Source organism: Arachis hypogaea, chromosome 11 (genome assembly GCF_003086295.3).
Source record: "Arachis hypogaea cultivar Tifrunner chromosome 11, arahy.Tifrunner.gnm2.J5K5, whole genome shotgun sequence".
Taxonomy (NCBI): Eukaryota; Viridiplantae; Streptophyta; class Magnoliopsida; order Fabales; family Fabaceae; genus Arachis; species Arachis hypogaea.
Window position 1 is genome coordinate 143879448 of NC_092046.1, and position 72089 is coordinate 143951536.

The 72089-nt window shown below is 32.9% G+C and overlaps 7 protein-coding genes and 1 pseudogene across 7 annotated transcripts; all 8 read left to right on the plus strand.

Moving 5' to 3' along the window:
- The first annotated feature begins 15083 nt into the window (after positions 1-15083).
- Positions 15084-15932, plus strand: LOC112723217 (pathogenesis-related protein 2-like). Its single transcript, XM_025774481.3, has 2 exons — positions 15084-15353; positions 15441-15932. Exons 1-2 carry the CDS (start codon positions 15176-15178, stop codon positions 15734-15736), a joined length of 474 nt encoding a protein of 157 aa, XP_025630266.1. The 5' UTR covers positions 15084-15175; the 3' UTR covers positions 15737-15932.
- Positions 15933-20769: 4837 nt separating this feature from the next.
- On the plus strand, positions 20770-21621 carry LOC112723216 (pathogenesis-related protein 2). The gene is made up of 2 exons (XM_025774480.3): positions 20770-21042; positions 21137-21621. Exons 1-2 carry the CDS (start codon positions 20865-20867, stop codon positions 21430-21432), a joined length of 474 nt encoding a protein of 157 aa, XP_025630265.1. The 5' UTR covers positions 20770-20864; the 3' UTR covers positions 21433-21621.
- A 4221-nt stretch (positions 21622-25842) lies between these two features.
- Positions 25843-26684, plus strand: LOC112723215 (pathogenesis-related protein 2-like). Its single transcript, XM_025774479.3, has 2 exons — positions 25843-26107; positions 26199-26684. The coding sequence occupies exons 1-2, from the start codon at positions 25930-25932 to the stop codon at positions 26492-26494; spliced, it is 474 nt and encodes a 157-aa protein (XP_025630264.1). The 5' UTR covers positions 25843-25929; the 3' UTR covers positions 26495-26684.
- Positions 26685-36494: 9810 nt separating this feature from the next.
- Positions 36495-37350, plus strand: LOC112723219 (pathogenesis-related protein 2-like). Its single transcript, XM_025774483.2, has 2 exons — positions 36495-36769; positions 36859-37350. Exons 1-2 carry the CDS (start codon positions 36592-36594, stop codon positions 37152-37154), a joined length of 474 nt encoding a protein of 157 aa, XP_025630268.1. The 5' UTR covers positions 36495-36591; the 3' UTR covers positions 37155-37350.
- Positions 37351-43050: 5700 nt separating this feature from the next.
- LOC112723218 (pathogenesis-related protein 2-like) lies at positions 43051-43910 on the plus strand. The gene is made up of 2 exons (XM_025774482.3): positions 43051-43330; positions 43425-43910. The coding sequence occupies exons 1-2, from the start codon at positions 43153-43155 to the stop codon at positions 43718-43720; spliced, it is 474 nt and encodes a 157-aa protein (XP_025630267.1). The 5' UTR covers positions 43051-43152; the 3' UTR covers positions 43721-43910.
- Positions 43911-50120: 6210 nt separating this feature from the next.
- LOC112723220 (pathogenesis-related protein 2-like) lies at positions 50121-50949 on the plus strand. The gene is made up of 2 exons (XM_025774484.3): positions 50121-50389; positions 50477-50949. Exons 1-2 carry the CDS (start codon positions 50212-50214, stop codon positions 50770-50772), a joined length of 474 nt encoding a protein of 157 aa, XP_025630269.1. The 5' UTR covers positions 50121-50211; the 3' UTR covers positions 50773-50949.
- Positions 50950-54605: 3656 nt separating this feature from the next.
- Positions 54606-55470, plus strand: LOC112723221 (pathogenesis-related protein 2-like). The gene is made up of 2 exons (XM_025774485.2): positions 54606-54885; positions 54980-55470. Exons 1-2 carry the CDS (start codon positions 54708-54710, stop codon positions 55273-55275), a joined length of 474 nt encoding a protein of 157 aa, XP_025630270.1. The 5' UTR covers positions 54606-54707; the 3' UTR covers positions 55276-55470.
- A 9386-nt stretch (positions 55471-64856) lies between these two features.
- On the plus strand, positions 64857-65634 carry LOC112723223 (pathogenesis-related protein 2-like; annotated as a pseudogene).
- The last annotated feature ends 6455 nt before the right edge of the window (positions 65635-72089 follow it).

Sequence of the window (72089 nt, forward strand, 5' to 3'; positions counted from 1 at the left end):
TCCCCGCTGTCAGTGCCGTCGGACAGCACCATCGCGGTGGTGTGGCTCTTTTCTCTCCCTCTCCCTTCGTCGTAGTAGTTCTCTCTCCCCGTCGTCCTCCACACACCAGAGCCGTCGTTCGTCGTCCTTCGCGAGTTCATAGCCACTATCGTTCTCACGTTGTAGTCATCGCAGTAGCCATTCCTCTGCATCTAGAATGGGGATGCCTCTTAGTTTTTAGGTAAATTATTTGTTCTAATTTTTTTGGATCTAATTAGTTGTTCTTAGTTCTATTTTAATAATTGGTTCTATTTTTATTTTGCTATATGATTTTTGGTTCTGTTCTTTCTAATTTGTTCTTGCAGCTTTGGTAATTTGTGGTTCTGTTTGAAAATTTGTTCTGTGTTCTTATTTTTATTATCTAAGTTTATAGTGTTCTCTATTTTAATTATTTAATTTGAGTTTGTGGTTTGGTGTTCTAATTTATGTTATTTTAATTTTAGTGTTGTTCTAATTTATGGCTTATTTTTTGTTAGGCAAAGATGACTATAATTTTACATTGTCCTATTTTATGATGAAAGCCGAATCCTTTTCTTGATTTTTTTTTTATCATGACAGGTATAAGATGCATCCAGAGATATGCAAATCCTTTTCACTGCATTTTGATGACAATAAAGCACAAAATAGGATCCAATAACGTATATTTGATGGATTGCTGCTGGTTGTTGACTTGTTTATTTCATTGTTGCTGCCTTGCTGGTTGTTCTGTTGAATTATTGAAACTACTTCTGTTCTGTTTTGTTTTGTTTTGTTTTACTGTTTTATTGAATTGCTGAATTACTTTTGAGTTTTGAAGTGATTTAGTATGATTTATCAAGTGCGGGAGGTTTTGGATCAAGTGTTGGAGGTTTTGAATTACTGAATTATTGTTGAATTACTTTTGTTGAATTACTTTATTGTTGGTATTGTTGCTGGTTGGTTAATGATCCTGTTTACAAAATCAAACAATTTACAAAATCATTAACCAACCGGCAACAATACCAACAATAAAGTAATGCAACAATAATTCCGTAATTCAAAACCTCCAACACTTGATCCAAAACCTCTCGCACTTGATTAATCATAATAAATCACTTCAAAACTCAAAAGTAATTCACTAATTCAATAGAATAACAAAACAAAACAAATCAGAAGTAGTTTCAATAATTCAACAGAACAACCAGCAGCAATCCATCAAATATACATTATTGGCTCCTATTTTGTGCTTTATTGTCATCAAAATGCAGTGAAGACGATTTGCATATATCTGGATGCATCCTATACCTGTCATGATAAAAAAAATCAAGAAAATGATTCAGCTTTCATCATAAAATAAGACAATGTAAAATTATAGTCATCTTTGCCTAACAAAAAATAAGCCGTAAATTAGAACAACACTAAAATTAAAATAACATAAATTAGAACATTAAACCACAAACTCAAATTAAATAATTAAAACAGAGAACACTATAAACTTAGATAATAAAAATAAGAACACAGAACAAATTTTCAAACAGAAATGATCAAACAGAACTACAAATTACCAAAGCTGCAAGAACAAATTAGAAAGAACAGAACCAAAAATGCGAAACCAAAAATCATATAGCAAAATAAAAATAGAACCAATTATTAAAAGAGAACTAAGAACAACTAATTAGATAAAAAAAATTAGAACAAATAATTTACCTGAAAACTAAGAGACATCCGCATTCTAGATGCAGAGGAATGGCTACTGCGAGGACGACAGTGGCTACGAACTCGTGAAGGACGACGGGGAGAGAGAACTACTACGACGAAGGGAGAGGGAGAGAAAAGACCCGCACCGCCGCAATGGTGCTATCCGACGGCATTGACAGCGAGGAAGGGGGAGGAGTTTTCGGTGCAGAGAGGTAGTGAGAGCTCGGAGGATTGGAGACTAGAGAGAGGCTAAGCGGAGTTAGGGTTACTGGTGGGAGGGGCTGGGATGCGCTATTCGACGGGGCTGAGAGGGGCTACTGGGAGGGGCTATTCAGCAAGGCTGGAAGGGGTTGCTGGGAGGCGCTGTTCGGCGGGGATGGAGGCGATGTTTTGCGGGGATGGGACGGGCTACTGGGAGGTCAGGGTAATGGGGTTTCTTTGAGAGTTTTGGCTGCGGGGAGATGTGGGGGTGGGGTAATGGGGAAGCTAGGTTATCTGATGGCGGTGGGGACGTGGGGTAATGGGCTTTTGGGCTGCCTTGTGAGTTGGGTTAACTAATGGTTTTTTTTAGTTATCGGTTCGGTTTTCGGTTGTGTCACTAAAAACCCTAACCAAACCGAACCGATAACTAAAAAAAAGCCATTAGTTAACCCAACCCACTAGGCAGCCCAAAACCCCACGGCCCACGTCCCCACCCCCATCAGATAACCTAGCTTCCCCATTACCCCACCCCCACGTCTTCCCGCAGCTAAAACTCTCAAAGAAACCCCATTTCCCTGACCTCCCAGCAGCCCTTCCCATCCCCGCAAAACAGCGCCTCCAGCCCCTTCCATCCCCGCCGAACAGTGCCTCCCAGCAACCCCTTCCAGCCTTGCCGAATAGCGCCTCCCAGCCCCTCCCAGTAGCCCCTCTCAGCCACGCCGAATAGCGCATCCCAGCCCCTCCCACCAGTAACCCTAACTCTGCTTAGCCTCTCTCTAGTCTGCAATCCTCTGAGATCTCACCAGCTCTCCGCGCCGAAAACTCCTCCCCCTTCCCCACTGTCAATGTCGTCGAACAGCGCCATCGCGGCGGTGCGGCTCTTTTCTCTCCCTCTCCCTTCGTCGTTGCAGTTCTCTCTCCCCGTCGTCCTCCACGCACCAAAGCCGTCGTCCTTCGCGAATTCGTAGCTACTGTCTTTCTCGCGTTGTAGTCATCGCAGTAGCCATTCCACTGCATCTAGAATGGGGATGCCTCTTAGTTTTCAGGTAAATTATTTGTTCTGGATCTAATTAGTTGTTCTTAGTTCTGTTTTAATAATTGGTTCTATTTTTATTTTGCTATATGATTTTTGGTTTCGGATTTTTGGTTATGTTCTTTCTAATTTGTTCTTGCAGATTTGGCAATTTGTGGTTCTGTTTGATCATTTCTGTTTGAAAATTTGTTTTGTGTTCTTATTTTTATTATCTAAGTTTATAGTATTCTCTGTTTTAATTATTTAATGTGAGTTTGTGGTTTGGTGTTCTAATTTATGTTATTTTAATTTTAGTGTTGTTCTAATTTATGATTTACTTTTTGTTAGGCAAAGATGACTATAATTTTACATTGTCTTGTTTTATGATGAAAGCTGAATCCTTTTCTTGATTTTTTTTATCATGACTGGTATAGGATGCATCCAGAGATATGCAAATCCTCTTCACTACATTTTGATGACAATAAAGCACAAAATAGGATCCAATAACGTAAATTTGATGGATTGCTGCTGGTTGTTGACTTGTTTATTTCATTGTTGCTGCCTTGCTGGTTGTTCTGTTGATTTATTGAAACTGCTTCTGTTTTGTTTTGTTTTGTTTTGCTGTTCTATTGAATTACGGAATTACTTTTAAGTTTTGAAGTGATTTAGTATGATTTATCAAGTGCTGGAGGTTTTGGATCAAGTCAACAACCAGCAAGGCAGCAACAATGAAATAAACAAGTCAACAACCAACAGCAATCCATCAAATATACATTATTGGCTCCTATTTTGTGCTTTATTGTCATCAAAATGCAGTGAAGAGGATTTGCATATCTCTGGATGCATCCTATACCTGTCATGATAAAAAAAATCAAGAAAAGGATTCAGCTTTCATCATAAAATAGGACAATGTAAAATTATAGTCATCTTTGCCTTACAAAAAATAAGCCATAAATTAGAACAACACTAAAATTAAAATAACATAAATTAGAAAACCAAACCACAAATTCAAATTAAAGAATTAAAATAGAGAACACTATAAACTTAGATAATAAAAATAAGAACACAGAACAAATTTTCAAACAGAAATGTTCAAACAGAACCACAAATTACCAAAGCTACAAGAACAAATTAGAAAGAACAGAACCAAAAATCCAAAACAAAAAATCATATAGCAAAATAAAAATAGAACCAATTATTGAAACAGAACTAAGAACAACTAATTACATCCAAAAAAATTAGAACAAATAATTTACCTGAAAACTAAGAGACATCCCCATTCTAGATGCAGAGGAATGACTACAACGCGAGGACGACAGTGGCTACGAACTTGCGAAGGACGACGAACAACGGCTCTGGTGTGTGGAGGACGACGGGGAGAGAGAACTGCTACGACAAAGGGAGAGGGAGAGAAAAGAGCCGCACCGCCGCGATGGTGCTGTCCGACGGCATTGAAAGCGGGGAAGGGGGAGGAGTTTTCGGCGCTGAGAGGTGGTGAGAGCTCAGAGGATTGGAGACTAGAGAGAGGCGAAGCGGAGTTAGGGTTACTGGTGGGAGAGGCTGGGATGCGCTATTCGGCGGGGCTGAGGGGGGCTACTGGGAGGGGCTGGAAGCCCTATTCGGCAAGTCTGGAAGGGGTTGCTGGGAGGCGCTGTTCGGCGGGGATGGAAGGGGCTGGAGGTGCTGTATTGCGGGGATGGGAGGGGTTGCTGGGAGGTCAGGGTAATGGGGTTTCTTTGAGAATTTTGGCTGCGGGGAGATGTGGGGGTGGGGACGTGGGCCGTGGGGTAATGGGCTTTTGGGCTGCCTAGTGAGTTGGGTTAACAAATGGGTTTTTTAGTTATCGGTTCGGTTTTTGGTTTTGTCACTGAAAATCCTAACCGAACCGATAACTAAAAAACCCATTAGTTAACCCAACCTACTAGGCTGCCCATTATCCCACCCCCACATCTCCCTGCAGCCAAAACTCTCAAAGAAACCCCATTACCCTGACCTCCCAGCAGCCCCTCCCATACCCGCAAAACAGCGCCTCCATCCCCGCCGAACAGCACCTCCCAGCAGCCCCTTCCAGCCTTGCCGAATAGCGTCTCCCAGCCCCTCCCAGTAGCCCCTCTCAGCCCCGCCGAATTGCGCATCCCAGCCCCTCACACCAGTAACCCTAACTCCGCTTAGCCTCTCTCTAGTCTCCAATCCTCTGAGCTCTCACCACCTCTCTGCGCCGAAAACTCTTCCCCCTTCCCCGCTGTCAATGCCGTCGGACAGCACCATCGCGGCGGTGCGGCTCTTTTCTCTCCCTCTCCCTTCGTGGTAGCAGTTCTCTCTCCCTGTCGTCCTCCACGCACCAGAGCCGTTGTTCGTCGTCATTCACGAGTTCGTAGCCATTGTCGTCCTCACGTTGCAGTCATCGCAGTAGCCACTCCTCTGCATCTAGATTGGGGATGCCTCTTAGTTTTTAGGTAAATTATTTGTTCTAATTTTTTTGGATCTAATTAGTTGTTCTTCGTTCTGTTTTAATAATTGGTTCTATTTTTATTTTTCTATATGATTTTTGGTTCTGTTCTTTCTAATTTGTTCTTGCAGCATTGGTAATTTGTGGTTCTGTTTGATCATTTCTCTTTGAACATTTGTTCTGTGTTCTTATTTCTATTATCTAAGTTTATAGTGTTCTCTATTTTAATTATTTAATTTGAGTTTGTGGTTTGGTGTTCTAATTTATGGCTTATTTTTTGTTAGGCAAAGATGACTATAATTTTACATTGTCCTATTTTATGATGAAAGCTGAATCCTTTTCTTGATTTTTTTTATCATGACAGGTATAGGATGCATCCAGAGATATGCAAATCCTCTTCACTGCATTTTGATAATAATAAAGCACAAAATAGGAGCCAATAATGTATATTTGATGGATTGCTGCTGGTTGTTGACTTGTTTATTTCATTGTTGCTGCCTTGCTGGTTGTTCTGTTGAATTATTGAAACTACTTCTGTTTTGTTTTGTTTTGTTTTGCTATTTTATTGAATTACTGAATTATTTTTGAGTTTTGAAGTGATTTAGTATGATTTATCAAGTGCGGGAGGTTTTGGATCAAGTGTTGGAGGTTTTGAATTACTGAATTATTGTTGAATTACTTTTGTTGAATTACTTTATTGTTGGTATTGTTGCTGGTTGGTTAATGATCCTGTTTACAAAATCAAACAATTTACAAAATCATTAACCAACCAGCAACAATACCAACAATAAAATAATTCAACAAATGTAATTCAACAATAATTCCGTAATTCAAAACCTCCAACACTTGATCCAAAACCTCCCGCACTTGATTAATCATAATAAATCACTTCAAAACTCAAAAGTAATTCAGTAATTCAATAGAACAGCAAAACAAAACAAAACAGAAGTAGTTTCAATAATTCAACAGAACAACCAGCAGCAATCCATCAAATATACGTTATTGGCTCCTATTTTGTGCTTTATTGTCATCAAAATGCAGTGAAGAGGATTTGCATATATCTGGATGCATCCTATACCTGTCATGATAAAAAAAAATCAAGAAAAGGATTCAGCTTTCATCATAAAACAAGACAATGTAAAATTAGAGTCATCTTTGCCTAACAAAAAATAAGCCATAAATTAGAACAACACTAAAATTAAAATAACATAAATTAGAACACTAAACCACAAACTCAAATTAAATAATTAAAACAGAGAACACTATAAACTTAGATAATAAAAATAAGAACACAGAACAAATTTTTAAACAGAAATGATCAAACAGAACTACGAATTACCAAAGCTTCAAGAACAAATTAGAAAGAACAGAACCAAAAATCCGAAACCAAAAATCATATAGCAAAATAAAAATAGAACCAATTATTTAAACAAAACTAAGAAAAAATAATTAGATCCAAAAAAATTAGAACAAATAATTTACCTCAAAACTAAGAGACATCCCCAGTCTAGATGCAGAGGAATGTCTACTGCGATGACTACAACGCGAGGACGACAGTGGCAACGAACTCGCGAAGGATGACGGGGAGAGAAAACTGCTACGACGAAGGGAGAGGGAGAGAAAAGAGGCGCACTGCCGCGATGGTGCTGGCCGACGACATTGACAGCGGGGAAGGGGGAGGAGTTTTCGGCGCGGAGAGGTGGTGAGAGCTCGGAGGATTGGAGACTAGAGAGAGGCTAAGCGGAGTTAGGGTTACTGGTGGGAGGGGCTGGGATGTGCTATTCGACGGGGCTGGGAGGGGCTACTGGGGGGAGCTATTCAGCAAGGCTGGAAGGGGTTGCTGGGAGGCGCTGTTCGGTGGGGATGGAGGCGATGTTTTGCGGGGATGGGACGGGCTGCTGGGAGGTCAGGGTAATGGGGTTTCTTTGGGAGTTTTGGCTGCGGGGAGATGTGGGGGTGGTGTAATGGGGAAGCTAGGTTATCTGATGGCGGTGGGGACGTGGGGTAATGGGCTTTTGGGCTGCCTTGTGATATGGGTTAACTAATCGTTTTTTTTAGTTATCGGTTCCGTTTTCGGTTTTGTCACTGAAAACCCTAACCAAATCAAACCGAACCGATAACTAAAAAAAACCCATTAGTTAACCCAACCCACTAGGCAACCCCAAAGCCCATTAACCCACGGCCCACGTCCCTACCCCCATCAGATAACCTAGCTTCCCCATTACCCCACCCCCACGTCTCCCTGCAGCCAAAACACTCAAAGAAACCCCATTACCCTGACCTTCCAGCAGCCCCTCCCATCCCCGCAAAACAGCGCCTCCCAGCCCCTCCCAGTAGCCCCTCTCAGCCCCGCCGAATAGCGCATCCCATCTCCTCCCACCAGTAACCCTAACTCCACTTAGCCTCTCTCTAGTCTCCAATCCTCTGAGCTCTCACCACCTCTCCGCGTCGAAAACTCTTCCCCCTTCCCTGCTGTCAATGCCGTCGGACAGCGCCATCGCGGCGGTCCGGCTCTTTTCTCTCCCTCTCCCTTCGTCGTTGCAGTTCTCTCTCCCCGTCGTCCTCCACGCACCAGAGCCGTCGTCCTTCGCGAGTTCGTAGCTACTGTCGTCCTCGCGTTGTAGTCATCGCAGTAGCCATTCCTCTGCATCTAGAATGGGGATGCCTCTTAGTTTTCAGGTAAATTATTTGTTCTAATTTTTTTGGATCTAATTAGTTGTTCTTAGTTCTGTTTTAATAATTGGTTCTATTTTTATTTTGCTATATGATTTTTGGTTTCGGATTTTTGTTTATGTTCTTTCTAATTTGTTCTTGCAGCTTTGGTAATTTGTGGTTCTGTTTGATCATTTCTGTTTGAAAATTTGTTTTGTGTTCTTATTTTTATTATCTAAGTTTATAGTATTCTCTGTTTTAATTATTAAATGTGAGTTTGTGGTTTGGTGTTCTAATTTATTTTATTTTAATTTGAGTGTTGTTCTAATTTATGATTTATTTTTTGTTAGGCAAAGATGACTATAATTTTACATTGTCCTATTTTAAGATGAAAGCTGAATCCTTTTCTTGATTTTTTTTATCATGACAGGTATAGGATCCTCTTCACTGCATTTTGATGACAATAAAGCATAAAATAGGAGCCAATAACGTAAATTTGATGGATTGCTGCTGGTTGTAGACTTGTTTATTTCATTGTTGCTGCCTTGCTGATTGTTCTGTTGAATTATTGAAACTGCTTCTGTTTTGTTTTGTTTTGTTTTGCTGTTCTATTGAATTATTGAATTACTTTTAAGTTTTGAAGTGATTTAGGGTCCGTTTGGAAAATTCTAGAAGTAGCTTTTTTTAACTTTTGACTTATGAAAAGTAGTAGTATTAATGTCGGGTGCAATTTTCAAAACCAAATTGCAACTTTCTAAGAAGCTATTTTGGAGCTTATAGAGAAGTTAAAAAAAATGACTTCTCTCATAATACTTCTATTTTCATTACATTTCTTTAAAATAAGCACTTTTAGAGTTAAAAATCCAAACACAAAATAACTTATTTATAAGTTACTTTTAACAGAGTCATTTATTGTTTAAGTTATTTTATCAAAAGGAGCTTAATTAAGTTAGTTACCCAAACTGGACCTTAGTATGATTTATAAAGTGCTGGAGGTTTTGGATCAAGTCAACAACCAGCAAGGCAGCAACAATGAAATAAACAAGTCAACAACCAGCAGCAATCCATCAAATATACGTTATTGGCTCCTATTTTGTGCTTTATTGTCATCAAAATGCAGTGAAGAGGATTTGCATATCTCTAGATGCATCCTATACCTGTCATGATAAAAAAATCAAGAAAAGGATTCAGCTTTCATCATAAAACAGGACAATGTAAAATTATAGTCATCTTTGCCTTACAAAAAATAAGCCATAAATTAGAACAACACTAAAATTAAAATAACATAAATTAGAACACCAAACCATAAATTCAAATTAAAGAATTAAAACAGAGAACACTATTAACTTAGATAATAAAAATAAGAACATAGAACAAATTTTCAAACAGAAATGTTCAAACAGAACCACAAATTACCAAAGCTGCAAGAACAAATTAGAAAGAACAGAACCAAAAATCCGAAACAAAAAATCATATAGCAAAATAAAAATAGAACCAATTATTGAAACAGAACTAAGAACAACTAATTACATCCAAAAAAATTAGAACAAATAATTTACCTGAAAACTAAGAGACATCCCCATTCTAGATGCAGAGGAATGACTACAACGCGAGGACGACAGTGGCTACGAACTTGCGAAGGACGACAAACGACGGCTCTGGTGCGTGGAGGACGACGGGGAGAGAGAACTGCTACGACGAAGGGAGAGGGAGAGAAAAGAGTCACACCGCCGAGATGGTGCTGTCTGACGGCATTGAAAGCGGGGAAGGGGGAGGAGTTTTCGGCGCTGAGAGGTGGTGAGAGCTCAGAGGATTGGAGACTAGAGAGAGGCTAAGCGGAGTTAGGGTTACTGGTGGGAGGGGCTGGAAGCGCTATTCGGCAAGGATGGAAGGGGTTGCTGGGAGGCACTGTTCGGCGGGGATGGAAGGGGCTGGAGGCACTATTTTGCAGGGATGGGGGGCTGCTGGGAGGTCAGGGTAATGGGGTTTCTTTGAGAATTTTCGCTGCGGGGAGATGTGTGGGTGGGGTAATGGGGAAGCTAGGTTATCTGATGGGGGTGGGGACGTGGGCCGTGGGGTAATGGGCTTTTGGGCTGCCTAGTGAGTTCGGTTAACAAATGGGTTTTTTAGTTATCGGTTCGGTTTTTGGTTTTGTCACTGAAAACCCTAACCGAACCGATAACTAAAAAACCATAACAAAAAAACCCACTAGTTAACCCAACCCACTAGGCTGCCCATTACCCCACCCCCACATCTCCCTGCAGCCAAAAATCTCAAAGAAACCCCATTACCCTGACCTCCCAGTAGCCCCTCCCATCCCGGCCGACCTCCCACCAGCCCCTTCCAGCCTTGCCGAATAGCGCCTCCCAGTAATCCATCAGATATACGTTATTGGCTCCTATTTTGTGCTTTATTGTCATCAAAATGCAGTGAAGAGGATTTGCATATATCTGGATGCATCCTATACCTGTCATGATAAAAAAAATCAAGAAAAGGATTCAGCTTTCATCATAAAACAAGACAATGTAAAATTATAGTCATCTTTGCCTAACAAAAAATAAGCCATAAATTAGAACAACAATAAAATTAAAATAACATAAATTAGAACACCAAACCTCAAACTCAAATTAAATAATTAAAACAGAGAACACTATAAACTTAGATAATAAAAATAAGAACACAGAACAAATTTTCAAACAGAAATGATCAAACAGAACTACAAATTACCAAAGCTGCAAGAACAAATTAGAAAGAATAGAACAAAAAATCCGAAATCAAAAATCATATAGCAAAATAAAAATAGAACCAATTATTAAAACAGAACTAAGAACAATTAATTAGATCCAAAAAAATTAGAACAAATAATTTACCTGAAAACTAAGAGACATCTCCATTCTAGATGCAGAGGAATGGCTACTGCGATGACTACAACGGGAGGACGACAGTGGCTACGAAGTCGCGAAGGACGACGGGGAGGGAGAACTTCTACGACGAAGGGAGAAGGAGAGAAAAGACCCGCACCGCCGCGATGGTGCTGTCCGACGGCATTGACAGCGGGGAAGGGGGAGGAGTTTTCAGCGCGAAGAGGTGGTGAGAGCTCGGTGGATTGGAGACAAAGGCTAAGCGGAGTTAGGGTTACTGGTGAGAGGGGCTGGGATGCGCTATTCGACGGGGCTGAGAGGGGCTACTGGGAGGGGCTATTCAGCAAGGCTAGGAGGTGCTTTTCGGCGGGGATGGAGGCGCTGTTTTGCGGGGATGGGACGGGCTGCTGGGAGGTCAGGGTAATGGGATTTCTTTGAGAGTTTTGGTTGCAGGGAGATGTGGGGGTGGGGTAATGGGGAAGCTAGGTTATCTGATGGGGATGGGGATGTGGGGTAATGGGCTTTTGGGCTGCCTTGTGAGTTGGGTTAACTAATGGTTTTTTTTAGTTATCGGTTCGGTTTTCGGTTCTGTCACTAAAAACCCTAACCAAACAAAACCGAACAGATAACTAAAAAAAACCCATTAGTTAACCCAACCCACTAGGCAGCCCAAAAGCCCATTACCCCATGGCCCACGTCCCCACCCCCATCAAATAACCTAGCTTCCCCATTACCCCACCCCCACATCTCCCCGCAGCGAAAACTCTCAAAGAAATCCCATTACCCTGACCTCCCAGCAGCCCCTCCCATCCCCGCAAAACAGAGCCGCCAGCCCCTTCCATCCCCGCCGAATAGTGCCTCCCAGCCCCTCCCAGTAGCCCATCTCAGCCCCACCGAATTGCGCATCCCATCCCCTCCTACTAGTAACCCTAACTCCGCTTAGCCTCTCTCTAGTCTCCAATCCTCTGAGCTCTCACCACCTCTCAGCGCCGAAAACTCATTCCCCTTCCCCGCTTTCAATGCCGTTGGACAGCACCATCGCGGTGGTGCGGCTCTTTTCTCTCTATCTCCCTTCGTCGTAGCAGTTCTCTCTCCCCGTCGTCCTCCATGCACCAGAGCCGTCGTTCGTCGTCCTTCGCGAGTTCGTAGCCACTGCCGTCCTCGCGTTGTAGTCATCGCAGTAGCCATTCCATCTAGAATGGGGATGCCTCTTAGTTTTCAGGTAAATTATTTGTTCTAATTTTTTTTGGATCTAATTAGTTGTTCTTTGTTCTGTTTTAATAATTAGTTCTATTTTTATTTTGCTATATGATTTTTAGTTTCGGATTTTTGGTTCTGTTCTTTCTAATTTGTTCTTGCAGCTTTGATAATTTGTGGTTCTGTTTGAACGTTTCTGTTTGAAAATTTGTTCTGTGTTCTTATTTTTATTATCTAAGTTTATAGTGTTCTCTGTTTTAATTATTTAATTTGAGTTTGTGGTTTGGTGTTCTAATTTATGTTATTTTAATTTTAGTGTTGTTCTAATTTATGGCTTATTTTTTGTAAGGCAAAGATGACTATAATTTTACATTGTCCTGTTTTATGATGAAAGTTGAATCCTTTTCTTGATTTTTTTTATCATGACAAGTATAGGATGCATCCAGAGATATGAAAATTCTCTTCACTGCATTTTGATGACAATAAAGCACAAAATAGGAGCCAATAACGTATATTTGATGGATTGCTGCTGGTTGTTGACTTGTTTATTTCATTGTTGCTGTCTTGCTGGTTGTTGACTTGATCCAAAACCTCCAGCACTTGATAAATCATACTAAATCACTTCAAAATTTAAAAGTAATTAAATAATTCAACAGAACAGCAAAACAAAACAAAACAAAACAAAACAGAAGCAGTTTCCATAATTCAACAGAACTACCAGCAAGGCAGCAATGAATAATCATTGGGTGATTTTTTATTACATTACAGCAATGAATTTTTTTTAAGTCAAAGTCTTTACATTACAACAAACATCTTTGTTTGTGTTTTTTAACTCTTTTTTATTTTAAAATTTAATTAATTAACATGTATGGGACATTAAACACAGAATAAGATTATTATTATAGAAAGTGTCGAACTTTTTATTTTGATAAATATACAATCATTTCTTTTATATAACTTAAACTTTAAGTCTTTTTCTATAATTTTTTATATATTTGGATATTGTAAGAAAAACTTTTTTAATATTGGAGTGGTAGTGGTATTTTTTTAAAGGTTTTTATTATGGTACGATCATAAATTTATATATACTGATACGTTAAAAATGTGGCCAAATAACAATATGATATGTGAAATTTATTTTCTATTTCGGCATCTATTGTTTTTTTAAATATATATATATATATATATATCATATCACTATTTTTACTAAAATACCCTTATAATATAATAAAAATAAAAATATTTTTTTATTTAATTTTATAAAAAGACATAAATACCCTTTTTTTTTTATTAAACAAAAATGATCTTTTTAAATTAATTAAACTATTTAATTTTATAATTTTAAAATATAAATTAATAAATAATTTAAAAACAAAAATAAAAACATATTTAATTATTCATCTATATTAAAAAAAATATTTTAATACTATTGATGATCTTCAAGTAATTTTTTATTCCTGGTTCCAATATCTAGCATGACAAATTTATTATTATTATTATTACAGAAAAGAGTAAAGTATCGTTTTTGTCCCCAATATTTGGGGTAAGTCCTAAAGTTATTCCTAACGTTTCAATCGTCCTATTTAAGTCCCTAACGTTTTAAAATTGACTCAATGTTGTCCTGCTGTTATGGATCCGTTAACAGAATTGACGGCGGGACAAAATTGAGACAATTTTAAAACGTTAGGGACTTAAATAGGACGAAAACGTTAGGAATAACTTTAGGACTTACCCCAAATATTGGGGACAAAAACGATACTTTACTCTTTTCTGTAATAATAATAATAATAAATTTGTCATGCTAGATATTGGAACCAGGAATAAAAAATTACTTGAAGACCAAAACGATAAATAAAAATAAATTTTAATTTAATTTTATCTTTTAATAATATTAATTTTTTACTGTACATAGTATTCAATTATTTTTTTTAATTACATCTAAATAAATTACACTTAATCACATTACTTTCATTTTAATTAAATTTATTTTTATAATTTTAAAGAATTTTGATATATTAGAGACAAAAGGTATAATTTATATTTTATTGTATATATATTATTTTTTTCATGATAACTAAAAATATTTAAGAGTAAAATTATAAAAAAATATATTTAAAATGAAAGTAATATGATTAAGTGTAATTTACTTAGATGTGGTTTAAAAATAATTGAATACTATGTATAGTAAAAAATTGATATTATTGAATGATAAAATTAAAATTTATTTCTATGTATCATTTTTGTCCCCAACGTTTTCGTCCTATCTAAGTCCCTAACGTTTCAAAATCATCTCAATTTTGTCCCGCCGTCAATTTTGTTAACGGATCCCTAACGGCAGGACAACATTGAGTCAGTTTGAAACGTTAGGAATTTAAATAGGAGGATTGAAACCTTAGGGATAACTTTAGGACCTACGTCAGACGTTGGCGAGAAAAATAATACTTTACTCTTAAGAGACCAACACTTAATCAGTAAAAGAAAAATGAGTAATTTTATATTATTAAATATAATATCACACTAAAAAAATATTAATGATAATTAATTGATGACTACAAATTACAAAAATATATGATGTGTGTAGAATGAAAATAATACACATCTAAAAATAATATTTAAAAATAATAAAAAATTAATTCAAATAGACTAAATTTATTTTATTTAAAAAATTTAAATTATTTAAATTTATTTTTTATTTAAAAATTTAAATATTTTTATTATCTCACTAACTTACCTTAAAAAATTGGGAGTTCTAGAAGAGCGTGGCCTCTATACATTTTGATCTAACTTGAAAATGCCACTGCATTCTGCATCTGGTTTTGCGTTCAATATTTCACTATAATTTATTTCATCAAGTATGCATAAACATTCAATATTAACGGAACAGAACGCCTTCTTTGAATTTCAATGCTTCCGAAATAGCAATGTTTGACAATGAGTCAGCACGTTCATAACTTCACATACACACCATCCCATCCTCATTTCCCATTACCCCATTCTATGCCTATAAATAGAACCCACTCCTCTCTTCATCAACCACACACTACGAATCTAACCTCACTTCTTACCATCTACTTCTCATTCCTTCTCTTAGCTTCTTAATTCACAATCATGGCCGTCTTCACTTTCGAGGATGAAATCACCTCCACCCTTCCCCCCGCCAAGCTTTACAATGCTATGAAGGATGCCGACTCCCTCACCCCTAAGATTATTGATGACGTCAAGAGTGTTGAAATCGTCGAGGGAAACGGTGGTCCTGGAACCATCAAGAAACTCACCATTGTCGAGGGTCAGTAACTACTCAATTCAGTAAACATACTATATATCTGATAATTATGTGTTGTGACTTGTAATAATAATAATGACATATATGCAGATGGAGAAACCAAGTTTATCTTGCACAAAGTGGAGGCAATAGATGAGGCTAACTATGCATACAACTACAGCGTGGTTGGAGGAGTGGCTCTGCCTCCCACGGCGGAGAAGATAACATTTGAGACAAAGCTGGTAGAAGGACCCAACGGAGGATCCATCGGGAAACTGAGTGTGAAGTTCCACTCGAAAGGAGAAGCGAAGCCAGAGGAGGAAGACATGAAGAAGGGTAAGGCCAAGGGTGAAGCTCTCTTTAAGGCAATTGAGGGTTACGTCTTGGCCAACCCTGCTCAATATTAGAACACTTTGCTCCATCTTGATACGCACTTGTTTTCTTTTGAGCATGTTTGTGTGTGCGCATGCTTCAAGTAATTGGTTTTTTTCTATGTAATAAGAAATAAGTATTGCCTTTCTTTATCTTTTGCTGCAGCTTTGTCTGAGCTTCATATCAATCAAATTTAATACAAAGAAAAAAAAATGAAAATTTGAATGATTATTATACAATCTAAATATTATTTTATCATTTTGTTCTATAGTTTATTTTTTTAAAATTTTTGTAAGATAAAATATATTTTGTTGTCTCTTGACATTTTAAAAATCTTTTAAAATTATCTTTAATTTTGACTCGATTCAATTTTTTTAATATTTAAATAAATTTCACTTTTACCGCCCTCCTAATGACAACAAAATGCAATAGTTGAATCAAACAACAAAACCATCATGAATTTTAGCTGGTATCCAATTTCCTTCTTTATCAAACATCTATGTGGTAATTATAAAAATAGAAAAAGATTATTACGAATCCTTCAAGTAAAGTGAAATGGGTGTCTGAAAATGGCGAGAAAGGTGAGAGCTTTACCTTGGAGTTGGAGAAAAGAGCACCAGTGGTTCAACTCAAAGTGAAGTGAAGTCGGTAGCCAGTTTACAAAAATAAGAATGAGGCTTTGAATAAGAGGGAGACAAATTACCTTTGAGTTTAGAGTCGCCCTAGGATTGAATTAGAAGAAGGGTTATAGTGGTGGTGACAGAAGAGTAGAAGAGAAGGATAAATATGATATGATAAAGGTGACGATTTTTTTTATTTAAAAAGAAAATGACAAATAGATCCTGACCTTTTGTTTTGCATGTATTTTTGTCTCTGATCATTAAAAAATATTTTTAAGTCTTTGATCTTCACAAAATTTGGACGGATCAGTCCCTGATGGAAGCATTTGGGTGGAGGGACTGATTCGTCCAAGTTTTGTGAAGGTCATGGACTTAAAAATATTTTTCAATAATCAGAAACAAAAATGTCCGCGGAACAAAAGGTTAAGGACCTATTTATTATTTTCTCTTTTTTAAATTAAGGTGAATGTTAGGGTGTAAATAAAAAAAGTTTTCTACACCTATAGAATATTTGTGACATAGTGTAAGAAGGACATGTGAACATGTGTAATTGATTGATGGTTCAGCAATAACAGAAAAGGCTGACATTATAGCTTAACGTAGTGATTAGTAGCATACTGCCATAAAAATTAACAATTTAACGGTTTGATTTGAAATGTAATCACAGTTTTTTTTTTTATCATTTGATGGGCTAAATTTGTTTGTTGAAAGAGTTTTTTGTTTGGCCAAAATCTCGTGAACCACATAAGAGTTGAAAAATATTTGGGACAGATGAATTGTTGTGTGTATAAAATCAAGAGAGCACATGGCAAAAAATATATAACAAAGTAGTAAAAATGACTAATAATCTTAATAGGCCCACAATATTATTATCCTGGCAGTATATTCAAGTAAAAAAATATATATATAAAAAAGAACCAAAATGCAGGCCACGAAAATAAAAAAGAAGTTGTGATAAATGTATATTATGGTTATTACAAATTAATTTCACCAAAGAATTTTTGTAAATTATGATTATCACAAATTACTTCTATGTTGTTTTTTAAAATACAACTGGTATAACTTGTTTTTCAGGAATTATAATTTTGTTTAATAGAGGTGTTTATGTTTTTTAAAAATTTAAAACCTTAGTTTTATATTTAGTAACCTAAACCAAAAAGATAATATATTTATACTTATAATTTTTAAAATTTAACTTCTATTTATTAAAATTAAAAAAAATCTAAAATAACTTTGTATATTAAAAATTATAAACATTTATCCTTATATTTATATTTATTATGATATTTTAAATTTTAAAATTATTTTATTAAATATAATTATTGTTATTTATATTTATTAAAAATTATTTTTAATTTGATTTATTAAACTTATATGCAACAAATTTTAAAAAGTTATCTTTCAAAAACTAATTTTAATAAGTTACTTTCAAAAGTTAAAAATTTTACCAAACCCGCATTATATCTAAAAAGTAAAAAATATACAATTTTTTATAAATTGCAATCTTTAATAATTTCACGCTAAACATTAAAATACGAAAAAAGTTATTCACTCAATTTTTTGCTATTTTACATACTCATTTGTATTTATTTTTCAAGAATGATGTTATTGTCTTGTAGCATAATCACGTTGCTTTTTTATTGTTTACTATCATTTATTTTATTTTAAATTTATGATATTAAGTCTATAAATTATTTTTCGACAACTTTTTTTAAAATATTGGATGTTAACTTTTATAATAAAGTTACTTTATAATATAATATCTTGCATTGTAAAAAAAATATTTTAATTATATAACTTACCCAAACACCAAATTATGGTCCCCTAATTTTAAAATTGGCATATTTATCAAAATCTACTAAATAGATAAATATTAAAAATGTGGTTCACCTCTTTGTTTTGGGGCAGCAATTTAAAATTTTGATCTTTTTTTTTACTAGATTTATGAAAAACACTGCATTTCACCCAAATATTTTTTATTTGTCTTGTGCTTTATGATTATTGGTCAAACAAAACCTCTTTCAACTAACTCACGTGGCCCATCAAAAATAAATTAAAAACTATTAATTTTTTAGTAATACACTGCAAATTACTGCAACAAATTATAATTTTTCTATCCTTTCTATTTTTGCTGAACCGTCTGTCAATTTCAAACCTCCACATGTCCATTCTATGTTTGGCTATAAGTATTCTATAGGTGTAGAAAATTTTTTCTTTTTACAACATAGAATTTACCTTAAATTAAATAAATATATAAATTATAAAATATATAAATGGTGCCGTATTTACAAAAAAATATTATGGGATGTTGAGGGGTACTTTTAGAAATAAGTATATCTTAGTGTCTGAGACTTCATGACCGGATGATGCCAAGTTATATCCTGGGTATACCTGAGATAAGTAATAGAGAAGAAATCGGGTACTGAACATTCGAGATATGTGCAAAAAGATCATGGGATCTCAACACCCGAGATATGTACATGCGTCGTGCTTGTGGTCTCAAACATCCAAGATACACGCATATATAATGTCACAACATCCGAGATTATTGTGTATAACTATTATTTTTTAAGTTTTTGTGACCTTCTAAACGCTTGAGTTTGAGTTCCTTTAAGAAATATGACCTTCCGAGAATATGAGACATCAATAGACTGAATGATACTTGGCACATAGCTCGAGCTTTAGACTTTGAAGTTAGTAGTTTTTTCTTATTTTATTTTCAGTAAATAATAAATTTATATATTTAGTTTTTAGTAACTTAGTTAATAGATTAGGTATAGTGAGTAGACTACGTTAAAAGATCTATATTAGTTTCGTTGATATACCTAATATGATTTTATAATTTGTATAATTGAATGTAAGTGATTGTTACTTACGTTAAATAAATAAAATAGATAACTAATTGTTATAATGACTAGGAACATCCGACAGTCGAGAAATGGCCAAAAGAGGGCAGGAGAAACCGATCAACAACATCGGTGAGAGTCTCCGACACATACTCATCTTCAGAAGTTGTTTCGCTAGATGACCCGGACCCGAGAACATAAGTTGAATCGCCCTTACTATCGTCTTCGTCAGCACTATTATGCGGCTGAGCGTAGTGGATTGGTGTGGCTTCGAGAGGGACAAATTCAGGACTCGAAGGAGACGGCCCATCACCAATAACTACGTCACGGACCGCAACATACAACTCCATCATATGTTGCGGCATTAGTCGTGCATGTACGTCGAACATTACCTTCACATGTTGATTCCCGTCAATCTAAAAATAACTGGTTAGTAAATCCACCGTTCGAAAGTGCCTACAAAAATTTTTATGCAACCCACCCAACTTTCTTGATATTTATTCCTCCCATATTGCTCAGTATGATCCTCTTTAGCGCATGTAGGATATCAATCCGGTTAGTGTGCAACATGACAGTCTCATTAGACTCAAAAATCACTCATTCATCAATCCTATATCAACACACAAAATATTGATATAGCAATATTTAAATGAGTAAAATATGATTGGTGATTATAATGTGGTTAAATCCAAAACATACCTTAGATAAAACAATCACATCAATCCTATAAGTCGATAATGTAGAAATAACTTATCACTTTCATTATGATTATTCATTTCTAGATGAGTAATTGAATATTGAAAAAGGATAACTCATCATTTACAAAAAGCATTATAAAAAAGTCGTCGAAAAATATAACTCACAAAAATATTCGACTGATTGACTTAAGTGTTAGAATAGTTTTGTAAATACCAACCTCATCTCTTTACATTTTTTTTAAAACAAAATAATATAGCTCATTTCTAAAAGAAAAAAAAAAAGAAGAATAATTTCAACTTTCTTAAAGTCGAAATATATATCGATCACATGATCAATACAAGAACAGAACAAATATTAAATTTGTTCCAAGCATTAATCTTTTTCCTTCCTAACATTGAAGACAAATTTATTAGTTTTATTATTATTATTCCTAGTCATAAGCACACTATAATATATGGTGTGTAGAATGAAAATAATACACATCTAAAAATAATATTTAAAAAATAATAAAAAATTAATTTAAATAGTTTAAATTTATTTTATTTAAAATTTTAAATTATTTAAACTTACTTTTTATTTAAAAATTTAAATATTTTTATTATCTCACTAGCATTACCTTCAAAAGATGAGAGTTCTAGAAGGGCGTGGCGTCTATACTCTATACATTTTGATCTAACTTGAAATGCCACCGCATTCTGCATCTGGTTTTGCGTTCAATACTTCCCTATAATTTATTTTATAAGTATGTAAACATTCAATGTTAACGGAACAGAACGCCTTCTTTGAATTTCAATGCTTTCGAAATAGCAATGTTTGACAACGAGTCAGCACGTACATAACTTCACATACACACCATCCCCTCCTCATTTCCCCCATTATATGCCTATAAATAGAACCCACTCCTCTCTTCATCAACCACATTACCACACACTACAAAGCTAACCTCACTTATTACCATCTACTTCTCATTCCTTCCCTTAGCTTCTTAATTCACAGTCATGGCCGTCTTCACTTTCGAGGATGAAATCACCTCCCCCCTGCCCCCCGCCAAGCTTTACAATGCCATGAAGGATGCCGACTCCCTCACCCCTAAGATTATTGATGACGTCAAGAGTGTTGAAATCGTTGAGGGAAACGGTGGTCCTGGAACCATCAAGAAACTCACCATTGTCGAGGGTCAGTAACTATTCATTTCAGTAAACATACATACTATATGTGTGATAATAATTATGTGTTGTGAATTGTAATAATAATAATGATATATATGCAGATGGAGAAACCAAGTTTATCTTGCACAAGGTGGAGGCAATAGATGAGGCTAACTATGCATACAACTACAGCGTTGTTGGAGGAGTGGCGCTGCCTCCCACGGCGGAGAAGATAACATTTGAGACAAAGCTGGTTGAAGGACCCAACGGAGGATCCATCGGGAAGCTGAGTGTGAAGTTCCACTCGAAAGGAGATGCAAAGCCAGAGGAGGAAGACATGAAGAAGGGTAAGGCCAAGGGTGAAGCTCTCTTCAAGGCTATTGAGGGTTACGTCTTGGCCAACCCTACTCAATATTAGAACACTTTGCTCCATCTTGATACGCAGTTGTGTTCTTTTGAGCATGTTTGTGTGTGGGCATGCTTCAAGTAATTCGTTTTTTCTATGTAATAAGAAAATAAGTGTTGCTTTCGTTATTTTTTTGCTGTAGCTTTGTCTGGGCTTCATATATATCAATAAAATTTAATATCAAAGAAATTTGAATGATTATCATACCATCTAAATATCTTTTTACTCAGTAACTTATTTGCTCAAAAGTCATATTTTATCCCATTTTATATCAATAGTTTATATTTAGATTTTACGATCAAAGTATAGTATTAATTAGTATAATTATCAAATTCGGTTCTGGATAAAAAATTATAAACCCAAAGTAGTGTTATATATGTATTATAATCTGTCCACAGGCGACACTAGTAGATGATGTGATCGGTTTTCCATTTTTTTTTCTGTTAAATTGATATATCAAATTAAAGTGGTCTTTCAACGTTGAATTCAAAAAATCACCAAATCCAAATTGTACTAGTCATGGCATTAAGACCAAAGGGTAATATTAGGTAGATAAAAAAACAGTCAGAACTTGCCTTATTTAATATTAATTAATTGTCGCAACAATTAATGAATGCTAAATAAGACAAGTTATGGCTGTTTTTTTTGTTGTTTGGTTACCAAATATTTCGAAGACGAAATTGTGTGCCCTCAGGTCCTTGAAACGGAGCCTACCTCTCGCTTTGGTCTTTCTTAGGGTCTCTCAATTGATCCAAGTCATTCTTCTCTCGTCTCCTTTTTAACTCCACTAAAATTGGTTCAGAATCTGATGGATATCATCTAATAGGAAGTCAGACAATGTTTGTATCGGAATTGCTTCATCCACTGTCTTAATTAGCACATTTCTTCCTCCAGCTAACAGGAGATTTTTCTCTTCTAATATTGTGCTTTCTTCTGGATTTTTTTCTTTACTTACGCAAAGGTAATCTTTTTATATCGTTGCACAACTGATAGTAGTCCGAAGTAGTTATCTTGAGCTCCTATGTAGTCTATATTCATAATCTCAGCCACATATTTCCTGATAAGTTCAAGGGGGGTGTTATTGCTAAAGAATATTGCTTATTTTTGTAGATTCACTTTCTTGCCATTTATGTTTTCATACTGCAGGAGCATAAAGAGGATGTTATGAAAGAATTTTGAAGAGGCCTTACGGAAAAGAATTTCGTCATCTGAAAAGAATAAGTGGTTCATTACTGATGGATATCTTCTATTGATGATTTAAATACCTTGATTTGTTTTGTTCTGTCTTGTCTTGTGTACTGTGTGGTATAAAAAAAAATTCTTTTGTACAAGTTAAAAAGAAATAAAGTTAAAATTTCCTAGTTAATTTAAAATAGAAAAAGTAGAGGAAAATGTTTTCTTTGAATAACGTAAACAATAAATTAAGAAAAAAGTTAATTTTAATTTTAAAATTTAAATTTTGAATTAATTAGGTTTATTTATGTTTAGTGGACTTGAGATGTAGTCTATTATTTACATAACTAAAAAGTTAACTTTTCACAAAAATAAAATAAAAAATAATAAATACTAACTCCCAAATTTAAAAAAAAAAAAATATTTTTCACTAAAATTCATCCTCTCCAACTCATAAATCATAAAAAATGCCACTTAATTCTATAATCTCTTTATTAAGTAAGGATTATATATTGATATTTTTCTTATCTGAGCAATGCTAGGGAACCAAAAGGGTATTAGCAAAAAATCAGCCAAATACCTTTGGGTGAATTTAAAATCTTTACGATTTAATATATATGGATGTTTCTTCTGCTAAGTATCAGAATGTTTCTTTTTTATACTAAATGAATGTTCTTTTATATATTGCAAATGTGAATGTCTCTATTTCTTTAAGAATTTTATATTTTTTTTAAAATTTTATAGATATTTAATTATTTTTACTAAAATATAATTGAATATTTCTTTTGTTAAGTATTAGAATGTTTTTTTTCATATTAAATGAATGTTTTTTGAAGATTGACTATTACTCCCATATTGTTGTTGTTATTCAGTGGCTCCGCCACTTCCCATATTACCCCTCCCAAACGCCTTATCCAATGGCAGCTGAGCCACATGTCCCTCTTCTTCTACTTCGGTTCCAACACCTTCACCGGATAAGAGTGTGGCTCCGGCCACGTACACCTCGGCATCTACCTCTCCCCCTGGGATCGAAGGTGGACTTCGTGTTGCCCCAGTCGTCATGATGAGGGCCAGGGAAGAAGAAAGTCTCTAGTCTGCTGAAAATCTCATCAACCTTCTCCGCTGACTGCATGAAAGTGAGTTGCTTGGCATCCTTGTCCATTGCACTCATCACGTTATTTTGCGGCATGAATCTTGTTCCCTCTCGCATTTACCTCGTAACACACTATGTGAAGATCATCTTTCCTCTCTGCCACCGCCAAACTTGCCGACGTTGACCTCGGCATCTACTTCTCTCCTGGGATCGAAGGTGGACTTCGTGTTGAAGCAGTTGTTTTAGATGCGCTTGATAAGGGCGTCGCGGAGAGCATGGAAGTCGCCGGCGCTTCTAGTAGCATTGGTGAGAGAGATGTGTATGTGATTGTTGGAGGTGGGTAGGTTAATGTAAGAGAGAAGAGAAATGCTTTTATAAGTTTTAATTAGGTTTACTTAATTAATTTTAAATTTTTTAAATTTTGAATTTAAAAAATTTAAAATTAATTATTAATATAAATTAATATGATTTTGTTTAATTTTTGTCTGGTAACTTTTGGTTCATATATTTTTCCTATCTTTAAATTACTTTAAATTCCAAGGTTCTTGACAGCTGTGCAATAAACAAAATTATATGATTTTTTTCTTAAAAAAGATGGATGAACATTATATAAGAAAAGAACAAAAGAAAATCATTAAGTCCATAATGGATAAATAATTTATCGCCTTCATTATAATTATTGATTTCTAGATAAACAGCTGAAGATTGAAATATAAGAAAAAACTCAAAAATAGAAAGGATGGAGGTCCGTTTTTAATTCCTTTCATTATACAATAGAGAAAGTATAAGGAGCCAATGACCTAAGCGTACAATGTGTACAATGAAGGTTTGGAAAGTATTAGAGATATTATTATTAGTGTTACATTGTCCTGTCAAGTTACGCTTTTGAGATGAGTGGTTTCAGGACATGGTATAAGAATTCCAAATCCGAAAGGTCAAGGGTTCGAACTTTGGTGAACCCAAAATTAGCTTTTTATAACATGAGATGTTTATTATCCTTGGTATCTGGATAGGTATCCCTGGTATCCGGATGGTTATTATGCATAGTATAGGTGATGTTCATTTGATTCATAAACCAAAGATTTAGTCCATAATCATTAGTGTTACCTTTTTTTATCAACTGAAAGGTCAAGAGTTCGAGTCTTGGTGAACTCCAAAATCAATTTAAGCTTTTGGGAAGATATTTATTATCGCTAGTACTCAGATGGTTATTCTAAATAGTATGGGATATGTTCATTTTATAACTCAATAGCCCAAAATCTTGTTCCACTAGGCGGAATAAGCTAATTCCTTTCATTATAAATCATAAAAAATATTCAACTTATTCACTTAAGTATTAGAATAGTTTTGTAAGTACCTACTTCAGCTCTATGTACTTTTTAAAAACAAAATATAACTCATTTCCAAAAAAAAAATAAGCTCAACTTTTTTAAAGTCAATATATACATCCATCACATGATCAATACAAGAACAGAACAAATATTAAATTTGTTCAAAGTATTAGTCTTTTTTCTTCCTAACATTGAAGACAATTTTTTTATTATTATTATCATTCCTAGTCATAGGCATGTTTTATACTTAATAAACAAAAGTATATGAATGAAAATGATACGCATACCTAATATGAAAACAATAATTTTGAAAAATAATAAAAGTTTAGTTATTTAAACTTGTTTTATTTGATAATTTAGATTGTTTGAACTAATTTTTTATTTAAAAATTTAGGCCTTTTTTATTATCTCACTAGCATTACTAAATAATGGAAATTCTAGAAGGGCGTGGCGTCTATAAATTTTGATCAACTTGAAATCCAATTGCATTCTGCTCTGCTTCTGGTTTTGTGTTAAATACTTCACTATAATTTATTTCATCAAGTATGCATGAACATTCAATATTAACGGAACAGAACGCCTTCTTTGAATATGAATGCTTCCGAGATAGCAATGTTTGACAATTTAAAGCTTAAATTAAACCAGTCTCCAACAATAATTAATATTCTTCAGCCAAGCAGCAATGGAAAAAAAAAATGAAAAATCAACGAATAACATGGCCGGCGTATCAATGAGTCAGCACGTTCATAAGTTCACATGCACACCATCTCATCCTCATTCGATCTTCATGACCCCATTATATGCCTATAAATAGAAGCCATTCCTCTCTTCATCAACCACACACTACAAAACTAACCTACCATCTACTTCTAATTCTTTTGATTCCTTCCCTTAGCTTCTTAATTCATAATCATGGCCGTCTTCACATTCGAGGATGAAATCACTTCCACCGTGCCCCCCGCCAAGCTTTACAATGCTATGAAGGATGCCGACTCCCTCACCCCTAAGATTATTGATGACGTCAAGAGTGTTGAAATCGTTGAGGGAAACGGTGGTCCTGGAACCATCAAGAAACTCACCATTGTCGAGGGTCAGTAACTACTCAATTCAGTAAACATACATACTATATGTGTGATAATTATGTGTTGTGAATTGTAATAATAATAATGATATATATGCAGATGGAGAAACCAAGTTTATCTTACACAAAGTGGAGGCAATAGATGAGGCTAACTATGCATACAACTACAGCGTGGTTGGAGGAGTGGCTCTGCCTCCCACGGCGGAGAAGATAACATTTGAGACAAAGCTGGTTGAAGGACCCAACGGGGGATCCATAGGGAAGCTGAGTGTGAAGTTCCACTCGAAAGGAGATGCAAAGCCAGAGGAGGAAGACATGAAGAAGGGTAAGGCCAAGGGCGAAGCTCTCTTCAAGGCTATTGAGGGTTACGTTTTGGCCAACCCTGCTCAATATTAGAACACTTTGCTCCATCTTGATACGCAGTTGTTTTTTTAGACATGTTTGTGTGTGCGCATGCTTCAAGTAATTGTTTTTTTGTTCTATGCAATAAAAAAGTGTTGCCTTTTCTTATCTTTAGCTGCAGCTTTGTCTGAGCTTCATATCAATAAAATTTAGTATCAAAGAAATCTGATAATTTGAATGATTATTATACTATCCAAATATCATTTTAGTATTTTAATTCGTAGTTTGTTTGCTTTAATTTTGATAGGAAAATATATATTTTTAATATTTTTAAAATTTTAAAAAAATTATCTCTAAAATTTAATTTGCTTCAGTTTTATTTCTAACATTTGAAAAAATTTTCACTTATGTCCCACTCTTTATTTGTTTTTAATTTTAACCTTATCCAAACTAATCCTAATGTTAACTCTAATCTTAAATAATTTCTAATCCGACCTTAACCTTAAATTTATAATTCCATATTTCTTCAACCCTTTATCTTATCTCTTCTACTGTATATATCATTGCCAACTTTACTGCCACACCCCTCATTTTAGGAGTCTTCATGGCCGGGTGAAATCGAGTTTGATATGGCTCAGATTCGACCCGAAATATATATTAGGCCTATTTGTTAGGTTCGAACCCGACCATAAACTCGATGAAACCTAAACATTTTCGAGCCACGATTATACCGGATAAAAACTAAGGGAAAACCGGACCGTCAACGTTACATTACTTTGATATCTTCTTGTAAGCTAGCTTGTGAAAATATCTAAATTTTCAAGAACCATTATTTGACATGGTAAAATTCACTTAGAAAAATATAACATGAACCAACCGTTCTCTAAAATTAAAGCATAACCACAATCAATACTAATATTGTCTAACAACACCAAATATTTAAATCAATAAAATAACACAATATTATGCATTAGTCTAAAGTCTTATACATTTTAAACGTAAAACATTAACTTATAGTCTTATAATGACTAATAATACAAAATATTAAGATTTACAATGCTTAAATTCTACATAAGAATAGTCATCATCCATTATTAATAATACAAAATATTAATTGTGTAGGATGACCGGGCCACCGGGTCGACTCGGATGACCCAAACTATAGCCTGAATCCAACCCGAAATAATAATCGGGTCTATTTTTAAGACCCTTTATCCGACTCTAAACCCATTAAAATCACACCAAATTAGTTCCTAAAAGATTTAAAACCGAACCGAGCTATGCAGAGCCCTACCTCATTTTATCATTGTCATAGCCAGTAATGGTGGAGGACAAATGCAGATAGAAGGACGAGTTAGAATATAAACTGTAAACCCAGAGTAGTATTACATATGTATTAAATCTTCCCACACGCGACACTAGTAATAATAACGATGATGATGTGATTGGTTTTCTGTGTTTTTTCTTTTTTCTGTTAAATTGATATATCACATTAAAGTGGTCCATCAACGTTGAATTAAAAAAAGGCAAATGCTAGTAGACGTTAATTTTTTGTGAAAATTCAGGTGAAGTCGACTTTACGTGAAGTTGATACTTGAGACTCTGAGAGTTGTTAGATAAAAATTTAGTCATATTAATCAAATTATCTAACAGTTCTTAAGTATCAACTTCACGTGAAATCGATTTCACCTAAGTTTTCACCTAATTTTTTTCTATATATATATAGATAAACAGGTGTCAAAATTTTAGAATGTTGTGGCATGTAAATTGTTACAATTGATGTACTTCAAAAGTCACACTCACACATTTATATTTTTTTTTATAGTAATAAGACCCACACATTTTTAAAGATTTATTTTTTTTGTTCCATATTTAACTTTGTTTATTGTTAATCTATCTGCTAACAAAAATTAATCACTAAGACTAGTAGAAAAAATAAATGTTTTTAAATATATTTATTTTTTATTGTCGTTATTTTTTATTTGCTTAGTAATTAATTAATAAAAACATTCCTCTAAACAAATTCACTTGGTAAAAGCACAAATATTTTTTTAAATAATGAATCACTCTTAAAAGTTATATAATTTCTAAAAAAAATAGCTGATTAAACATTTTAATGAAATCACTCTTAAAAATTTCTAAGATAAGGAGCATAAAGCGAAAAAAAATTTATAATAATAAAAATATTAAAAATATTAAAAAAAAGCAAAATCTAAAAATAAATTGAATTGATAAGCATCGATTTATATGATGAGTTGTACCCTTCAAGAATTGATTCAATTTACTATTCTAAACGCATGAAAACGTAAATCGAAATCAGGGACGGACTTAGAGGGGGCGAGTAGTGGCCTCGACCCCCCAAAATTTAAAAAAACTATATTTATATATGAAATATGTGTTTAAAAAATAAAAAAATATTATGTAATTTAGTAATTTTATATGTATTATTTTTTATTATGTGATAGATTTATATCTTAATTGTTTAATTCACTAATATTTTTTACTTAATTAATTTAATATTATACCTTCAAGTCTTTGTACATTTTAAATTAGTTTTTATATAATAATTTCTATATTTATTTTTAAAAAAATCATCTATTTTTTATATTAACATATTTAATATTTATATTATTATATTAATAATGACTTACGTAGTTATATTTTAGTAATCACATTATGTACTTTAGATATTATTTTCTTGTAAAAAATATTCATTTTTTTTTCTAAATTTACGTTTCTAAAAAAAATTATAAAGATATCTTATATCTTGTATTCTATAAAGATACTGTGTCTTTCAAACAACTAATAATTATAATTTATTTTCAAATTTTTTTAAATTTTTAAAAGAATTAATTTTAATTTATAAGATATGTGATAATTTTTAACTAAACACGCTATGACTTATTGGTATTTTATAATTTTATAATGTACTATTGATATTGTTATATTTCTTTTATGTAATATTAAAAATAAAATTACAAAAAAAAATTATAATTATATATATATATATATATATATATATATATATATATTGATAAATCTTTTAAAAAATTAACTCTAATAACTATATGTTAATTATTTTTATAGAATGAAAAAAATTATCTAAAATTCGGTCCCTCCATATTAAAATTTTTGGATCTGTCCCTGATCGAAATCACGTTATTCAATTTACATGGAGGAAATGTAACTACTTATTTCAAATTATTTTGGCACCATGTAATTCGAATCATATTGATTCAATTTAGTACTATAATAGCTAATTCGAATTCGATTATATAGAATGTGAAAAAAAAAAACGTTATTTGATTTAAAATTTTCACGTAATATTATTATGTGTTTAATTTATGCACGTGTTATTTTACCCTTAAAATAATTAAAAAATTAATTTTTACGAAAATAGAATAAAAAAACAATAGAGACTAACTCTCGAATTCAAAAAATCTTTTTTTTTTAATCAAAATCCATCTTCTTCATCATAAATCATAAAAGGAGCCACTCAAATAAAGACGCTTAAAACGTCTTCTTTTAAAAATATTTTTGTCACAATTAAATTGGACGAACCGATTTGACCAAAAAATTGATGAATCAAATTTTAAATCGGTCTAAATTAATATTTTTTATAAAAAATAACCATAATACCACTCTTATAGAAAATGACTAATATATATATATATATATACTTGAAAATCATAAATCTTAACCTCGTGATGCACAAAGAGAAGAGAAGGGTTATGATTTAGGATTTTTAATAATAATAATAATAATTTAGTCATTTTTTATAATAAGAATATTATACTCATTTTTTATAAAAAAAATATTAATTTAGATCGGTTCAAGATTTAGTTCATTGATTTTATTAGAATCTTGAGGAACAAGATTGAAGAAAGTGCATATGAATGTTAGAGAATGAGAGAAGAAGGTAAACTTGATGGATTGAATATTAGAGAATGAATATTAGAAAATTCTGTTTTTTCAAAGAGTAAAGTTATGATATATATCATATACACAAGCCATAGTAGAAAGACTAATCTACCCTATAACTAATCATAATAGAATAGAAAATTACTTTATAACTTAGCTAATACTCTAATACCCCCCTCAAACTGAGGTACTTGATCTGTCATGTACTTTCAGTTTGGTTCTAAATTTCTGAAATGCTGGCAAGGAGAGAGGTTTAGTTAGAGTATCTGCTATCTGATCTGTTGAAGATATATGCACGATAAAAAGTTCTCTGCGGTTGACTAAATCCTTGATAAAGTGTAAGTCTAGCTCCAAGTGCTTGCACCTACTATGAAGGACAGGATTAGCAGCTAATACGCAAGTGGACTGGTTATCGCAGTAGATGGTAGGTGAGATTTTTTGAGGAATGTGCAGCTCCTCGAGCAACTATCGAAGAGACATAATTTCAGTTTGTGCAGCAGCTATAGATCTGTATTCTGCTTCAGTACTGCTTCTACTGAGTTTGGTTTGTTTATTACTTTTCCAAGACACCAGATTGTTGCCAAGATACACACAAAAGCCTGTAATAGATTTTCTGTCATCTAAGTCACCACCCCAATCAGAATCTGCAAAGAAAAGTAAGCGAAAATCAGTAGACTTTGTGAAGAATAAGTCATGATTCAAAGTTCCTCTCAAATATCTCAAAATTCTTTTCACACACTTCCAATGGTGTAATGTAGGTTGGTGCATATATTGAGATACTTTATTAACCGAGTATGATAAATCTGGCCTAGTAAGAGTTAAATATTGTAAGCCACCTACGATTGACCTATATAGTTTTGGATTATCAAAGAATTCTGAGTCATTAGCAGACATCTTAAGACTAGATATCATAGGAGTAGGCATGGGACTTGAGTCCTCCATAGCTGATCTTTTTAACAACTCTGATGCATATTTAGATTGAGTAATTAACAAATTTTCTTGTGGTAAATAATTTGCTTCTAGGCCCAAGAAAAAGCTGAATTGTCCCAAATCTTTCAACGAAAAAATTTTATTGAGATCAGATATGAGAGTATTAATTTCATTCATATTATTACCAGTTACGATAATATCATCAACATACACAATTAAGTAAACAACAGAAGAGGAAGTATATTTAATAAACAAAGAAATATCAGATTTAGCATTCTTAAATCCAAATTTGGCTAAGGTTTTGGCCAAGGTATTGAACCAAGCTCGTGGAGCTTGCTTCAAACCATAGAGAGCCTTGTTTAGACAGCAAACTAAGGATGAATTTGAATGAGAGTAACCTGGTGGTTGGGCCATATAGACAGTTTCTTCTAGTTTACCATTGAGAAACGCATTATTAAAGTCAAATTGTCGTAATGGCCAGCCTAAAGAGACAGCAATACTAAAAATAACCCGAACTGTACTAGGCCTCACAACCGGGCTATAAACCTACTCATAATCTATTCCCTCTGTTTGATGAAAGTCCTTGCCAACTAGCCTAGCTTTGTATCTTAGAATGTTTCCAAATTGATCTTTTTTAATGGCAAAAACCCATTTGCTTCCTATGATGGTAGCATTTGGGGGTGGTTCTTTAAGAGTCCATGTTTGACACTTCATAAGTGCTTGAAATTTAATGTCCATGGCTTATTTTTAGTGTGGAGAGGCTAGAGCTTGAGCTACAGTCTTAGGGATGTTGTGTATCAAATCAGTGGTTGTAGGTTTGGAAGTAGTTGTGGTAGCTAAAGCTCTAAGTTTAGTAATTCCAGATTTTAATAGAGTTACCATGGCATGAGTGTTATTGGGTGGGGATGGAGTCAGAGAGATAGGGGGTAAGACAATATCAATGTCCCCAATTGGTATAGATGAATCTGATGTACTAAATGCTGAATGTGGAGTTGTGTTGATGGATAAAGTGTTTGATGTAGATGTAGGAGTGGATGGACAAGTGTTAGGTTGTTCTAAATGAGGGGGTTGGCCGAGAGATTGATGAGACGATGTACTAGTTGAAGGGAAAAGAGGGAAGGAGGCTGTATTAGGTGGTGGAGTGATATAAAAAATAGGATTCTCAGCCAATGCTACAGATTCAGACTTATTGGAAGAGGAATCAGACTTAGAAAACATAATACTATAGGAAAACACAGATTCATTAAAATTAACATGTCTTGCTTGGTATATTTTTTTCATTTTTTGCCATACACCTATAGCCTTTGTGATTAGCATCATACCCTAAAAACAAACATTGTTCTGATTTATATGCAAACTTTACCTTATTATACGGTCTTAAGAAAGGGTAACATGCACAACCAAAAATTTTAAAGAAATTATAGTATGGTTTTTTATTAAACAGCATCTCAAAAGGACTTCTATCTTGCAATACCTTCGTAGGGAGTCTATTGATGATATAAGCTGCACTAATGAAGGCATCTTTCCAAAAATTCATGAGTAAGGAAGCTGTGGCAAGTAAAGAGAGGCCCATCTCTTTGATATGCCTATGTTTTCTTTCCACACTTCTTTGTTGATGATGTGTGTAACCACAAAACTGTCTGTGCAAAATGCCTTCTGATGCCAAGAATAAAGTAAAATCTTTTGAAAGAAATTTCATACCTTTATCCGATTGTATTGCTTTGATTTTGTGACCACTTTGCTTCTCCATAAAAGCTTTATAAGTTTGAAATGCAACGAATGCTTGTGATTTGTTAGTTAGCAAATAAAGACAAGTATATTTTGTATATGCATCAACAAAACATATATAGTATCGAAATTTATTTCTAGAGTTCATGGGGGCTGGTCCCCAAATGTCTACAAAAACAAGTTGTAAGGGCTGTGTATAGCAAGTTTCAGAGACAGGAAAATGTAAGCGATGCATCTTTGTCATAGAACATATTTCACATACATGTTGAAATTTAGTAGCAGAACCAGAAAAATTATAAGTTTGATTAAGAACAGTCTGAATAGCACTATGACCTAACCTCTTGTGCCATAATTGCACATCTTTATTTTTATTTGCCAGAGAATTAAAGGCCGGATCCAAACACGAGTCTAATACATGTGAATTACTAAAATCAGAAATAGGCACAGTGTTGATTACAGTGGATTTAGTTTGAGGCTGCTGAAAAGTAGCATTATTACAAACAATTTCAGAACTAGTAGTCCAAGATCTTGGGATCCTAAGGTTATCTAAGGTATAAATTCCATCCCTAGCATTGCCTTGTAGGAGTAGGTTCTTGGTATCCTGGTCATGAATTAGGCAAAAATCAGGCCAGAATTTAAAATAAACATGGTTATCAAAGGCAAATTTTGAAACACTTCATAGATTCTGCGTAATTTGAGGAACATGAAGAAGATCATTCAGAGAATAAGCAATGTTAGTGGAAGCGTCAAAAAGAATAGAGGAACTTGAAGAAGAGATCGGTATACCTGCCCCATTACCTACATAAAGCTGGTCTAAATCAAGATTTGTGGAAGAGGCAGTGAGTAAATTGTTGGAGTTTGGGGTAATGTGGTGACTTGCTCCTGAATCCGGGAACCAATAAGCTTCACTAACGGATGATGGTGTAGAAATATAAGCTCTTGGTTGATGAAAGGTGGAAGACGGAGGTGGTGGCTGGGAATTTCCATACGGTATCTGAAGTTGATTAGAGGAATTAGCCATATTTGGTTGAAAAGATGTATCAAATCGATGATAGCAATTCCACACCACATGGCCAGAACGACCGCATAGTTGACATTGGGGTCTTTGATTCGTGAATCCAAACCTCCCACCTCCTCGAAAGCCTCTTCCACTTCTACCTCTTCTTGCTCCTCCTCCTCTGTTGAAGTTGAAGGGTTGAGTGAAGTTGGCCATCGGCATAGCTATTCCAGGATTCTTGTGTCTGTCAAGCATATTTTCAAATGCTAAAAAGAAAGATTCAGCCTCTACAACCTTGAAGGAGCCCAATCTTAACATTACCGAAGCGCTGTAGACAGTGTACTCATCTAGGAGACCATCAAGAATAGCTTGAATGTGGTCATCCTCATGAACATGATAGCCAATTGTAAATAGAGAATCTAGTAGTTTTTGAATTTGAGCAAGATAATCAGGTACGGTGCCCGTCTTCTTCACGGACTTGAACTGCGATTTGAGGCTTTGAATGCGAGCTAAGGATGCGGCGGTGAAGTAATCATCAATCTTTTCCCAAACCAGATGAAATCTGGTGAGATATATGACCTTGCTTTTGAAGTTAGTGGTCATGGATGCCACGATCCAAGTAGTGAGGGTTAGGTCTCGGAGACGCCATTTCTTGAAGTCCGCCGATTCGGTAGCGATTTTCTTTGCTGTAACAAATTGAAGAGGAATCTTCGCTGGGTTTAAGTGATCTTCCAAATCGAGACTCTGGATGGTGAGTAACGCGAGATACCTCCAGGTTGAATAGTTGTCTTCATTCAATTTGTCAGCTATGACAGTGAGGGGTTTTTTAGTGGTGGAGTCGTTGAGCTCGATTTCCATGGTGAAACGAAAAAATATTTCAAGAACCTAAGCTCTTGATACCATATTAGAATCTTGAGGAACAAGATTGAAGAAAGTGCAGATGAATGTTAGAGAATGAGAGAAGAAGGTAAACTTGATGGATTGAATATTAGAGAATGAATATTAGAAAACTCTGTTTTTCCAAAGAGTAAAGTTATGATATATATCATATATACACAAGCCATAGTAGAGAGACTAATCTACCCTCTAACTAATCATAATATAATAGAAAATTACTTTACTAACTTAGCTAATACTCTAATAGTTTTTTGACCAAATTAATTTGTCTGATCTAATTTCGACAAAAAATAACACAGTTTGATTAGTTATATGTATTAAATTTTAATTACTAAAAAATATCTTTTAAAAAAAATATTTTAAACGTTTTTGTCTGAATAACTCCCAACAATAAAAAATGTCACTTAATCTTATCATCTCTCTTTGTTAATTAAAAATTATATATTGATATTATATTTAAATTACTTTGAATTTTAAAGTTTCTCACCGTTAAAATTAATAATAATATCGAATTCGTGAATATCCGCTCAACCCCTATTTGATACAGGGCAAGTAATTACTCGATCCGGTGCAGAACAGGTTCTAATCGGAATAAAGTCTTTAATAAACGGGATAGAATCAGGTCAAATTTAGGGTATTCCTTAGATAAAACAATTACATCAATCCTAATAAATGGATAATGTATAAATAGTTATATTTTCTTCTAAAAATGAGTTATATTTTGTTTTTAAAAAATATAGAGAGTTGAGGTTAGTACTTACAAAACTGTTTTAACACTTAAGTCAATAAGTTGAATATGTTTTTATGAGTTATATTTTTTGACAATTTTTTATAGTGTTTCTTGTAAATGATGAGTTACTACCCCTTTTCAATCTTCACTACTTATCTAGAAATGAATAATCATAATCAAAGTGATAAATTAATATATACATCGATCACATTAACATGATCGATACAAGAACAGAACAAATAAAATTTGTTCCAAGTATTAATCTTTTACCTTCCTGACAAATTTTATTATTATTATTATTATTATTATTTTTATATGATCAATACTTAACTAACAAAATAAAATTGAATAATTTCACATTATTAGATGTAATATCACATTATTAAAAATACTAATAATAACTAATTAATGACTACAAATTACAAAAATATATAGTGTGTAAAATGAAAATAATACACATCTAAAAATAATATTTAAAAAATAATAAAAAAAATAATTCAAATAATCTAAATTAATTTTATTTAAAAATTTAAATATTTTTATTATCTCACTAACATTACCTTAAAAAATGGGAGTTCAAGAAGGGCGTGGCGTCTATACATTTTGATCTAACTTGAAATGCCACCGCATTCTGCATCTGGTTTTGCGTTCAATACTTCCCTATAATTTATTTCATCAAGTATGCGTAAACATTCAATGTTAACGGAACAGAACGCTTTCTTTGAATTTCAATGCTTTCGAAATAGCAATGTTTGACAATGAGTCAGCACGTTCATAACTTCACATTCACATACACACCATCCCATCCTCATTTCCCATTACCCCATTCTATGCCTATAAATACAACCCACTCCTCTCTTCATCAACCACACACTACAAACCTAACCTCACTTCTTAGTTCTTACCATCTACTTCTCATTCCTTCTCTTAGCTTCTTAATTCACAATCATGGCCGTCTTCACTTTCGAGGATGAAATCACCTCCACCCTGCCCCCCGCCAAGCTTTACAATGCGATGAAGGATGCCGACTCCCTCACCCCTAAGATTATTGATGACGTCAAGAGTGTTGAAATCATGGAGGGAAACGGTGGTCCTGGAACCATCAAGAAACTCACCATTGTCGAAGGTCAGTGACTATTCAATTCAGTAGACATACTATATATCTGATAATTATGTGTTGTGAATTGTAATAATAATAATGATATATATATGCAGATGGAGAAACCAAGTTTATCTTGCACAAAGTGGAGGCAATAGATGAGGCTAACTATGCATACAACTACAGCGTGGTTGGAGGAGTGGCTCTGCCTCCCACGGCGGAGAAGATAACATTTGAGACAAAGCTGGTAGAAGGACCCAACGGAGGATCCATAGGGAAGCTGAGTGTGAAGTTCCACTCCAAAGGAGATGCGAAGCCAGAGGAGGAAGACATGAAGAAGGGTAAGGCCAAGGGCGAAGCTCTCTTCAAGGCAATTGAGGGTTACGTTTTGGCCAACCCTGCTCAATATTAGAACACTTTGCTCCATCTTCATATGCACTTGTTTTCTTTTGAGCATGTTTGTGTGTGCCCATGCTTCAAGTAATTGGTTTTTTTCCATGTAATAAGAAAAATAAGTGTTACTTTTCTTTGTTTTTTTGCTGTAGCTTTGTCTGGGCTTCATATCAATCAAATTTAATATCAAAGAAATTTGAATGATTATTATACCATCTAAATATCTTTTTACTCGGTAGCTTATTTGCTCAAAAGTCATATTTTATCCCATTTTATATCAATAGTTTATATTTAGATTTTACAATCAAAGTATAGAATTAATTAGCATAGTTATCAAACTCGGTTCTACTTGAATAAAAAATTATAAATCCAAAGTAGTGTTATACAAGGTTGCGAGAACCAGACCGGTTATCGAACCGGTCGAATTACTGGTTCAATGGTTCAATGGTTCAACTGGGGTTGAACCGTGGTTGAACCGGTTTAATTAAATATAGAGTAAAATCATAAAAAATTCAATACATAATTTTAAAAATTTAAATTCAATCATTTCTAAACTAATAAAATTCAAAATTTAACAATTTCACAAAATAAATTATTCATAATTTATCATTAAAAGTCACCATCACTTCACAAAATTAAAGCATTCTGTCTATGAAATTACCTAAATTGCAAGAAGTTTGAGCATTTCACTCATTTAGGTGTTTTCATAACAAAAATAACATCAACCACAAGCATGAAGAGCTACCATGAGCAATGGATAAACATGAGTTTCATAACTTAAACAAGCATCAAGAGACAACCCAAAGTGCATTATTCTTGAACAATTTGCCTAAACAAAGAGTGGTTCAAACTATATGGTAACTACAACATATAATTCAAACTCAAAGCATTACAGAGGCATTTAATCGAACACCTAGCACGCAATGTACAAATTTAGCATAAACAAACAAACTTCAGCTACAATGCTTATCCATTCAACAACTTCCACACTTAATACAGCCAAACACAATAACAAATAGAAGTAACCAAGCTTATATAAGCAAGCAAAGCATCAGCCAACCGAGAAATTTCCAATTCTCAAAACTTGCAACAAACCTAGAATCTACAAACTGAACTACCTTATTCCAACAACCTAGAATCCACTAACGAAAATAAAAAATCCAACTAAACTAATGTAGAACAAACTATAGACTGGCAGAGTGTTAATGGATTCTATTGAGGCTCCTCTGTTTGGTGAAAAATCCTCAGGAATGCCGAAGACAGAAATTATGCAAGGTAGGCAGCAGCAAATTGTTGCACACAGTATAAAGGGCATGGCATATCCGATAAAGCTGAAGGTAAGGAAGACTATACATAACCTGCACAGATAGAAACCTATATTGTTAGAAGACCTGAGAAAGTGAAAAATAAAGTGAAAATAAACTTATGACATTACCTAAGCATCAGATCCAAATCAAACACCAAAGGCAAGAAGCAATAAGAACAAAATGGCAAAAAAATAGAAGCAAACAATGGATGAATCATAAATTACCCCTATACTCGTCACTGAAGCAAACAGAAGCAACAAAACTGGATTGAAAAACAGATTCATGAAGCACAGAAGCAGCAAAAACAGATTGAAGATTCATGAAGAAGCAAACAGAAGTAGCAAAAACAGATTGAAGATTCATGAAGCAGCAAAAACAGAGGAACTAGAAAGCATGTTCAAACAGAACAGGCGAGCTCAGAAAATCAGTCTTACCGGCGAATGAGAGGCGGGCTCGGCGAGCTGGGCGAGGAGGAGGCGACCTCAACGCGGTGGTGGTCGCGGCTGCTGTGCAGTGGTTTCGGTGGCTAATGACGAGCGCTGCTGGGTGGCGAGTGGCGACTGAGGAGCGCTGCTGGGTGGCGACGGAGGAGCGCTCTGGAATCTGGTCTCTGGAGCTTGGTCGGCGGTGGCGCTGCTGGCCTTGGTGAATGGTGGGTGAGGGGGGAAGAAAGGGGAGGCTGGGTGCTGGGAGCTTGGGGTTGCTGAGTGAGTGAGTGTCGAGTGATTAGGGTTAGGTTAGGTCTTCCGCCAGTTTCTCTTTTTTTTTTAAAAAAAAAAAAATAGCCAAAACGACATTGTTTTGCTTTTGAATTTTCAAACCACTGAACTGCCAAAAAATCGGACAGTTCTTCCGGTTTGCCGGTTAACTGCCGGTTTGATCGGTTTTTTAACCGGTTCTTTGCCATCCGGTTTTTTAGATTACCCGGATCGGCTAAGTAACTGGTTTCCGATTTTTCCGATTGAACCGGTCGGTCCGGTTCAATTTTCAGAACCATGGTGTTATATATGTATTATAATCTGTCCACAGGTGACACTAGTAATAATAACGATGATGATGTGATCGGTTTTCCATTTTTTTTCTGTTAAATTGATATATCAAATTAAAGTGGTCCATCAACGTTGAATTCAAAATATTATCAAATCCACATTGTACAAGTCATGGCATTAAGATCAAATTGTGTGCGAAAAATGCTAGGGACAGTAATTTTGGTGTTTTGTAACTATCAATTGGCCATCAATAATATTTTTAAAGATGTGAGATTACATCTAATGGTGGGAGATCACTCACTTTTATTTTAATAATTAGGTGTTAGCCAAAAAAATACAAAAATTACTAGTTCTTAGACTTTTCGATTGTGCGCCCTCAGATCCTTAAAACGGAGTCTACCTCTCGCTTTAGTCTTTCTTAAGGTCTCTCAATTGATCCAAGTCATTCTCCTTTTTAATCTTCCACAAAAATAGAATAAAAAATAGTAAAGACTAACTCTTAAATTTAAAAAAATTATTTCTTACTAAAATTCATCCTCTCCATCCTAAACCATAAAAAGTACCACTTAATTTTATTATCTCTCTTTATTAATTAAGAATTATATATATATTGCTATTATTTTTAAATTACTTTAAATTCCAAGGTTCTTGATAGTTGTGCATTAAACAAAATTACGTGATTTTTTTCTTAAAAAGATGGATGAACATTAATTATATAAGAAAAGAACATAAGAAAAACAATATGGCAGACCATATTGATATAGCAATATTTAAATAGAATAAAACATGATCGGTGATTATAATGCGGTTAAATCCAAAGTACATCTTAGATAAAACAACCACATCAATACTATAAGTCGATAATGAATAAATAATTTATCGCCTTCATTATAATTATTAATTTCTAGATAAATAACTGAAGATTGAAAAAGGGTAAACTCATAATTTATAAGAAAAAACTCAAAAATAGAAAGGAGATCTATTTTTAATTCCATTCATTATAACTCAAAAAAAAATTCAATTTAAAGGTTGTAGTAGGCTTAGAGAAGGGGATTGAATTTATGCCTATTTTTTATGTTACTGGATTAATCCGTTACAGCAAACTTTTAATTCTGATTCTGTTTGAACTCAGCAGCAAAAAATTTATGAGACAATTTATTTTTGTCTCATGAGTATCAAAAAACAGAACAGAGCAGAAAAGAGAAGAGCTAACACCATCATGCATCCTGGTTCGGTTGCTTTGTGCTATGCAACCTACATCCAGTCTCCACCACAACAGTGGTGGAATTTTTACTGTAGTTAAAGTATTACATACACCAATTCTACAGGATTGACACAATCCATTCACCCTCAAGTTCTAACCTAACTTGACTTTGGCTATGCTAATACTTAACTCTTCACTCTTAGTGATAACCTAACTAAGGGATACCTCACAGGTATAAGAAACAAGACAAAGACTTACCTAAAAAAATCTGAAATAACTTTAGAATTTTTTCTCAAGTGTATCACTCAATCTCTTTCCACTCATTGGCTTTTACTTGACCTCTCTCAATATGCCTTTTCACTCTAGAAATTACAGAAAGATAAACATTGAAAAGTAAATTACAATCTGTAAAACATGAAGGAGATGGACTCTTCAATAGCCTATTTGTTGTGTGATAAACCAGATTTGCATGTCTCTGATTCAGTTCTTTTTTCTTGGCGGAATGCTTCTTTGAAAGAAAACATTGTCCAAGTAGATGAACTTCTTCAGAGAGCTTCTTTGCAGAACAAAACCTCAATACTCTGGGTTATCTCCCATTATTTTCTGAATGAAAAAAAATCTTCTTTTATCTCCTTGCATATTGCTGGGTTGCTCTCCCTAGGTCAACTTCTTGAGGCTTGTGCTTCACTAACCCACCATCTCACTTTTTCCCATTAATCCTCAGAATAGAAACTTTGGTTCTGACCTTCTTTTGTTGACCGAAAACCATAGGAAAGCATAAAACATATATCCTCAATGGTAAACCCAGATCTTGGCCATTGAGAAGATACTTGGTCCCTAAGACTCACTTGTGACCGTAGATACACAGCAGTGAAGAACAAACAACATCTTTTTCATGTATCCCATTTCGGACTGAGCAGAGAGTTGGGAAGAGGAGAAGAAAATATGATGCATGCATAAGAAATTGGGTTACCTTTTAGCTCTGTCTTAGCTTGATGTGGTTTGAAATGGTTGATTAGATATCTGTCTTTCAAGCTTAATCTTTCTCTTTCTTGCTTTTTTGGTGATTAGCTTAGGGAAGAAGCTCTCTCTATTTCTTCTGTGATTTCTGACCAAGAGGAAAAAAGTGAACGTTGATTTGGTGAAAAACAAGTGAGAGGAAATTATTTGTTATCGGGTTTGGATCTGATCATTTCATTTGGCCCGTCTTAATTTTTCAGTTTTGTTTCTTTTTTGGGTTTCGTTTGTATTATTAGCCTACCGACCTTGTTTTAATTTCATCCAATTAGACTGTTGTATTGATTTGTGGCCTGCAATACTTAATTACAAATAATTAACATTAGTTAGATAAATGCCCAAAAATAGTATTTATCATCATCAATTAATTTAGTTAATTTTTTAACTCAATACAATTTACTGACTTAAGTGTTACAATAGTTTTATAAGTACCTACTTCAACTCTCTGTATTTGATAAAAACAAAATATAACTCATTTCCAAAAGAAAAAAAAAATAATAAGCTAAATTTTCTTACAGTCAAGAATCAAGATATACATCGATCACACGATGAATACAAGAACAGAACAAATATTAAATTTGTTCCAAATATTAATCTTTTTTCTTTCTAACATTGAAGACTTTTATTATTATTATTATTATTATTATTATTATTATTATTATTCCTAGTCATAGGGACGCTTTATACTTAAAAAACAAAAGTATATAATGTGTAGAATGAAAATGATAACGCATAATATGAAGATAATAATGTTTAGAAGATAATAAAAATTAAGAGGTTGCGGGTTCGAGTCTCCTATTTTTTTAAATTTTGTCAATGATTAATAGCTCAAATGGCATATCTTCCCATACTCAATTAAGAGGTTGCGGGTTCGAGTCTTCTATTTTTGGTAAAAAAAAATAAAAAATTAATTATTTAAACTTGCTTTATTTAAAAATTTGAATTGTTTAGACTAATTTTTTATTTAAAAATTTAGGCCTTTTTTATTATCCCCTAGCATTACTAAATAATGGAAATTCTAGAAGGGCGTGGCGTCTATAAATTTTGATCAACTTGAAATGCAATTGCATTCTGCTCTGCTTCTAGTTTTGTGTTCAATACTTCACTATAATTTATTTCATCAAGTATGCGTAAACATTCAATATTAACGGAACAGAACGCCTTCTTTGAATATGAATGCTTCCGAGATAGCAATGTTTGACAATTTAAAGCTTAAATTAAACCAGTCTCCAACAATAATTAATATTCTTCAGCCAAGCAGCAATGGAAAGAAAAATGAAAAATCAACGAATAACATGATCGGCGTAGCAATGAGTCAGCACGTTCATAAGTTCACATACACACCATCTCATCCTCATTCGATCTTCATGACCCCATTATATGCCTATAAATAGACGCCATTCCTCTCTTCATCAACCACACACACACTACAAAACTAATTTAAGCTCACTTCTTACCATCTACTTCTCATTCCTTCCCTTAGCTTCTTAATTCACAATCATGGCCGTCTTCACTTTCGAGGATGAAATCACCTCCACCCTGCCCCCCTCCAAGCTTTACAATGCTATGAAGGATGCCGACTCCCTCACCCCTAAGATTATTGATGACGTCAAGAGTGTTGAAATCGTTGAGGGAAACGGTGGTCCTGGAACCATCAAGAAACTCACCATTGTCGAGGGTCAGTAACTATTCATTTCAGTAAACATACATACTATATGTGTGATAATAATTATGTGTTGTGAATTGTAATAATAATAATGATATATATGCAGATGGAGAAACCAAGTTTATCTTGCACAAAGTGGAGGCAATAGATGAGGCTAACTATGCATACAACTACAGCGTGGTTGGAGGAGTGGCTCTGCCTCCCACGGCGGAGAAGATAACATTTGAGACAAAGCTGGTAGAAGGACCCAACGGGGGATCCATTGGAAAGCTGAGTGTGAAGTTCCACTCGAAAGGAGATGCGAAGCCAGAGGAGGAAGACATGAAGAAGGGTAAGGCCAAGGGTGAAGCTCTCTTCAAGGCTATTGAGGGTTATGTCTTGGCCAACCCTGCTCAATATTAAAACACTTTGCTCCATCTTGATACGCACTTGTTTTTTTAGACATGTTTGTGTGTACGCGCGCTTCAAGTAATTGCTTTTTTGTTCTATGCAATAAAAAAGTGTTGCCTTTTTTTATCTTTAGCTGCAGCTTTGTCTGAGCTTCATATCAATAAAATTTAGTATCAAAGAAATTTGATAATTTGAATGATTATTATACTATCCAAATATCATTTTAGTATTTTAATTCGTAGTTTGTTTGCTTTAATTTTGATAGGAAAATATATATTTTTTAATATTTTTAAAATTTTAAAAAAAATTCTCTCTGAAATTTAATTTGCTTCAGTTTTATTTCTAATATTTGAAAAAATTTTCACTTATGTCCCACTCTTTATTTTTTGTTTTTAATTTTAACCTTATCCAAACTAATCCTAATGTTAACTCTAATCTTAAATAATTTCTAATCCAACCTTAACCTTAAATCCCTAATTCCATATTTCTTCAACCCTTTATTTTATCTCTTCTACTATATATATCATTGCCAACTCTACTACCACACCCCTCATTTTAGGAGTCTTTATGGATCGGGTGAAATCAGGTTGGATATGGCTCAGACCCGACCGAAATATATATATCGGCCTATTTGTTAGGTTCGAATCCGACCATAAACTCGATGAAATCTAAACATTTTCGAGCCACGATTATACCGGATAAAAATCGAGGAAAAATCGGACTGTTAACATTACATTACCTTAATATCTTCTTGTAAGCTAGCATGTAAAAATATCCAAATTTTCAAGATCCATTATTTGAGATGGTAAAATTCACTTAGAAAAATATAACATGAACCAATCATTCTCTAAAATTAAAGCATAACCACAATCAACACTAATATTGTCTAACAACACCAAATATTTAAATCAATACAAATAACACAATATTATGCATTAGTCTAAATTCTTATGTATTTTAAACGTAAAACATTAACTTGTAGTCTTATAATGACTAATAACACAAAATATTAAGATTTACAATGCTTAAATTCTACATAAGAATAGTCATCATCCATTATTAATAACACAAAATATTAATTGTGTAGGATGACCGGGCCACCGGATCGGACTCAGGTGACCCGAACTATAGCCTGAACCCAACTTGAAATAATGATCGGGTCTATTTTTGAGACCCTTTATCTGACTCTAAATCCGTTGAAATCACACCAAATTAACCCCTAAAAGATTTAGAACCGGACCAAATTTTCAGATCGGACCGAACCATACACAGCCCTACCTCATTTTATCATTGTCATAGCCAGTAATGGCGGAGGACGAATGCATATAGAAGGACGAGTTAGAATATAAACTGTAAACCAGAGTAGTATTACATATGTATTAAATCTTCCCACACGCGACACTAGTAATAATAACGATGATGATGTGATTGGTTTTCTGTGTTTTTTCTTTTTTCTGTTAAATTGATATATCACATTAAAGTGGTCCATCAATGTTGAATTAAAAAAAAGCGAATGCTAGTAGACGTTAAGTTTTTGATGAAAATTTAGGTGAAGTCAATTTTACATAAAGTTGATATTTGAGAGCTATATATAGATAAACAGGTGTCAAAATTTTAGAATGTTGTGGCATGTAATTGTTACAATTGATGTACTTCAAAAGTCACACTCACACATTTATTTTTTTTTTTTTATAGTAATACGACCCACACATTTTTAAAGATTTATTTTTTTAGTCCCATATTTAATTTTGTTTATTGTTAATCTATCTGCTAACAAAAATTAATCACTAAGATTAGTAGAAAAAATAAATGTTTTTAAATATATTTATTTTTTTATTGTCGTTATTTTTTATTTGTTTAGTAATTAATTAATAAAAACATTCCTCTAAACAAATTCACTTGGTAAAAGCACAAATATTTTTTTTAAATAATGAATCACTCTTAAAAGTTATATAATTTCTAAAGAAAATAGCTAATTAAACATTTTAATGAAATCACTCTTAAAAATTTCTAAGATAAGGAGTATAAAGCGAAAAAAATTTATAATAATAAAAATTTAAAAATATTAAAAAAAAGCAAAATCTAAAAATAAATTGAATTGATAAGCATCGATTTGTATGAATTGTACCCTTCAAGTAAATCGAATCCAATTGATCGATCCAATTGATTCGATTTACTATTCTAAACGCATGAAAACGTAAATCGAAATTACGTTATTCGATTTACAAAGAGGAAATGTAACTACTTATTTTGAATTATTTTGGCACCATGTAATTCGAATCATATTGATTCAATTTAGCACTATAATAGCTTATTCGAATTCAATAAATTCGATTATATAGAATCGTGAAAAAAAAACATTATTTGATTTGAAATTTTCAGGTAATATTATTATGTGTTTAGTTTATGCATGTGTTTTACCCTTAAAATAACTAAAAAATTAATTTTTATGAAAATAGAATAAAAAAACAATAGAGACTAACTCTCGAATTTAAAAAATCTTTTTTTCTTTAATCAAAATCCATCTTCTTTGTCATAAATCATAAAAGGATCCACTCAAATAAAGACGTTTAAAACGTCTTCTTTTAAAGATATTTTTGTCACAATTAGATCGGACGAACCGATTTGGCCAAAAAATCGATGAACCAAATTTTAAATCGGTCTAAATTAATATTTTTTATAATAAGAATATTTTTTTAGTCATTTTTTATAATAAGAATATTGTACTCATTTTTTATAAAAAGTATTAATTTAAATCGGTTCAAGATTTAGTTCATTGATTTTTTGACCAAATCAATTTGTCTTATCTAATTTTGACAAAAATAATACAGTTTGATTAATTATATGTATTAAATTTTAATTACTAAAAAATATCTTTAAAAAAAACGTTTTAAATGTTTTTGCCTGAATAACTCCCAACAATAAAAAGTGCCACTTAATCTTATCATCTCTCTTTGTTAATTAAAAATTATATATTGATATTATATTTAAATTACTTTGAATTTTAAAGTTTCTCACCATTAAAATTAATAATAGTATCGAATTCGTGAATATCCGCTTAACGACTAAAACCCCAAAGTGGTTCCTGAGATTGGGCGAGTTACCCATACTTGTCATTGACTTTCAAAATTCCCTAACAGCATCTCTCACATTCAGCTCCAGGACCCATAGTTGCCCTGCAACCCTTTTCAGCGCCAAGTCAGCAAACGGAGGGATGATTTGGCACCTCCAATGCCACGCTGGAGCCAGCAACGGCTAGCTGATGTGGCAAATCTGAATTTTGTACCCAATGTGGTCCCTGGTCCCATTAAAACTCTAAAAGCTAAGAATCGTTATTATAACTAGTATCTCTTCTTCTCTCCTTCGTCCCATAATTCTGGTCCACCATTGAAGCTCTGAAGCAATGTTTGGAGGTGAAGGGCAAGCCAGTGGGAGCTCGATACGATCAACAAGCAATGGATATAGGGCGAAGACCCAAAATCGTAGCAGGGCTACGCGTGTACTAGAATGGTGTGGTTGCGGCTGCCGACCTGTGCTTCGGTGGTCTGGGACATATTCCAACCCAAATAAGCCCTTTTTTGGATACCCAAATTATAATGTTAGCTGTAATTGTTGGTTTTTCTTGATTTTTTATTCCTTCCCCAACTTCTAATTTGGTTATTGAAATATTCATTAATTGCAGACAATTGATAAAAGATGGTATGGTTTGTTTATTTGGACAAATGTTGGACAAGAGGCTGTGCCTGCAAAATCAAAAAGTCTTAACTATAATGATGAGCAGAAGATGACAGAAGGTTGGAGGCTGGAAAAATTAGAATCGGATGTTAGTAGTCAAAAGTTTATGATCAAATTATTGTTTGTGGTTGTTTCTGTAATGCTGTTGTTCTTACTAGTGGTATTTTACAAACTTTGATCTCAATGTTGAGTAATGATGTGATTGAGTTCATATGTGTAATATTTGCATGAATGAAAAAAAGTTGCTCAACATGTAACTGTGTTAGCCAATCTGTTGGAGATACTAACTGTTTTTGTACCACTAAAGGAAATCTGGATATATAGCAATAGCAAAATATAGCAACAACAAAATATATTAATCATTTTAAATTAACAAAGTCATGATTCATAAGTTTTGACTGCCTTACAAAGCCATAAGAAGGTGCTGCTAACAAAATAAACATAAGTTTTGACTCCTATATTGTTCATGCCCGCCTTTTCCTCCTCATTTTGTAAATAATCTGGAGATGACACCCCATGCTCAAAATACACATCCACCAATTCATTATTCTTGTGAACAAAGAAACATATCTCTCTAAGCTCGTTGTCACTGTTTAGATTCCTTAATCCAGTTTCTAACGTCCTCCCGGAGACTAGCTACCAACAATGAAGGATCTTTTCATAGCCTAACTCCTTGTAATAATTCCTTATGAAGAAAACGTCCAAAGTATCCTCATCCAGATCACCTAGGCAAGTTAAGTTATCAGGGGTATATCCCAAATTTCCTTCATCATCTTTCTCAAAGTTTTCTCCATGATGAAACATTATATCCAACAACATATCCATCTGCACCAACAAATCAAAACCATTAAATCTCACACAATCGTATCAGAGGACTTCAACATCATATTAAAATCCTATACATTAATATCACAGTCACCAACATGCATTAACCCACTATTAAAAAAATTTCTGTTTCATTGCCAAAAAATAGAGCATATACACACCAAACCCTTTGCCCTAACAAAAATTCTTAAATACAATCCTTTAAGGTAATGCAGCCATGAAACTCTAGGACAACCCAACACAGTAACAAGGCAATCATACACCTTCATCATATATTGATTCATGAAATAAATTTGAAAATTATTTCAACCAACACATACCTTCAATGATGCAGAAGACAGAGAAACCAGTTGCCTCCAAAGGAACACCAAACTCTTCAAACGAAGTGTGACAGTGGAGGAGACGGGGAAGACGAGGCTAAGTCGCTGCCATTGATGAAAGAATGGGAAGACGAAGACTGAGCGTGGAGGAGAGGAGACGAAGTGTGAGAGTGTTCAAACAAATATGGTGAAGGCAAACTGTTTTCAAGGGCTCCAACTTAGGAACGACGTCGTTTACTTTTTCATTGGGCACCAAATCGATATTGCGTCGTTTCACTTGGCTCCAGCGTGGTATTGGAGGTGCCAGATCATCCCTCTTTTTGCTGACTTGGCGCCGAAAAGGGTTGCAAGACAACTATGGGTCCCGGAGCTGAATGTGAGGGATACTGTTAAAAAATTTTGAAAGTCAAGGACAAATATGGGTAACTCGTCCAATCTCATGGACCACTTTAGAATTTTAGTCTCCGCTCAACCCCTATTTGATACAGGGCAAGTAATTACTCAATCCGATACAGAACAAGTTCTAATCGGAATAAAATCTTTAATAAACGGGATAGAATCAGGTCAAATTTAGGGTATTCCTTAGATAAAACAATTACATCAATCCTATAAGTGGATAATGTATAAATAACTTATCACTTTGATTATGATTATTCAATTCTAGACAAGTAGTGAAGATTGAAAAGGGGTAGTAACTCATCATTTACAAGAAACACTATAAAAAATCGTCAAAAAATATAACTCAAAAACATATTCAATTTATTGACTTAAGTGTTAGAACAGTTTTGTAAGTACCAACCTCAACTCTCTATATTTTTTAAAAACAAAATATAATTCATTTCTAGAAGAAAAAAAAAATAGAATATGCTCAACTTTCTTAAAGTTAATATATACATCGATCACATTAACATGATCGATACAAGAACAGAACAAATTTTAAATTTGTTCCAAGTATTAATCTTTTACCTTCCTAACATTGAAGACAAATTTTATTTTTATTATTATTATTATTATATGATCAATACTTAACTAACAAAATAAAATTGAATAATTTTACATTATTAGATGTAATATCACATTATTAAAAATACTAATAATAATTAATTAATGATTACAAATTACAAAAGAATATAGTGTGTAAAATGAAAATAATACACATCTAAAAATAATATTAAAAAAAATAATTCAAATAGTCTAAATTAATTTTATTTAAAAATTTAAATATTTTTATTATCTCACTAACATTACCTTAAAAAATGGGAGTTCAAGAAGGGCGTGGCGTCTATACATTTTGATCTAACTTGAAATGCCACCGCATTCTGCATCTGGTTTTGCGTTCAATACTTCACTATAATTTATTTCATCAAGTATGCATAAACATTCAATGTTAACGGAACAGAACGCCTTCTTTGAATTTCAATACTTTCGAAATAGCAATGTTTGACAACGAGTCAGCACGTTCATAACTTCACATACACACCATCCTATTCTAATTTCCCATTACCCCATTATATGCCTATAAATAGAAGCCACTCCTTTCTTCATCAACCACACACTACAAACCTAACCTCACTTATTACCATCTACTTCTCATTCCTTCTCTTAGCTTCTTAATTCACAATCATGGCCGTCTTCACTTTCGAGGATGAAATCACCTCCACCCTGCCCCCCGCCAAGCTTTACAATGCCATGAAGGATGCCGACTCCCTCACCCCTAAGATTATTGATGACGTCAAGAGTGTTGAAATCGTCGAGGGAAACGGTGGTCCTGGAACCATCAAGAAACTCACCATTGTCGAGGGTCAGTAACTACTCAATTCAGTAAACATACTATATATGTGATAATTATGTGTTGTGACTTGTAATAATAATAATGAAATATATGCAGATGGAGAAACCAAGTTTATCTTGCACAAAGTGGAGGCAATAGATGAGGCTAACTATGCATACAACTACAGCGTGGTTGGAGGAGTGGCGCTGCCTCCCACGGCGGAGAAGATAACATTTGAGACAAAGTTGGTAGAAGGACCCAACGGAGGATCCATAGGGAAGCTGAGTGTGAAGTTCCACTCGAAAGGAGATGCGAAGCCAGAGGAGGAAGACATGAAGAAGGGTAAGGCCAAGGGTGAAGCTCTCTTCAAGGCAATTGAGGGTTACGTTTTGGCCAACCCTGCTCAATATTAGAACACTTTGCTCCATCTTCATATGCACTTGTTTTCTTTTGAGCATGTTTGTGTGTGCCCATGCTTCAAGTAATTGGTTTTTTTCCATGTAATAAGAAAAATAAGTGTTACTTTTCTTTGTCTGGGCTTCATATCAATCAAATTTAATATCAAAGAAATTTGAATGATTATTATACCATCTAAATATCTTTTTACTCGATAGCTTATTTGCTCAAAAGTCATATTTTATCCCATTTTATATCAATAGTTTATATTTAGATTTTACAATCAAAGCATAGAATTAATTAGCATAATTATCAAACTCGGTTCGACCTGAATAAAAAATTATAAATCCAAAATAGTTATATATGTATTATAATCTGTCCACAGGTGACACTAATAATAATAACGATGACGATGTGATCGGTTTTCCATTTTTTTTTCTGTTAAATTGATATATCAAATTAAAGTGGTCCATCAACGTTAAATTCAAAATATTATCAAATCCACATTGTACAAGTCAGGAAGTGGATCCTCTCCGGTGAAAAAAAAAACTGGATGATGTCAATTGTAATTTTTCATCTTTTATCATTCTCTCTTTCATATTTAATTTTGACTCCACTTATATAATTAATGGTGAGAGATCATTCTGCATTTCTTCAAGTGTTGAAAAAACGGGAGAGGATCCATTTCCATACAAGTCATGGCATTAAGATCAAATTGTGTGCCCTCAGGTCCTTGAAACGGAGTCTACCTCTCGTTTTAGTCTTTCTTAAGGTCTCTCAATTGATCCTAAGTCATTCTCCTTTTTAATCTTCCACAAAAATAAAATAAAAAATAGTAAAGACTAACTCTTAAATTTAAAAAATTTATTTCTTACTAAAATTCATCCTCTCCATCATAAACCATAAAAAGTATCACTTAATTTTATCATCTCTCTTTATTAATTAAGAAATATATATATATTGCTATTATTTTTAAATTACTTTAAATTCCAAGGTTCTTGATAGTTGTGCATTAAACAAAATTACATGATTTTTTTCTTAAAAAGATGGATGAACATTAATTATGTAAGAAAAGAACATAAGAAAATCGATATGGCAGACCATATTGATATAGCAATATTTAAATAGAATAAAACATGATCGGTGATTATAATGCGGTTAAATCCAAAGTACACCTTAGATAAAACAACCACATCAATACTATAAGTCGATAATGGATAAATAATTTATCGCCTTCATTATAATTATTGATTTCTAGATAAATAGCTGAAGATTGAAAAAGGCTAAACTCATAATTTATAAGAAAAAACTCAAAAATAGAAAGGAGGTCCATTTTTAATTCCATTCATTATAACTCAAAAAAAATATTCAATTTGAAGGTTGTAGTAGACTTAGAGAAGGGGATTGAATCTATGCCTATTTTTTATGTTATTGGATTAATCTATTAAAGCAAACTTTTAATTCTGATTCTGTTTGAACTCAGCAACAAAAAATTTATGAGATAATTTTTTTTGTCTCATGAATATCAGAAAACAGAACAGAGCAGAAAAGAGAAGAGCTAACACCATCATGTATCCTGGTTCGGTTGCCTTGTGCTATGCAACTTACATCCAGTCTCCACCACAACAGTAGTGGAATTTTTACTATAGTTAAAGTATTACATACACCAATTCTACAGGATTGACACAATCCATTCACCCTCAAGTTCTAACCTAACTTGACTTTGACTATGCTAATACTTAACTCTTCACTCTTAGTGATAACCCAACTAAGAAAGGGATACCTCACAGGTATAAGAAACAAGACAAAGACTTACCTAAAGAAATCTGAAATAATTCTAGACTTTTTTCTCAAGTGTATCACTCAGCCTCTTTCCACTCATTGGCTTTTACTTGAGCTCTCTCAATATGCCTTTTCACTCTAGAAATTACAGAAAGATAAACATTGAAAAGTAAATTACAATCTGTAAAACATGAAGGAGATTGACTCTTCAACAGCCTCTTTGTTATGTGATAAACCAGATTTGCATGTTTCTGATTCAGTTCTTTATTTTTGGCGGAATGCTTCTTTGAAAGAAAGTATTGTCCAAGTAGATGAACTTCTTCAGAGAGCTTCTTTGCAGAACAAAACCTCAATACTCTGGGTTATCTCTCCTTGTTTTATGAATGAAAAAAATCTTCTTTTATCTCCTTGCATATTGTTGGGTTGCTCTCCCTAAGTCAACTTCTTGAGCCTTATGCTTCACCAACCCACCATCTCGCTTTTTCCCATTAATTCTCAGAATAGAAACTTTGGTTCTGACCTTCTTTTGTTGACCGAAAATCATAGAAAAGCATAAAACAGATATCCTCAATGGTAAACTCAGATCTTGGCTATTGAGAAGATACTTGATCCCCAAGACTCACTTGTGACCGTAGATACACAGCAATGAAGAACAAACAGCATCTTTTCCATGTATCCCATTTCGGACTGAGCAGAGAGTTGGGAAGAGGAGAAGAAAATATGATGCATGCATAAGAAAATGGGTTACCTTTTAGCTCTGTCTTAGCTTGATGTGGTTTGAAATGGTTAATTAGACATCTGTCTTTCAAGCTTAATCTTTCTTTTTCTTGCTTCTTTGGTGATTAGCTTAGGAAAGAAGCTCTCTCGCTTTCTTCTGTGATTTCTGACCAAGAGGGAAAAAGTGAACGTTGATTTGGTGAAAACAAGTGAGAGGAAATTATTTGCTATCGGACTTGGATCGGATCATTTCATTTGGCCCGTCTTGATTTCTCAGCTTTGTTTCCTTTTTGGGCTTTGTTTGTATTATTAGCCCACCAGCCTTGTTCTAATTTCATCCAATTAGACTGTTGTATTGATTTGTGGCCTGCAATGCTTAATTACAAATAATTAACATTAGTTAGATAAATGCCCAAAAATAATATTTATCATCATTAATTAATTTAGTTAATTTTTTAACTCAACACAATTTATTGACTTAAGTGTTACAATAGTTTTGTAAGTACCTATCTCAGCTCTCTGTACTTGATAAAAACAAAATATAACTCATTTCCAAAAGAAAAGAAAAAGAATAAGTTAAATTTTCTTATAGTCAAGAATCAAGATATACATCGATCACACGATGAATACAAGAACAGAACAAATATTAAATTTATTCCAAGTATTAATATTTTTTCTTCCTAACATTGAAGACATTTATTATTATTATTATTATTATTATTATTATTATTATTATTATTATTCCTAGTCATAGGCACGCTTTATACTTAGCAAACAAAAGTATATGATGTGTAGAATGAAAATGATACGCATAATATGAAAGCAATAATGTTTAGAAGATAACAAAAAATTAATTATTTAAACTTGCTTTATTTAAAAATTTCAATTGTTTAGACTAATTTTTTATTTAAAAATTTAGCCTCTTTGAACTGATTTTTTATTATCTCACTATCATTACTAAATAATGGAAATTCTAGAAGGGCGTGGTGTCTATAAATTTTGATCAACTTGAAATGCAATTGCATTCTGCTCTGCTTCTGGTTTTGTGTTCAATACTTCACTATAATTTATTTCATCAAGTATGCGTGAACATTCAATATTAATGGAACAGAACGCCTTCTTTGAAAATGAATGCTTCCGAGATAGCAATGTTTGACAATATAAAGCTTAAATTAAACCAGTCTCCAACAATAATTAATATTCTTCAGCCAAGCAGCAATGGAAAAAAAAAAATGAAAAATCAACGAATAACATGGCCGGCGTATCAATGAGTCAGCACGTTCATAAGTTCACATATACACCATCTCATCCTCATTCCTCGTGACCCCATTATATGCCTATAAATAGAAGCCATTCCTCTCTTCATCAACCACACACTACAAAACTAACCTCACTTCTTACCATCTACTTCTAATTCTTTTGATTCCTTCCCTTAGCTTCTTAATTCATAATCATGGCCGTCTTCACATTCGAGGATGAAATCACCTCCACCCTTCCCCCGGCCAAGCTTTACAATGCTATGAAGGATGCCGACTCCCTCACCCCTAAGATTATTGATGACGTCAAGAGTGTTGAAATCGTTGAGGGAAACGGTGGTCCTGGAACCATCAAGAAACTCACCATTGTCGAGGGTCAGTAACTATTCATTTCAGTAAACATACATACTATATGTGTGATAATAATTATGTGTTGTGAATTGTAATAATAATAATGATATATATGCAGATGGAGAAACCAAGTTTATCTTGCACAAAGTGGAGGCAATAGATGAGGCTAACTATGCATACAACTACAGCGTGGTTGGAGGAGTGGCTCTGCCTCCAACGGCGGAGAAGATAACATTTGAGACAAAGCTGGTAGAAGGACCCAACGGAGGATCCATCGGGAAGCTGAGTGTGAAGTTCCACTCCAAAGGAGATGCAAAGCCAGAGGAGGAAGACATGAAGAAGGGTAAGGCCAAGGGTGAAGCTCTCTTCAAGGCTATTGAGGGTTACGTCTTGGCCAACCCTACTCAATATTAGAACACTTTATTAGCTCCATCTTGATACGCAGTTGTGTTCTTTTGAGCATGTTTGTGTGTGCCCATGCTTCAAGTAATTGTTTTTTGTTCTATGCAATAAAAAAGTGTTGCCTTTTTTTATCTTTAGCTGCAGCTTTGTCTGAGCTTCATATCAATAAAATTTAGTATCAAAGAAATTTGATAATTTGAATGATTATTATACTATCCAAATATCATTTTAGTATTTTAATTCGTAGTTTGTTTGCTTTAATTTTGATAGGAAAATATATTTTTTTTAATATTTTTAAAATTTTAAAAAAATTCTCTCTAAAATTTAATTTGCTTCAGTTTTATTTCTAACATTTGAAAAAACTTTCACTTATGTCCCACTCTTTATTTTTTTGTTTTTAATTTTAACCTTATCCAAACTAATCCTAATGTTAACTCTAATCTTAAAGAATTTCTAATCCAACCTTAACCTTAAATCCCTAATTCCATATTTCTTCAACCCTTTATTTTATCTCTTCTACTGTATATATCATTGCCAACTCTACTGTCACATCCCTCATTTTAGGAGTCTTTATTGGTCGGGTGAAAATCGAGTTTGATATGGCTCAGACTCGACCCGAAATATATCGGGCCTATTTGTTAGGTTCAAATCCGACTATAAACTCGATGAAATCTAAACATTTTCGGGCCACGATTATACCGGATAAAAACTAAGGAAAAACCGGACCGTTAACATTACATAAGCTAGCATGTGAAAATATCTAAATTTTCAAGAACCATTATTTGACATGGTAAAATTCACTTAGAAAAATATAACATGAACCAACCCTTCTCTAAAATTAAAGCATAACCACAATCAATACTAATATTGTCTAACAACACCAAATATTTAAATCAATACAAATAACACAATATTATGCATTAGTCTAAAGTATTATACATTTTAAACATAAAACATTAACTTATAGTCTTATAATGACTAATAACACAAAATATTAAGATTTACAATGCTTAAATTCTACATAAGAATAGTCATTATCCATTATTAATAACACAATATTAATTGTGTAGGATGACCGGACCACCGGATCAGACTCGGATGACCCAAACTATAGCATGAACCCAACCCGAAATAATGATCGGGTCTATTTTTGAGACCATTTATCCGACCCTAAACCTGTTAAAATCACACCAAATTAACTTCTAAAAGATTTGGAACCGAACCAAATTTTTAGACCGGACCAAACCATACACATCCCTACCTCATTTTATCATTGTCATAGCCAATAATGGTGGAGGATGAATGCAGATAGAAGGACGAGTTAGAATATAAACTGTAAACCCAGATTAGTATTACATATGTATTAAATCTTCCCACAGGCGACACTAGTAATAATAACGATGATGATGTGATTGGTTTTCTGTGTTTTTTTTTTTTCTGTTAAATTGACATATCACATTAAAGTGGTCCATCAATGTTGAATTAAAAAAAGGCAAATGCTAGTAGACGTTAACTTTTTGGTAAAAACTCAGGTGAAGTCGACTTTACGTGAAATTGATACATGAGACTCTAAGAGTTGTTAGATGAAAATTTAGTCAAATTAATCAAATTATCTAACAACTCTCAGATATCAACTTTACGTAAAATCGACTTCACCTAAATTTTCACCTAATTTTTTCCTATATATATAGATAAACAGATGTCAAAATTTTAGAATGTTGTGGCATGTAAATTGTTACAATTGATGTACTTCAAAAGTCACACTCACACATTTATATTTTTTTATAGTAATAAGACCTACACATTTTTAAAGATTTATTTTTTTAGTCCCATATTTAACTTTGTTTATTGTTAATCTATCTGCTAACAAAAATTAATCACTAAGATTAGTAGAAAAATAAATGTTTTTAAATATATTTATTTTTGTATTGTCATTATTTTTTATTTGTTTAGTAATTAATTAATAAAAACATTCCTCTAAACAAATTCACTTGATAAAAGCACAAATATATTTTTTTTAATAATGAATCACTCTTAAAAGTTATATAATTTCTAAAAAAATAGCTAATTAAACATTTTAATGAAATCACTCTTAAAAATTTCTAAGATAAGGAGTATAAAGCGAAAAAAATTTATAGTAATAAAAATTAAAAAATATTAAAAATATTAAAAAAAGCAAAATCTAAAAATAAATTGAATTGATAAGCATCGATTTATATGAATTGTACCCTTTAAGAATTGATTCGATTTACTATTCTAAACGCATGAAAACCTAAATCGAAATCACATTATTCGATTTACATGAAGGAAATGTAACTGCTTATTTTAAATTATTTTGGCACCATGTAATTCGAATCATATTGATTCAATTTAATACTATAATAGCTAATTCAAATTCAATAAATTCGATTATATAAAATCGTGAAAAAAAACGTTATTTGATTTGAAATTTTCACGTAATATTATTATGTGTTTAGTTTATGCATGTGTTTTACCTTTAAAATAACTAAAAATTTTAATTTTTACGAAAATAGAATAAAAAAACAATAGAGACTAACTCTCGAATTCAAAAAATCTTTTTTTCTTTAATCAAAATCCATCTTCTTCATCATAAATCATAAAGAGAAAGTCTAGGGGACCAGCAACTTTTATGTTTTGTGGCCAGCACTTAATTATTAAAAAAAAATGAGTGATCTCTCACCATTGAATGTAATCTCATACCATTAAAAATACTATTGATGGCCAATTGATGGTTACAAAACAGAAAAATTGCTGGCCTCCTAACACTCCTCAATCATAAAAGGAGCCACTCAAATAAAGACGTTTAAAACGTCTTCTTTTAAAGATATTTTTGTCACAATTAGATCGGACGAACCGATTTATCCAAAAAATCGATGAACCAAATTTTAAATCAGTCTAAATTAATATTTTTTATAAAAATAACTATAATAACACTATTATAGAAAATGACTAAAATACGCATATATATATATATATATATATATATATTGAAAACCATAAATCTTAACCTCGCGATGCACGAAGAGAAGAGAAGAGAAGGGTTATGATTTAGGATTTTTAATAATAATAATAATAATAATAATAATAATAATAATAATAGTAATATTTTAGTCATTTTTATAATAAGAATATTGTACTCATTTTTATAAAAAGTATTAATTTAGATCGGTTCAAGATTTAGTTCATTGATTTTTTTGACCAAATTAATTTGTCTAATCTAATTTTGACAAAAATAATACGATTTGATTAGTTATATATATTAAATTTTAATTACTTTTTTTTAACCAAAAATATGAAACTTGAATCCGCAATTTCTTAATTGAGTATGGAAAGATTATGCCATTTGAGTTATAACTCATTGGCATCTTATCATCTCTCTTTGTTAATTAAAAATTATATATTGATATTATATTTAAATTATTTTGAATTTTAAAGTTTCTCACCGTTAAAATTAATAATAGAATCGAATTCGTGAATATCCGCTCAACCCCTATTTGATATAGGGCAAGTAATTACTCGATCCATTGCAGAACAGGTTCTAATCGGAATAAAGTCTTTAATAAACGGGATAGAATCATGTCAAATTTAGGGTATTCCTTAGATAAAACAATTACATCAATCCCATAAGTGGATAATGTATAAATAACTTATCACTTTGATTATGATTATTCATTTCTAGATAAGTAGTGAAGATTGAAAAGGGGTAGTAACTCATCATTTACAAGAAACACTATAAAAAATCGTCAAAAAATATAACTCATAAAAACATATTCAACTTATTGACTTAAGTGTTAGAACAGTTTTGTAAATACCAACTTTGATACAGCCGTTACAAATTTGATGTTATAATTCGGTATTATATACAATAACTCAGTATTATGCACTATAACTTGATACTTTACGTTATAACTCGGTGTTATACGTTACAATCAAACTCAACGGATTACATCTTGGAATAAAAACGTTCGACCAGACATTATCACTTATTAAAACCTATTAATTGCTCTTTAATTAAGATGATCAATAGAAACGTAATCGACCTATTTTATCTCACCTATAAAGGTATGATATTTTATCTTCAAAGGATACATTGAATTCTCAATACTAACTTAAGATTCGGAGTGCCTTTACAGGTACACTTCCCCTGTTTCTTACTCAAAGCTCTACGCGATTGGACATCCTCTTGGAGTAAAGCTCGGATTACCACAAAGCTCAAAGATCGGCATTGAAGATAACAACTCGGCGTCAATTCCCAGAGACCGAGCTCTCCCTTCAGGTATCCATACAAGAACAATTGGCGCTCACCATGGACCTCGAAATAAATACCCTTCTTTCTATAGGCCCCATTTCCTTCCAATGGTTTCAAACTTACCTGCACCTTTGTAAACAAGGTCATATAGTAAATCATTAAGGCCCGAAAAATGTCGATCTATATCTGTTTTTTCGATCATTATCTGTCATCTCTCTATTTTTCAAATAATCTCTGGTATATTTATTTGCTGATCTATATCTGTTTTTTCGATCATTATCTGTCATCTCTCTATTTTTCAAATCATCTCTAGTATAATTATTTGCCGATCTATATCTATTTTTCTGATCAATATTTGTCATCTCTATTTTTCAATTCATCTGGTATATTTATTTGTCGATCTATATCTGCTTTTCTTATCAATATCTGTCATCTCTATTTTTCAAATCATCTCTAATATAATTATTTACCGATCTATATCTATTTTTTCGATCAATATCTGTCATCTCTATTTTTTAATTCATCTGGTATATTTATTTGCCGATCTATATCTATTTTTCCGATCAATATCTGTCATCTCTATTTTTCAATTCATCTGGTATATTTATTTGCCGATCTATATCTATTTTTTCTATCAATATCTGTCATCTCTATTTTCAATTCATCTGGTATATTTATTTGCCGATCTATATCTGCTTTTCCGATCAATATCTGTCATCTCTATTTTTCAATTCATCTGGTATACTTATTTGTCGATCTATATCTATTTTTCCGATCAATATCTGTCATCTCTATTTTTTAATTCAACTCTAGTATATCTATTTGCCAATCTATATCTATTTTTTCGATCTATATCTGTCATCTCAATTTTTCAATTTATATGTTATATTTATTTGTCGATCTATATCTGTTTTTCTCATCTATATCTATCATCTCGATTTTTCAATTTATATCTGTTATATTTATTTGCCAATCTATATCTGCTTTTCCGATAAAAAATCTGTCATCTCTATTTTTCAAATCATCTCTCGTATAATTATTTGCCGATCTATATCTATTTTTTCGATCAATATCTGTCATCTCTATTTTTCAATTTATACCAGTCATCTCTATTTGCCGATCTATATCTATTGTCTGATTTATATCAATCATCTCTATTTGCCAATTTATATCCAAAATCTCTATTTGCCGATCTATAACAGTCATCTCTATTATCCGATTTATATCAGTCATCTATATTTTGATTTATATCCGTTATCCCTATTTGTCAATTTATGTTATATCTATTGTCAGATTTATATCAATCATCTCTAACTACCGATTTTTATAGAAAATCTCTATTCGCCGATCTATAACAGTCATCTCTATTATCCGATTTATATTAGTCATCTCTATTTTCTGATTTATATCAATCATCTCTATATTCCGATTTATATCTGTTATCCCTATTTGTCAATTTATATCTATTATATCTATTGTCCGATTTATATCAATCATCTCTAACTGCCGATTTATATAAAAAAAATTTTATTCGCCGATCTATAACAGTCATCTCTATTATCCGATTTATATCAGTCATCTCTATTTTCCGATTTATATCAATCATCTCTATATTTCGATTTATATCTGTTATCCCTATTTGCCAATCTATATATGTTATATCTATTTGCCGATCTATATCTGTTTTTCTGATCTATATCTGTCATATCTATTTTTCAGCTTATATCTGTTATCTCTATTTTTTCGATCTATATCTGTCATCTCTATTTTTCAATTTATATCTGATATATCTATTTGCTGATCTATATCTGTTATCTCTATTTTTCTAATCTATATGTCATCTCTATTTTTCGATTTATATCTGTTATCCCTATTTGCCGATCTATATATGTTATCTGATTTTCTGATCTATATCTGTCATCTCTACTTTCTGATTTACATCTGTTATTTCTATTTGCCGATCTTTATCAGTTATCTCTAGTTGCCAATTTATATCTGATATCTCTATTTGCCAATTTATATCTGATATCTCTATTTGCCGATCTATATCTGATTTTTCGGTCTACATCTGTTATATCTATTTGCCAATCTATATCTATCATCTCTACTTTCCGATTTATATCAGTTATCTCTATTTGTCGATCTTTATCAGTTATCTCTATTTGTCGATCTTTATCAGTTATTTCTATTTGACAAATTATATCCGATATCTCTATTTGCCGATCTATATCTGATTTTTCGATCTATATCTGTTATATCTATTTGCCGATCTATATCTGTAATCTCTATTTGCAGATTTATATCTGTTATCTCTATTTGTCGATCTACATGTTATCTCTATTTGCCGATCTATATCTGTCATCTTTATTTGCCAACCTATATCTGTTATCTCTATTCGCCGACCTATATCTGTTTTTTATTTTCAAATCTATATCTATTATCTCAGTTTTCAGATTTATATCAATCATTATCCGAGCTATATCAATCATTATCAGTCATTGTCAAATCTATATCAACTATCATCAGATCTATATCAACGCTCTTCAATCAATTATCCATTCACGATAATTCTTCAATTCAAAGTCGTCGCGTCGTTTACACATGCGCAATCAAACTCAATCTTCAATTCCGAACTATGACTATCAACAGTCAACAAACTCAATCACATATCATACAAGTACAAACACTGATCCATTCGCGACAACTCTTCAATTCAAAGTCGCATCGTTTACACATGCGCAATCAAACTCAATCAAATCACCAAACAACGGTGAACCAACTCAATATTCTCGTCCAACCAATTCACTTTTATCAAAATCGTCTCAACAACTATTCAAATTAACTATTCAGTTCTATGAAAAAACCTAACCGTTGCATCTATTAAATCAACGGTTTAAAATTATATTGGAAAAATCAAAGGCACAATCCATGACAAAACTACTACACCTTTCAATACACGTTAACTTCAAATCACTTCTGAAATTCAAATTATTCATTATTTTAATAAGAAAAAAGTGTGATTTTGGTCCCCAACGTAGGGGTTGAAAGTTTTTTTCGTCCCTCGCCTTTTTTTCGCTCCAAAATGGTCCCCAAAGAAAAATTAAAGAAAAAGGAATAAAAAATTAAAACAGAGGGAAAGGGTTGCGGTGGTGGTGGAGAAGAGGGGCTGAGGCGGTGAACGGCGAATGCGGCGGTGTGGAGCTGCTGCGGCGCCGACCTTCCCCCTTCCCCCTCTTCCCGAAACAACACCCCCTCCCGCTTCTCTTTCTCCCGCCTCCCCCGGTCTCGGCGGCGCTGTGTTTTTGTTGAGGAAGAAAGGAGCGGCGTGGAGGAGCAGTGGCGTGGAGCGGTTGCAGCGGTGTGAAGCTGTTGCGGCGGCGACCTTCCCCCTTCTCCCTTTTCCCTTCCCCTTCTTCCCGAAACAACACCCCTTCTCGCTTCTCTTTCTCCCCCCTCCCCGGTCTCGGCGGCGCTGTGTATTTGCTGAGGAAGAAAGGAGCGATGTGGAGCAGCTACGGCGGTGTGGAAGAAGAAGAAGAAGCGGGCAGTGGCGGGATCGGCGATACGGCAGGACGGCGGTGCGGTGGTGCGGCAGGACGGCGATGCGGCGGTGCTCTCTCCCTTCCCCTTCTTCCCTTCCCCTCCCCCCTCTCGCCCCACCCCCCTTCTTTCCTTCCCCGATTCTGTCTCTCCCTTTCTTTCCTTTTTTTTATTTATTTTATATTTATTTTATTTTATTATTTTTTTAATAAAGTGTAATTTGGTAATAAAAAAATAAAATTGGTAAAAAGGATCATTTTAAAACAAACTGAAACCTTGGAGACCATTTTGGAGCGAAAAAAAGGCGAGGGACGAAAAAAATTTTCAGCCCCTACATTGGGGACCAAAATCATACTTATCCCTTTTAATAAAGTAAGTTGATCTGGGGGCTCCATACCTATAACTCAAATCGCCGAGTTATAACTAAAAAAGCTCAACCTGCTTTATCAAAATATAGTCAGGCTAAGCTTGGGGGCTATGATACGGCCGTTACAAATCCGATGTCATAATTCGGCATTATATACAATAACTCGACATTATGCACTATAACTCGGCACTTTACGTTATAACTCGGCGTTATACGTTATAATCAGACTCAACGGACTACATCTTGGAATAAAAAGTCCGACCAGACATTATCACTTATTAAAACCTATTAATTGCTCTTCAATTCAGATGATCAATAGAAATGTAACCGACCTATTTTATCTCACCTATAAAGGTATGATATTTTATCTTCAAAGGATACATTGAATTCTCAATACTGACTTAAGTTTTGGAGTGCCTTTACAGGTACACTCCCCCTGTTTCTTACTCAAAGCTCTACGCGATTGGACATTCTCTTGGAGTAAAGCTCAGATTACCACAAAGCTCAAAGGTCGACACCAAAAATAACAACTCGGCGTCGATTCCCAGAGACCGAACTCTCATTTCAGGTATCCATACAAGAACAAACCTCAACTCTCTATATTTTTTAAAAACAAAATATAACTCATTTCTAGAAGAAAAAAAAAATAGAACATGCTCAACTTTCTTAAAGTTAATATATACATCGATCACATTAACATGATCGATACAAGAACAGAACAAATTTTAAATTTGTTCCAAGTATAATCTTTTACATCTATTATTATTATTATTATTATTATTATTATTATTATTATTATTATTATTATTATTATTATTATTATATGATCAATACTTAACTAACAAAATAAAATTGAATAATTTTACATTATTAGATGTAATATCACATTATTAAAAATACTAATAATAATTAATTAATGATTACAAATTACAAAAGAATATAGTGTGTAAAATGAAAATAATACACATCTAAAAATAATATTAAAAAAATAATTCAAATAGTCTAAATTAATTTTATTTAAAAATTTAAATATTTTTATTATCTCACTAACATTACCTTAAAAAATGGGAGTTCAAGAAGGGCGTGGCGTCTATACATTTTGATCTAACTTGAAATGCCACCGCATTCTGCATCTGGTTTTGCGTTCAATACTTCACTATAATTTATTTCATCAAGTATGCATAAACATTCAATGTTAACGGAACAGAACGCCTTCTTTGAATTTCAATACTTTCGAAATAGCAATGTTTGACAACGAGTCAGCACGTTCATAACTTCACATACACACCATCCTATTCTAATTTCCCATTACCCCATTATATGCCTATAAATAGAAGCCACTCCTTTCTTCATCAACCACACACTACAAACCTAACCTCACTTATTACCATCTACTTCTCATTCCTTCTCTTAGCTTCTTAATTCACAATCATGGCCGTCTTCACTTTCGAGGATGAAATCACCTCCACCCTGCCCCCGCCAAGCTTTACAATGCCATGAAGGATGCCGACTCCCTCACCCCTAAGATTATTGATGACGTCAAGAGTGTTGAAATCGTCGAGGGAAACGGTGGTCCTGGAACCATCAAGAAACTCACCATTGTCGAGGGTCAGTAACTACTCAATTCAGTAAACATACTATATATGTGATAATTATGTGTTGTGACTTGTAATAATAATAATGAAATATATGCAGATGGAGAAACCAAGTTTATCTTGCACAAAGTGGAGGCAATAGATGAGGCTAACTATGCATACAACTACAGCGTGGTTGGAGGAGTGGCGCTGCCTCCCACGGCGGAGAAGATAACATTTGAGACAAAGTTGGTAGAAGGACCCAACGGAGGATCCATAGGGAAGCTGAGTGTGAAGTTCCACTCGAAAGGAGATGCGAAGCCAGAGGAGGAAGACATGAAGAAGGGTAAGGCCAAGGGTGAAGCTCTCTTCAAGGCAATTGAGGGTTACGTTTTGGCCAACCCTGCTCAATATTAGAACACTTTGCTCCATCTTCATATGCACTTGTTTTCTTTTGAGCATGTTTGTGTGTGCCCATGCTTCAAGCAAGGTGGCTACTCAGATAAAGTTGTTAGTTTCAATTTTTTGTAAAGACGTTTTTTATTTTGTGGTTGTTATTGATTTAAAAGTGTATCACTAAAAGTGTTGCTTAAAGAGAAAGTGTTACCCTTAATCGTTAACTTGGCTCTGATACCAATTTTTCATTTTCGATTTTTTCATTAATTTCCTTTTCGAAATTTCTATTAACTCTTCATATTTTGCTTCGAATAAGTTTATAATTTGTATATATTCAATTGGTGGTGCTTCATTTAAAGGATTTTGATAAAAATAATTTGTAACTTCATAATCTAAAGTATTGACCATTTCTACTATTTCTCTTGTATTTGTTATATGATCATTTATTACTAGTCCTTGATGTATATTTATAATTCTGATTTCATATTTATAGTTTTTTAATTCTGTTTTAATTTCTATCATAATTATGATATTCTTTTTTGCATGGATTAATGTATATAAAATCTTTTATCTGTTTATCTTTTTCTTTAATATAATTTCTCAAATCTTCAAAAACTTCTTTTATTTCTACACTTTCTCTTGTTTCTAAATATCTTTCTAATTTTTCAACTTCATTCTCTATTTTTTCTTTCAATAGCTTTAATTCTTTTAAGTCATAATATGATTTTCCAGGCATTTATAAATTTTTTAAGTTTAATTCCAACTTGTTTATATTTATTCTTATTTCTATCCTTTTTATTATAAGATCATCAATTTCGATTTGAAGATTATTTAATTCCCTTTTATACTCCTCTATTTTACTTTTTAATTTTTTTCACCCTTTTTCTTTTTATTTTATTTTCTGGTTTTTCAATCTTTTTATGCTTCATTATTTATTTTAGAATTTCTGCAAACTCTATCATCATTCATCACTATTTTCTAGAGACTCTATTAATTTTTCTAACTCTTCAACTTCTCTTTTTAACTTGTCATAGATTATTTTTAGAGCTTCAAATGCTCTTTGATTTATTTTAGAAAACTGTAAATAATTCAAACGATTTTCTCTTTCAAAAAGCTCTTGTTTCTTGTCTTGATATGTTACATATATTTCTTCTTTATTTATTGTCATAATTTAGTATTTAGGGTTTCATTTAATTTTTCGACCTTTTTTGTTAATTCTTTTATTTCAGAATTTTCTTCTTTAATTTTTAACTTAGATAAAATTAAAGGGCTATTAATTTTAGATTCTCTTATTTGAAAATTCGATGAAACCAATTTCCATGGTGGTTCTTTTAGTAATAAAACTGGGTTTTCAATAGCTTTATATTTTGGTATTTCTGTTTTTACAATTTTCTGAAATAATTCATCGACATAAATTCTTTCTCTATTTTTAAATATTATACTATGATGGCTATTTGTTAAAGCATAATTTATTGCATATGTAATTGAAAATGGTTCATCATTTTGTTCCATTAAATTCTTTCTGTGAAATTTATAAGCCAAACTTATAGATCTTCCAAGATTTTCAGTTGATAAAGGTATAGCATATCCAAGATGGGCATTAAATTTTACATTTACATTTGCCAAATTTCCATGAATAATTCCAATTATTTGATCTATTGGGTCATCAGTAATTCTTTTGTCACAGATTGCTAAACTTATTGGTGAATTAATTCCTTTCATATATGTAGATTTGATTAAGACTTGTATGGTACTAATATGAATCCATCCAATTTTAGATCTTTTTTGTTGATCCTTAATTTTCTCAATCTGTTTACTCAATTCTTCATCATTTATCAAAGCTATTTCAAGTTCTCCATTGGCAGATTTTATCTTTATAGGGGCTTCAAGTTGAATTTTTTCATAGTATATTATATTTTTTTATTAAAAACTTATTTTAAAAAACTTTGTTTATTAAAATTTTCATTTGATTTGAGATTTAATTCTGTTTTTAGAACAGTCTGTTTTTCATTATCTAATAAAGCAGTTAATCTATAATAATCAGATTCTTCCATTAATTCTAAACTTTCTAAATAATTCATAACTAAAAGACTAGGATGAAGATGTACCTTTCTGGAGAAAAACTTCATTTATTTAGTATATTTTACAATAGATGTTTTTATCTCCAGAGGGGAGATTGTAGATACTAACTCCAGAGGGGAGTTTAGAACTATTTTTCCCTAAGGGAATTCTTTGTCAGACTACAGAATCGCCTCGGCAGCTTCCTCCTTGATCTCCTAGCATATGAGTACTCTTAGCCTTCTGCTTTCTGTTTTCTGATGCCTTCTTCAATTGCCTAAGCAACCTATTTATAATAGTTGGGTCTGATGGACAATTCCCATCCTTACCCTTCTTATGACGTCATTGCTTACGTCATTGTTTGTTATCTTGCACCAGCTACATTATTGGTGCTTTATGACCTAAGCGCTTACGTCATTATGCAATAATGTTGAGGGATGCTTCAGATGCACTGTCCTCTTCTTTTATCATGTGGGCTTCAGATGTATTGTCCTCTTCTTTTACCATGTGGGTTGATTTCATTTCATTATTGCTTTCTTCAGATATTTCTGAGGCACATAGCTGGTACTTGTGGTCTTCTCTATCTTTTATCAAATAGCAGAGATTCCTCTTTATCCCTTCAGGGAGTTTTTCTAAAAGTCCAGATAAGTTGTAGAATACTGATTCAAATTCTACCAAGAGTCTCATCTCTCTTTCTTCAATTTCATTTCTTTTGCTGGACACGAGCAGAGTATTTCTACTTTTATAATTAATCCTTGTGTGAGATTTTTTTGTTATTTTTTGAGTTCTTTCAAAGACCCTTGCTAATGTGCTGGCTAGTCTTCCTTCATGACTGTAAATTGTTAGATCTTGAATTTGATCAATTGGTTGAAAATTTTCTGGGAAGACGGACATGAATATTACTTGGTGTGCTGGAACCAAGCATTCTTCTTCATTAAAAATAGGTTGATTGTTTGTAAATTTTAGGGATACATCCCTTGGATTTACATTGTCAATCATATTTTTAAATCTCTCTACTGCATCAACAAATCCTGCAGGAAACTCACTAATAATTTTTAGATCATTAAAAATTAAAATTGAAGAACTGATAAGTGTTAGATGGGGAAGCATCTGGAAATATAACCAGTTTTGTTAGCTGTTCTTTGGCAATAGGATAATATCCCAAAATTGTCCGTTTTTTTTCAGTCCAATTCAGGACTATATTAAGGGTTTCTCTGAGATTTGATCTACAGACCCTTTTCTTTTCCTTGATTTCAGCCCTTGTAGGAATGTTTCTTATTATTCCTATTCTCTGGGTTTGAATTGGAGCTTTATCTGCTCTTTTTAGGGTTTGCTCTAGATGAAGAGCTTCATATTCCCTGAAGGATTCTTTTGCCTCTTTCAGTGTTAAAAATCCTCCTTTATGAATTATCCTTGATTGATGTGTGAATGGTGCTGCTTTTTCCCAGGCATCATATACTCATTTCATGGGGTCATTATAAATTACATAATATTTTTTATCCTTGGTGGATTTTTTAATAATTTCAGCAATTGTTATATTTTCTGAAATTTTTTCTTCACCTGACTTGTCCACCATGCTTAGCTGGCTGAACTCTGATAGTTTTGGTTGTTGTGTTGATTTCATTGCTTGAATGGCCTTCTTGAGAGATTGGATATGTGTTCTTATTTGCTGACAATGCTTGCATTTTTCGAGCTCTTGCTCATATTTTTGAATTTCTTGATCTAATGCGTTGTAGACGAACTCCATTCTCTTGTTAATGTATCTGCAATAACATTTTTGTCACCCTTAATATATTCAATCTTTATTGGATATTGTAACAAAAATAATTGCCATCTTACCAATCGTCCATGATTATAATCAACTTTTAAATTATATCGTATGAAACCTGTTAGGTAACTTGAATCTGTCCTTAATGTAAATTCTCTGGGTAGTAAATCAATTTTCCATTTTTTTAAGAGATTTAATTGCTGCTAGAGTTTCCTTTTCATGAGTAGTATATCTCTGTTCTGTTGGAGTGAAAGTCCCTGAAATATACCTGCAAAGTAATTCTTTTGGGGAATATTTAGAATCTAGTGATTCTTTTTCTTGTTCCAAACTTCTTATAGCTTTCTTAGCTTTTAGACATCCTGACCAGGTTATGTATGAAGCATCTGTTTCTACTATTAAGTAGTCGTTTTCTTCTGGAATATAAAGCTCTGGAAGTTTTTCACATAATTCTTTGACTCTTTGAATTTGCATACTATCTTTTTCTTCCCATTTCCATTCTTTTTTAGTACTTATTTTTGGAAATAAGCTTTTAGTGTATTTTGTTATATTCTTTAAAAATTCTTGATCAGAAATATAATTTATACACCCTAAAAATCTTTGTAATTGTTTTCTATCTTCTATTTTATTAGGAAATAAATTTATCTTTTCTAAAACATTTGGTTGAAGTTTTAACTTTCCTTGAGTGGATAGAATTAATCCAAGGAACTCTATTTCCTGTTTTACTATTCTTGCTTTCTTTTTGCTAAGAACTAATCCTTTTTCTTTACATCTTTCTAAAACTATTAATAATTTTTGAAGATGATCTTCTCCATCCTGTTTTGTAAAAATTAATATATCATCAATGTAAACTAAAACAAATTCATTTAACTCTTTTAGATTTTTTTCCATAAATCTTTGATAAATACCTGGGCTTGTTTTAATCCGAATGGTAATATATTTTATTCATAGAGCAACACACTTGTTGATTCTTTTGTTGGGCAAGTAAAAGCAGTTAATTTCTTTGTTTCTTCGTCTAGACGAAGTTGCCAATATCCTGATTTTGCATCAAGAGATGAAAACCAAGTTGCTCCTTTGATTTTTTCTAAAATAGAATCTTTTCTTTGAAGTTTATGAGCATCACCAATAGTTGCTTCATTCATCTTCTTATAATTAATTACCATCCTTCATTTTCCCCTTTTAATTTTATTATTGTTTTCGACATAAAAGGCTGGAGCCGCATGAGGACTTTTACTTAATCTTATAATTCCTTTTTCCAAAAGATCTTTACATTCTAATGAGAACTCTTCTCTATCTCTTGCGGAATAAGGAATTTTATTTGGAACATTTATCTCTTTTGTAGGATCTTTTAATTTAATGCTTACTAATTCTTTATTTGTATTTTTAATATCTAAAGGATTTTCAGCACAAATTTCATCCAAAAGTTCTTCTATCTTTATTTCAAGATTATTTTTTGGAATATTTATCTGAAAGTATAAATTTAAATAACATGTTTCTAATATAGAAAATATTTTAAATTTTAAGATCTTATCTATAGTAGTAGTTGGTATTTTTATATGTTTTGATTTTTGATTTATTGAAGAATCGTGTGGAGCTTTTAAATTTATATATGTTAATTCTTGAATGAATGGATGATATAGCTTTAAAAAGTTATTTCCTATGATAAAATCCATTCCAGAATCTAACATATATATAGATGGAACAATAAACCTATAATTTTGAATAAATATTTCAGCCATCTCTGCTTTTTGGTCAATTTTATGTATTGATTTGTCAGTTATTCTAACTCTTAATGGTTTCTTTAATTTTTTCCAATCAAGTTTTATATTTGTACTAGCAAAGCATTGTGTTGCTCCAGTATCTATGAAAGCATTTATAAATTTTTCTGTTATTTTTATAGTAATAAATGTAGCGTTATTACTCAGTCTCTGAGTCTGTTTCTGAGACATATTCAAAAATATAGTCTAAGTTATCATCAGATTCTTCTAATGGTTCCATGAAACAAGACTTAGCAATTTCTATTTGTTTGGTAAGATCCTTTTTATCCTTCTTTTTTGGACATTCATTTGCATAGTGTCCTTCTTCTTGGCAATACCAACACTTACAATTTTCTTTTTTATTTGGGCAATAGTCATTTTTGTCTTTTGTTTTTATTGTTATTTCTTTTTTTAAAATACCTCTTTTTTCTCCAGTTTGGATAGTATTTTCTTTTTCTAAATTGATATTTTCTTTTTCTTTGAAAATTTTTATTAAGACCATATTTTTGGGGTATCTCTTCATTATCCTGATAGCAAATTCTAATTATATTTGCAAATTTTTTTAGTCACTTCTTGCATACAACGTTCTTTTATTTCCTCTCTTATTGCAGAGGTTGCTCCACCAAAATTATTTTCAATTGTTCCTCTATTTATTTCTCTTATAAATCTTCCCATTATAAATTCATTAGCAGGATATGGAAGTTTTGTTATATACATACTAAGATAATGGTCTTTATCTTCTGCTTTTAATTTATAATAATGTATTCTATATTCACATATATAAGACTCCACATTACATAAATCATATATCTGAATATTAGCTAAATGGTTTTTTGCTTCTTGATATTCTTTATTATAGACTTCTTGTCTATGATCTATAATATTTTTTCCAAAAAATTCTTTATATAGAATCATCATTATATGTAATATCTTATCATAAGTTGTTATTTTTGTTGCTAATTCTTCTATTATTTAGTTTTCTATTGATGTCATATAATCTCTTACGGTTTTTTTAGTATGAAACCCTATGTAATTTCAAATATCTCTTCTAGACAATTCACTAAGTTTTGGATTAGTAAAGGCTTCTAATAAGAAGGAA

What these genes read in the sequence shown, in the direction of transcription:
- LOC112723219 (XM_025774483.2), top strand. Translation starts at nt 36,592, where the DNA reads ATGGCCGTCTTCACTTTCGAGGATGAAATCACCTCCACCCTGCCCCCC. An exon ending in GAAACTCACCATTGTCGAAG is followed by an intron (nt 36,770 to 36,858) that starts GTCAGTGACTAT and finishes ATATATATGCAG; the next exon opens with ATGGAGAAACCAAGTTTATC.
- LOC112723216 (XM_025774480.3), top strand. Translation starts at nt 20,865, where the DNA reads ATGGCCGTCTTCACTTTCGAGGATGAAATCACCTCCCCCCTGCCCCCC. An exon ending in GAAACTCACCATTGTCGAGG is followed by an intron (nt 21,043 to 21,136) that starts GTCAGTAACTAT and finishes ATATATATGCAG; the next exon opens with ATGGAGAAACCAAGTTTATC.
- LOC112723218 (XM_025774482.3), top strand. Translation starts at nt 43,153, where the DNA reads ATGGCCGTCTTCACTTTCGAGGATGAAATCACCTCCACCCTGCCCCCC. An exon ending in GAAACTCACCATTGTCGAGG is followed by an intron (nt 43,331 to 43,424) that starts GTCAGTAACTAT and finishes ATATATATGCAG; the next exon opens with ATGGAGAAACCAAGTTTATC.
- LOC112723215 (XM_025774479.3), top strand. Translation starts at nt 25,930, where the DNA reads ATGGCCGTCTTCACATTCGAGGATGAAATCACTTCCACCGTGCCCCCC. An exon ending in GAAACTCACCATTGTCGAGG is followed by an intron (nt 26,108 to 26,198) that starts GTCAGTAACTAC and finishes ATATATATGCAG; the next exon opens with ATGGAGAAACCAAGTTTATC.
- LOC112723221 (XM_025774485.2), top strand. Translation starts at nt 54,708, where the DNA reads ATGGCCGTCTTCACATTCGAGGATGAAATCACCTCCACCCTTCCCCCG. An exon ending in GAAACTCACCATTGTCGAGG is followed by an intron (nt 54,886 to 54,979) that starts GTCAGTAACTAT and finishes ATATATATGCAG; the next exon opens with ATGGAGAAACCAAGTTTATC.
- LOC112723220 (XM_025774484.3), top strand. Translation starts at nt 50,212, where the DNA reads ATGGCCGTCTTCACTTTCGAGGATGAAATCACCTCCACCCTGCCCCCC. An exon ending in GAAACTCACCATTGTCGAGG is followed by an intron (nt 50,390 to 50,476) that starts GTCAGTAACTAC and finishes AAATATATGCAG; the next exon opens with ATGGAGAAACCAAGTTTATC.
- LOC112723217 (XM_025774481.3), top strand. Translation starts at nt 15,176, where the DNA reads ATGGCCGTCTTCACTTTCGAGGATGAAATCACCTCCACCCTTCCCCCC. An exon ending in GAAACTCACCATTGTCGAGG is followed by an intron (nt 15,354 to 15,440) that starts GTCAGTAACTAC and finishes ACATATATGCAG; the next exon opens with ATGGAGAAACCAAGTTTATC.